The 72089-nt window shown below is 38.4% G+C and overlaps 1 protein-coding gene across 2 annotated transcripts; it reads left to right on the forward strand.

Annotated features, from left to right (window-relative positions):
• The first annotated feature begins 20348 nt into the window (after positions 1-20348).
• On the forward strand, positions 20349-52615 carry LOC134842822 (serine/threonine-protein kinase Pak-like). 2 transcript variants are annotated; one of them, XM_063859318.1, is made up of 10 exons: positions 20349-20616; positions 29274-29368; positions 29678-29822; positions 31170-31243; positions 40203-40517; positions 40858-41806; positions 43266-43525; positions 43852-44241; positions 44695-44838; positions 49674-52615. In XM_063859318.1, the coding sequence occupies exons 1-10, from the start codon at positions 20358-20360 to the stop codon at positions 49755-49757; spliced, it is 2715 nt and encodes a 904-aa protein (XP_063715388.1). In that variant the 5' UTR covers positions 20349-20357; the 3' UTR covers positions 49758-52615. The 2 variants fall into 2 exon arrangements, with proteins under 2 accessions (XP_063715388.1, XP_063715387.1); XM_063859317.1 differs by having other exon boundaries at positions 51211-52615.
• Positions 52616-72089: the final 19474 nt, after the last annotated feature.

Raw genomic sequence — 72089 nt, forward strand, 5'->3', positions numbered from 1 at the left:
CTTTCACGGTACTTTCTCCACAATGGCTGAGTATCTCCATTTCCAAAGTTGCTCCAGTCAGAGTGCGGTCACTCCTTTTGGATTTGTAACCTGTTGACTTTATCCCTGCCATGAAAATGGGTGGCACCATCGCTACATCAGTTAACATTCTGTCCGTGCCAGGCAATTGATAATCACCTTGTCCCAAATCCATGACCTCTTCGACTCGTTTTCTTTTTGCTGAATTGACAGCTCTTATCGATATCTCCGAATCCACCTTTGTCTTTCCTGCTCTCCTCGGTATCACTTTACTGCCTAATTTCATCTTCATCTCGTTGATCTTATCGATCACCAGTTTCGATCGCATCGTTCCTTTCCTGGTCCTTGACAGACACACCACTTCTCCTTTACCCTCCTGCGGTGTCATCTTGATGGGAGAGTTTGCCTCACTTTCGTCAGTGGCCGAGTCAATCATCAACTCACTTAATCTCCCTTCACACTCATCAAGTTTGTCGAGAAGTTCCCGCATCAATGGTCGGGTCCAGTGGCTCTGAACTACTGTCCAGACTTCTTTCATGAACGCCACTCTGTCCAATTTACATCCTGTCCTATTCTCATGGTCTCGATGGTGCACTTCCCACTCTTCTTCGGGCAACGTTCCCAAGAAAGGTACTCTGGCAGCGCCTTCAATTCTTCTTCTCCTCGGCAATTCCATGAGGAGTCTTTGTTCGTTATCTTTTGAATTGACCTGAGAGCTGCTCTCTGGCAAATTCCGTTTCATTTCCATAAAGGCCGACAGAGGTTCCAGTGTCGAAGTGCCTTCGTCCGCTGGCTCAGCCTCTTCCAACGTATCCCAATTATTCTCAAAGTCACTGAGGAAATTGAAATCCCGGCTGTATATTCCTCCTTTCGATGCCTTGTCGTCTTCCCTATCTGCTTGATCGTTACCTTGTTGCATGGGTTCTTCCGTTCGACTGCTTCCTCCCTGTCCATCATCTCCTTCTGAAGTATTCTTTTTCGAGCTTGAAGGTCCTTGCCTTTCACTCTCGGCCTATTCCGGATTTTTTGGTATGATCAGTACGCCAGCATGAAAGGGTGCCAGGAAGGTTCTCGTCTGCAGCGTTCCTCCTATCGTCAACTCCAGTTTCACACTAGTCAGGATCAAGGAGGCCTCAGACAGTTCGGCCTTGCCTCTCATCCTCATAGGCGCTAAGTTTAAGCTCGCCCATTCCTTATCAAATCCTCCAGGCTTGGGAGTCGCGGCTTTGCTTATTCCCCTTCTCGTTGCTTGATCCGTGTAGGCAAATCGTGTGTATTGCAACACGGCGGCATTCCTCCCCACAAAGTATGGATCCATCGTTCCCACGAATTTCTCTATCCTCCTTTTATTGGTTTCAAATGCTCTCAGTCTAGGAATTTGTACTACGGAGACTGCTCCGAGCAACATCCTTCTTATCAGAGGGATTTCAGGGATTTCTTCTGGCAGCTTCTCGTAATCACCCCAATTTTTCGTCTCTTCTCTCACCTTGTGATATGCCGCAGTGAGACGAGGAACTCTGGTCACCAATCGTCTTATCATAGGGTCTTAGATTCCAGAGCTTCGGAAACACCTCGATGTGCCCTCTCTCTACTTCTCCCATGCAATTACGGAAGTGATCGTCAAAATTGATGACTGTCATTTCTGGCTCTGATATTTTCGCAAATAACAGATCTTCGCTCATGAGCTCTCGCAATACGTGCTGCTCACAACAGTTCAGCGCACTACCGTCCACTGCTGATATGAGGTTCATGTGCAGGACCGACCTCCTGTATGCTTCCATCTTGACATCAGGGAACGCAAACGTGACTGCTGGTCCATAAATCACTGTCACAAACTCTGTGGCTCCCCTGATCAACGCTAAGGGATCGGTCCTCATAGCCAAGCTTAGATCAGTTAGTAGGGGCATGCCCCCAACATGTCGTCGCACGTCTTCCTCCCTCTCGATCGTCTCGTCCTCTCCCGTTCCAAAGCAATTTTGCTGCAAGAGATACTGGATAAGAGTGTGTCTCAGATCTCTTATCTTATTCCACGAATCTGTGGCTTTCTTCATGTCAAATTTCTTCACATCCCCTATCATCTGTTCCAGGTAACGTGTCAGTTTCATTAGTCCTCCCAAGTTTCCATGGGTAATCTCTATCAATGTTAGAAGCCCATCTAGCCGCAAGTTCTGGATTCCTTCGGTGAGTAGCATCACCGGTCCCTTCACGAAACTCTCTGCTCCAAACGCCACGAACAAGCCTAGTAGTTCAACGATTGATACTTCCACTACTGCTTGGAGGAATTCTTTTATCAAATGACGAGAGAGGTTTGGGTAGACTTTTGCCAAGAAGAGCGCGGTCCATCCGGCTCCCAGCCCTTCCAGCATGCTATCAGTCCGTTCAAAGCCTTCTTCTCCCTTCACCTTCTCAGTCAAGGAAAGTTTTCAGGGTAACTTGGCACACTCGATTTACGAATTCAGCTGTCTTTTCTTCAGCATTCTGCGCCAGGTTCACCTCCTCTAATAAGTAGGCATGGATCTTCTTGATCATTACTGGGCCTTGCTCAAAAGCATCCGCCCCCAATGCCGCTACTCGAGGAGTTAGATGTAGCCACTGATTAGCCTCTGGTTTGTTTCTCAAAACCATTGCCTCCAAGTGAGCTCTAGTCTCCTGGGAATCTTTCCTTTTTTCTTTTTCTCCGGATGCTTCTATCCCTCGGAAACATAAGTCGTTCGTCATCGCTATGATTACTTGATGGTCGTCGCCTATTCCCGGTTTCAGTTTGAGTTGTCGACTGAAGTTGGACAGTTCCAACCCCAGCAACTCGTCCAGCACTAGCATGTGTAGCGCATGAATCCTCTCAATGCGTTTGAGATATCTGACCACACCGCAGGTAGCTCAGCCCTGAGTGGCCTCAGGTTCTCCATCCATGTCATGCGATTCGGAGCCGATATGATTACATCATTTTTCCCTTCCGAGAGCAAAGCCACCATCGCATATACAAACTTCAGTCCATCCGGGAGATGTTCATATCCCGGAGACATTGCAAACACGGCTCTCGGTGTAACCTTGGTCAATGCACCTTCTTTCAGGGTGTCCACTACTTCACCCATTGATTCGAGGTTATCTATTATAGCTGGCCATACAGCGGCTTCGGCTGTCGTAGGCTCTCTGAGTCTGCTCAGGAAACCACTACTGTGTAGATGGTAGTTGATACCAGCGAACACGATCGTCATTGGGTTCAACTCCGTCTGTCTTTGTACTCCGATAGCCATTGACACGAATTGCAGTAGGTCCAGATCGACCGCTGCCAACATAATGACGTCCGGCTAAAACAAGGACTTGGAAGTGTGTACGAACTCTGAAATCGCTACTATCATAATCTTGGCCTTCCCCATTTCTGCTTTGTCGTACGCGGCGAAGATGGTCTCATCTTTCTTTATCGCTTTCAATTCGCCGTATCTTTGGGCATCACCTTCCTAATTCACTTGCTTCGGGTACACTCTTTCTTTCATATGATCTGGGGGTGAGCTCAACTGGCTGAAAATCTTCACATGTTGTCCAATCGGCGCCCTCGTTACCAGAAATCTTCCAGGTCTCTCTTCTCGATTCCCTTCGTCGTGATTTAGTTTCACGTCCTGTAACGGTCTGGCGTTCACTGGTCCCATTGTGTTATTAGAGGGCAGTCCCTCTAGGTCAGCAAACCTCAAGGCAGTTGTAGAGCTGAAGTTTATGCCAGCCGCTATCAACCAGTCCACTCCTGTTATCGAATACAATCCACTGACTGATAACCTTGCTCCGTTCAGCATCCTCATGGCATCCGCTGCGAAGCTCACCGTCTGAAGATTCAGTTTCTTCAGGTCATCTTTATATATGTGCCATGGAGAAGGTATTGGCCTCGACCACATTAGAGAGCTCCTGTTAGGGCGTCTTTCCTCTCGACTGGTCTTTGTCGTCTCCGACCTTGTTTCCGATCTAGAGGTGCTGGCTGTCTCTTCCCTCGGGTTGACAGGCCCTATTCTTCTCCTAGGATTAATGGTCCTCCTCATTGGCGCCTCTCCCAACCGATATTGAACGTCTGTTCTTTGACATGGTTCGCTAGAGCTCTGCTGTCTATAGTTCGTCACGGCCGGACCGTCCCCAAGCGTGTTTCTAGGCTGGGAGGCACGAAAATGGTAAACACAGGATCGTTCAATGCTCCCTCCTCCTTTAGCACTCCAGTATCGAAGAGTTCTACTTCCAACTCGTCCAATCGCTCTTGGAAGACTCTGTTCAGCCAAGCCTGTCCTTCAATATTATCGAAGTGGATGCCATTCGTAGTCAGCCTGGCCTGATCCATAGCTCTCAACTCATGTTCGATGTCCATGAGGATCATCCTTCCGGCATTCCGACTTGCGAGATTCCTTAGGATGTTATTCCACCTGACTACTCCTTCGTTGTGCCTTCTCCCTGTTGCAGTTAAACTCCTTGCATTCATCGGTACAAGGCAAACGGTCAGTAACGCGCAGTTGAACTTCTGCCAGAGAGTCGTAAACAAGCACACCATCATTGACTCCCATAGTGCTTCCTCCTCATCCGAGCTTCTTGAGATGTTATTTGTCCCAACTAGGATCATTACATTAGGGATCCTCCCTGGGTTCATCAATTCCACCATCCGAAATAACTGGGCTATGGTCGCGCCTCCAAACGCCATCACCCTGGTGACCCAAGAGGTTCTCAAGTTCGATAGTACTCTGACTACGCTATCTCCCAGTATCAGATGCGATGTCCCTAGCGGTGGTTGTTGCAGGTTCACTGCCGGGTTCCAGGTCGCTCGATTGAAGCAAGCTCTCGGATCCGCCTCCGGAACTCCCGTGAAGTTATATTTCAACTGATTGTTCTTCTGTACATCTATTTTACGTGACACTTTCTTCGCCGGCATCTTTCGTATCTTCCTCTCTGGGACCTTAGAGCTCCCCATTGGTGGCGTTGTGTCGCTAACTCCCTGTCTGATCACGTTTTGGGAGAGTCGTACTCTGCCCGTATCGTCGATCGTTCCATAGGGTGCAGTCGCCCCGGAACCTGGCGCATTCTTGTTGGCGACTAGTCGTCCAGCTGTCTCTATCAGCTTCCTCACCGTTTGTTCCACGACTGGGTCACCCAAGGTGTCACTCGGGTCCGGGATCGTCACTCGAACTGTTGTTGTCGGGAGTCTCGTTTCCGTTGTCTGACTCATCTCTCGAGGCGTCAAGAGCTCCATCGGGGACTGCCCACGAGGAATACTCCTTGCAGGTATCGCTTTTTCAACGGCTGTAGTCAATGCCGCTCGTTCCGATCGCTGCTTGTAGTCCCGCCTCAAGCGCTCATTTTCTTCACCCTGCTTTGTGTTGCAGTCTTCAAACAGTCTCTTCCACATGTCTCTGTCTTCCTCCATAATGAGCATGGTCTTAGTCACTTCATCCAGCTCCTTCCTGGTCCTTTCCAGCTCATCCTTCATCCCATCCAGATCTTGCATGGTTTGATTCGTCTGAACCTTTTGTTCTACTTTCGCCCTCTTTGGTGGCACAGCTGCTCTCAGTGGTGAACCAGACGAGGCAGCCTCGCTGTTCATTTCTCGATGCATTCTCGTCAGCCCAGGCTTGGAGGGCAAAGGCACTTCACCTGGTTGATAAGTCCTAGGACTTCCCAATCCAGGCTCATTCGCCAAGTCACTCCCTGAGAGAGCCTCGTTTCTCCACCTCATCACTCTCATGTTCGGGCGGTCTAGTACTCCCCTCTCTCCGTATGCTGCCATCAATAGGACTTCCGTGGGGCGGTCCCCACGGTTGTCATGCCCCAAGATGTTTATCAAGGCGGTCAGCAACATGACTACCTCTAAGTCCTCCAGAGCGAAGTCCCGATCCATTAGCCGACGATAGATCGCATCTATCATCGGTCCTACATATGCCTCTGCCAGGTCCATCAATTCATCCAAGTTGAAGTTTTCCATTCTCTTCCAGGTTTTGATTTGATTCGATTCTATTTGATTCGATTCTATGATTCGACCTAGAAAAGAGGTCACGAATATCACACTTGTCAGTTTCACCTTAACTTCTCGTTAAAATTTGTTCGAAAACAGTCAGATAAAAGATTTTTCTCCTAAAAGTTATTAAAATCAATCGGTCTCTAAAATTTTGGAATTCGACCTAAGATTGGACAGTCCCTGAGATTGGACAGTCCCTGACTGACCACGAACAACTGAATAACTATTCCTACGATTGTTATTCAGTTGTTCGTGGTCACTAACCCCTTCTTACCCAAGATCTTAAGAACATAACACATAACATAACATAACACACATTACCTACTTTAGTCTGACACCCTCTTGCATGTCACCTTAACTCAGCCTATACTTAAGTAAAATTTCTTATGCAAGTATACTAGTATATTAGTATCAGAGAAGATTACGTGTATGAGCGCGTACAGTTCTCGAGAATGCAGTCGTCTTCTGTTCGGGTCGTACACTTGAAGCGAAAGCTCCTTCACATCCCTTTCCACGAGGAAGTCTCTCCATCTCGTCAAGGACAAGACTAGGTTTTCCGGGTCTACGTGCCGTTTCTCCTTCGCCCGTGTCACTAGGAAACACAGGTATTTTCCCGGTATTTGAGACGCCGCCGGGGGCAAGGCTGCTACGCCCCCTATTCCTGGTCTTTGCTTCCAAAGGAATTCTATGTTTTTATATTCTCTCTTAAAATTTGCCGCTAATGCTGTCCTAAAACTCATGTCTGCTGAGATTGCTATCGCACATGTTCTATTTGTGAGTATGAAATGACTATCTGTTAGTATTATGCTACTTGAATATTCATTTGGTGAGTTAAAATATGACTCAACTACCCTCCCTATGTCACGTTTCTCAGGTTGTTCGCCTGTTTCTGCTTCTAAGTTTCCGGTCTCTCTTGCTATTCTTAATTTGTTTATCATCAAGTTTTCAATGTGGGTAAGTCCTATCCCCACTCCCTGGACAAAAATATCCATCGACGTCCCCTTCGATCGCATACCGGGTATCAAATCGAGATTGGAAGCCGGAATGAGTAGTCGCCCAGGAAGGATCTTCTCGTTCGGTTCTCATGTACTTTATGCTTTCACGATCTACATCTTGAATCGTGACACTGGTCTCCTTTGAGTCCGACGTCATTTCGTTCAGCCATTCGAAGACACGCAGATTCGTCAAGTCTTGTTCATATGACTGCTGTTGCTCGTCGTCGAATTCTACCTCGAGTTTCGACCGATCATTGACCCACTCATTGTCGTGATCATCGCCTATGTCAATGTCCTGTGATACAGTTATTTCCTCTAGACCAACTACTTCTTCCCCTATCTTCTTTAGGTCTATCCTGTCCTCTACAAAATCGTCTCTGTAAGGGTTATATTTCTTCTTGGATCTTGTCCGGTCATTCTGACGAGTCTGTATCGTGAAAGGAAGATCCGGTTCCAAGTTCTTAGGAACATCCCTTTGTTCAGGGTTCTTGTCAGTATTCTTCTGCGAAGGGTAAAGTTTCATCGTCCGCCTCAATCACGTCATTTGGATCCAGGTCCAGTGGTGTACACGTTCCTTCCTCTATGACCTCATTTCCATCGTTCTTTTCCCTGGTGCCCTTCTCATTGACCTCACAAGCAGGGTCCATCATTAGATAATCCCCTTCTTCCATGTCTGCAGGTATACACCAGTCTTCTGTCGATGGATTGTATGGCTTAATGTTTTCGTAATGAGCCGCTCGGCCCGTACTCAGTCTATAAAAGCGTCCCTCTCGGTGCAATACCGTAATCATGAAGGGACCCTCCACTTTTTTAAAAGCTTTTCTGATCCTTTTGGTGGTATGACGTTTTGAAATACCCATACGTAATCTCCTACCGAGTAAGCTTTTGCACCAGCTGCTTTCTTGTCAAATCTTTTCCTCTGCCTTGCCTGCGCTTGCTGAGTATTTCGTCTACACAAGTCGTTCGACTCTTGCTGACGTCTAATTACATCTCTCACATAGACCTGTGATGACGTCTTCTTCCCCTCATACTCTGGGTAGAAGAAATTCAAGGGCAAAGACTTCTCGTGCCCTGTCAGCATCATATGTGGGCTGACTCCGGTGGTGGAATGTTGTGTGCTATTTTAAGCTCCCATCACCTGTGGAAGATATCTGTCCCAATCGGTCATGTACCTGGAATAATATACCCTCAGCATCGACACTAGCGTTCGATTCTGCCTTTCCACTAAGCCATTTGTCTGTGGATGGTATGTCGTGGAGTGAGCTTGAGCAATTTGCGATCGTCTCATTAGCTCTTTCGTGAGTTCTCCTACGAAAGCTGTTCCGTTATCCGATTGAAACGTCATCGGACAACCGTGTCTCGCTATCCACGTATTGATCAGGTGATCGCACGTCTCTTCCGCCGAGGCGGTTATGCAGGGCAAGGCCTCTGCATACTTCGTGAAATGATCTATCATGACCAATACTTGATTATAACCACTGTCTGTCATGCATATCTTTTGGTGATCTATCTGCACCAACTCGTTAAATTCAGACGACTCGATCGATTGCAAGGGAAATTGCAATTTCCTTGAATCCTTGACCTGTTGGCATGACAGACATGCTGTTACCCACTTCTCGCATGCCTTTTTCATTCCAGGCCACTCAAAGCGCTTCAGGCGATCATGCGACCTGAACAAGAGTTCTGTCTGATAGAGTTGCGGCAACACTATCGCGTTATAATTGTATAGGACCTTGTCTTCATCTCTTCTCTTGCAAGCCACAATCCCGTCCTTGTTCAAGTATAACCTTCCCTCTTTCTACATGAAATACTGTCTCAGGATACGGTAACTGTCTTCCTCGAGGTCTCCTATATCCGGAGAACCATTCTCGATCCACCTTTTCAGGTTGCTTGTCATGCGATCATTTCTCTGTGCCCTTAGAAGATCCGAGAGTCTGTATCTCGCCTTCAAGTACGTCTTCATGACCCTCATCTGACTATTTAGCTCATTGGGCTGGTGTGTGTCTTCTTCCATCTTCACGCGCCAAATCTTCGCCGACGGTTGTGTTTCTTGCTTGAACGGCTGAAGATCAGTCCTGACTACCTCTTTTTGTGGCAACAGACTTATCGAAAGTTTCGATACCGCTATTGCTTCCAAATCATCCGCTGCGTTGTCAAAGACTCTTTCACTTGGTCAGCATTCTGGTGTTTATCACGCATCCTGTGCTCGATTATCATGTGGTAGCCATCCAATCTTACTATCCATCTACCAATATAACTCTGATCCATCGAGTAGGTCTTCAATCAAGATAACGCTCTGTTGTCTACGAGTAACTTAAAGGGAGCGCTCCCCAAGTATGCGCGGTATTTTTCCACAAATGTGACTACTGCAAACATTTCTGCTTTTGGTGCACCATATTTCATCTCAGTGTCACTCAAGACCTTGCTGCCGCATGCAATGGGACGGAGAACCATTCGCACAGTTCCCGCTTTATGTTCTCGAAGGCAACTTGTGCTTCATCGTTCCATTCGAATTTTTTCCCTTTGTTGCGCATCAGCTTCTGCATCGGATACACCTTGTCTGCATATCCTTTTATGAACTCACGGTACTAGTTGGCAAACCCTAGGAAGCTCAGGAGCTGTGTGTCCGTTCTGGTAGCCTTCCATGTCAACACTGCTTCTACTGCTTCTGGGTCCGGCCTCACTTTATGCCTGTCCACCATTCTTCCCAGGTACTTGATTGAATCCCTAAGGATTTCACATTTCGATGGTTTGCACTTCAAGCCTGCTCTTTTCATGCATCCAAAGACCTCATCGAGCCAATCAATGAGGTCTTCCAGGGTTGGTGTTGCTATGACTACGTCATCCACCTAACACATCACAAGATTCCCGTACTTCTTTGTCACTCTGGTCAAAGTCTGAGCCATCAGTCTTTGAAAATTGGCCGTTGCGTTGCACAAGCCGAAGGGCATCCTCTTCCACTGGTACAACCCCAACTCTCACGCGAATCCGGTTTTTTCTCTATCCTTCTTCCGCAACGGGACCTGCCAGAAGGCAGAACCCAAGCTCAATGTGGTGAAGAACTTGGCATCACCAAGTATAGAGAGGCTCTCGTCTATTCGCGGTATCGGGTACGCATCTTTTATCGTTAGCGCGTTCAAGTAGCGAAAGTCGCAACAAAACCTAAGATGCCCCCCTTTTTTCCCCCATTACTACCGTTTGTCATATTCGCATTTGTCATACTCGCAAAGCCTCTCGACTGGCCTGGTGTGTTTGCGTCTTTGCTTATCATTCTCACCACACCAAATTTGTCCTTAGTTCCAGTCTCTCTTTCGACGTATGCCTCATTCTCCTGGGTCGAACTAGTGAGGCTGACTTGAGATCAAAAGTCCACTTGATTGTCTTCGTCCTCTTTTTCCTCCTGGGATTCACCTTCATTTCCTGTGCCCACTCCCATGGTGAAAGGAAAGATGTTTCCGAAAGTGTTCTTCATTCTTTCTGAGAACGATATGGACGTTGTCTGTTTCTCCGTCACGCCTGCCATCATCGTGATGTCTGTGGGAGACCTTCTAGTTGCCACAAATTCAGTAGAGATGTCGGACAGTTCCGACATCTCCTCTCGGTCCAGTGTCCCGGTGGAAGTGGCAAAATCTTGGCCTTGTTCTACCGGAGTAGATTCACTCGCCAGCCTTCTGTCTCTCCCTTCCGGTCCATGTATTTCCTGGTTCTCACTCATGGCCTGGTCCGTATGGACCTCCACTTCTAGCATAGCTTTTCGCTCTTCTGAGGACTTCTGACTCCTAGTTTCAACCAATCTGCCTGAAACAGTCTCCCCTTTGTCTTTCCGGGCTCGCGTGATCCGTTCCACAAAAGGGTCGGTCATTGCTCTTCTTTGCTTTTTAGGTATGAATTTCCTAGAGATATTACCTCGTTTAGGTATCCTTGACTTGTCTAGACTCATTCTCAATTTATCACTTCTTAATGCCTATACACTCAATTCGATTGCTAGTGACCTTCGAGTTTGACTATCGATAATAATAACGCAACACAATAAATTCCAAAAAATTCTATTAGGTAGTGACCACGAATCCTTGTATGTTATCACGGCACAGCGTTTTCACACTTATTCACAATAATCGATTATTATTCGTGAGATTTGAGAATTAGCACAGTATGATGATATCAATCAATTTAAAAGATAGTGTGTTCACTACCCAATCAAACACAAATTGTTGATTTAAAACCAGATATATCAAAATAAGAATAATTTTATGAAAAACGTTTCTGTATTGTACTTTTACTCGGTCGCAGTACAATAGTAGAACTTGTTTTTATAAAGAAACAGCTTTCCCTGCTTGGTGCTGCACCAAAAAGACAAAACTTGAAGGCAGTAATTTTCTCAAGTGGGCACCTATTGCACCCACCGAGTACTGCGTTACCTATTTGCCTTCGGACTGCCAGAGCTACACCTACTAAAATCCTCAGGGCAGTCACTTTTCTCGAAAACGTTCTAGATTTCAATCCACACCAATGAGTTACACACTCTTTTTTAATTTAGACCTAGTGTCGCGAATATCCGAGTTTGGACCTGTTTCGTTTTTGTCTGGTCTTTTCTTTAAAGGCAAATTACCAGTGCAGTCACTGATTCCTAGCCTGTCTCCTAATAACTTAACACCCCTCACAACTATCTTTTCTTCTACTTGCCCTAGTCCTTTTAACAAAATAATACCCCTCCGGGTTGACAAAACACAGTAACCCTCCGGATTGGCAAAATAGGACCCCTCCGGATTGGCAAAATTGAGACCCCTCCGTTTTGGGACCCCTCTGAGTTAGTAAATGTAAGACCCTTCCGGATTAGGACCCCTCCGGTTTCGTGAAAACAAGACCCCTCCGGATTGGGACCCCTCCGAATTAGGAGAGAAAAAAAATATTTTGACCCCTCAGGTTTTGTGAAATTAGCTTTTCTGAGACTTCTATGATTTTCAACCTATACCCCTCCGGATACGTTCTCTGATGCTATTATGCTTTTTGTATCAACTAGGAAGGGTATGTGGTCCTTCCCTAGACCCTTCCAGATTGAAGTTAAGCCTCTTATTTGACAATTCACGCTAACGGTGAAGGGTCTTATTGCTCTATAATTTTGGCCTAATTTTGGCTCTATAAAGGTTTTCCGGTGCCTTAAGCCTTCTCTATTCTTCTAGAACAGCGTAAAATTGCCTTATTCAACCGTTTCTACCCTTTGGTAGGGGTGTAAGGGCTTTCCAAAAAATTTTTACAAAACGTGAGGGGTCTACCCTCCCGAATTGGTGAATTTGCTAAAAACAATCTCAAAAAATTTTCACGCTTTTTTTCGAAAAACTTTTGTTCCTATCAGTAAGCTCAGCTAGTTTTTGATCTATCGGTACCAAGATCAACTGGATCTGTCCAGTAGTTCCAATGTTATTAACCAAAACGTCTTTTTTCTAAAGTCAAGAAATTTCTCTCTTATAGGTTCCGCCTAACTTTTTCCGCAATTCTGTTCTTTTCGACCTAACAATTATTGATCCGAAATCAGAAGGCCTACACTTTTCTAGTTCATTGCAAAAGACCCAATCTAAAACGCTTTAGTTGAAAAAATTTGCGAAACACTATGCTACCTGGACCCTTCCGGATTGATGAATCCATTAAATCAAACACGTTGAGTTCGATTTCTCTGTAACCCGGAAGGCTTTCGGGAAGCGGGTCTTAAAACCTGTTGATTCACTAGTGAACGTTGTCCTAACAACTATTTTTACTGTCCTAACACAAAAATTTCAAAAAAATTTCTGACTTTTGAGTGTTCCGTTCTCTCAAAAATCACAAAAATTTAGTTTTTGGTACCAAAATAGTTCCAACCACTTCCGAACTAAACTTAACCGGTTCTTCCTACTATAAAAGTGCAATTACGATGTAACGCACCAATATAGCGCTTTTTTTCTTTCAAAAAATATCGATATGTCAAAAATCGCGATTTGTGGGGGGATCAAAATATCGCTATTTTTTTACCCTAAAAACCGGTCTGTTTTCTTTGTTTTTCACTGAAAAACGATATAGGAGTATTAATATGGTCTATATAAGTAATAATACTAGTTTACTGTACCCCTCCGGGTTTGTTCAATATCCGAGTTAAGGTGCTTAACTCGGATATTCGCTGTTCGGTGAAGGGTCACTACAGTGCAGCACTGTCGAGCCCCCCACAGATTATTATCTTAATTTTTAAACCAAAAGGGATACAAAACTTGTTAACGATACCCAACAGTCAATTTTTGTTGTCGTTGAGCCCCTTCTTGTTGCTCCTTGTACTGCTTGCCGGATCAGTCATCTCCCAAGACCCCTCCGGATTGAGCGCAAATCAGCAGACCCTTCCGGATTGAGCGCAAATTAGCATTAACGTGCTTAAATACTCAAACAACCCTACAGTACAAGCCTCACAAACGGGCTACAAAAATGATCGTAACAATCCTGACTGATATAAATGCCTGTAACAACAATATATCTATCAACAACAAATGGGAGGGTCCGGATCACATCTTGTCTGGGGGGGGGGGTGATTTCTACTGATTTTTTACCTTTTTTTTTTTGATTTTTTCGGTTATTTTTATGTTTTTTGTTTTTCTTGGGTACTATACTACTTGCTGTTTGGTTTATTTATATCTTTAAGTGTTTTTGGTCACAGACCCCTCAGGGAACGAAGTGATGGCCGATCCCCCACCCTTTGTGAATTTTCGGTCTTAACTAGGTTAAAAAGCTATTCACGGTAATCCGGAAGGCTTCCGCGTTCCAAACAACCTTTCCGCCCCGGCGGTTTTGGCCTTTTAAGGGTGTTAATTTGAGCATCCGCTCGGCGCGGAGTGCTCGTTAACGGTTCTGCCGGTCATGATGTTAAAAAAAAATAACACCCAGGAGCGCTATAAAGACATCTATGTAACATTCGCCCGGAAGATACATATCGACGGAAAATAAAGCTAGGTTCTAAGATGACTGTCCAACGTCTAAACAGAGCTCTACATGCTTTTCACCGTCTCTACCAAGCCAGTTCTTTTGGTGGTGTTTTCAACATCGGGTCGACAAAAACGTTACTGTTCTCCGGCTTCGACCAGAACGCTCAAATTAACTTGCTTACATGCAGAAATAGTGAGCTCATGGCTGGTTCTTAGTATCCCCAGACCACGAGGTCACTCCTAAAAACAAGGCTACTAATATTTATTGAATTATTTTTATTTTTGCTCAGTAGATAAAAAATCATCGTCTCCATCGAAGATGGATCAACCCTGCCCCCAACTCCTAGCTTCTCATCCTTGCAAAATGAATTCCGATGTTAATTAAATTCAACTCTCAGGGCATAGTAGGGAAGCTAAAAATTTATATAAAACAGTTTCAGTCCAAATCCCGAGACCCCTCCGGATTCTTGAATCCGGCGAAATAAAACTCTTATTCTCCTTCCGGAAGGCTGTCTTCCACCCTTCACCGTTGTTCGCAACGGCCTTGCAACTTTTGTAGCGACATAATAGTTGCAACTTGGAGCGTTCTCTGTTTCTGTTTTTCTCTGATTCCGATCCTCAGTTTTTTCGTTGTTATCGTCGTCGCAACTAATGTTGTTGTGTCTATTTCAGCTTTTTCTCCAAAATGACTTTTTTTGACGTTTCTTAGAATTGTTACGTCATCAATTCGAAATTTTAAAATTTAGGAATTTCCGAATCCTTCAGCCTTCACGATTCGTCCAATCGTTCGAATAAGGCTCTTATTCCTTCAAAACCGCCAATTCGGAAGGTTCGCTGCTAAAAACTCGAAATTGCTGCGTCTGCATTTTTGTACGTTTTAGTAAATAGTTTCATATAATAAGATGACGGGGACACGTGGACGCTTGAAGAGTGCTCAAAATTCACCGTGTACATCCTGCAACGCAGCCGTGAAGAAGCAAGACGAAGGAGTGCAATGCGATAGATGTGGCGAGTGGTGGCATCGGGCGTGTACGGACATCCCGCAGCAGATTTACGACCATCTATCATCGGTTCGTGGGATTATGTGGGCCTGTGCGAACTGCCTTGACGATGCCAAGACAGCAATGAAGACGTCCAATCGAGATAAGTCTATTCAAACTTCTCTAGAATCTATCAAAACTGAAGTCATCAATCTTAAAGCAGCTATTGTATCCACTGATTCTAAGACAACTGTAAATGGCCACACAGCAACGCCTGTTACACCTGATGATCAAAGTAAAATGGGAATAAGAATAAATGGTGTGCCTAAACATTCCAACCAGAAATTGCATGACAGAATGGATTCAGACATTCAAGCAGTCAGAAAAGTTATGGAGTATTTGGGAGAGCCTGGCAATGAGCCTATTACTGATACCTTTCGGCTGGGAAAGTATCGATCTGATGCTACCAGGCCGAGAACCTTGCTGGTGAGGTTTAAGAATCCATGGCTGGTTCGTAAGTTGCGTGGTTCGTGGTTCAATCGTATATCTTGAAAGATTATTCTGATCGCATCTACTTATCCAGAGAGCTTACTGTTGACGAAAAGAAATTGGAGTCGCGTATTCTCTCTGAACGTTATAAACTTGTCGAAACCGGTATCTCAAAGGATAGACTGAGAGTTAAAGATTTAAAATTGTATCTGGATGGCAAAGAACATGTGTTTTGACTAGCCAACCGCAAAATTACTCTCTGTTTGCTGAATGCCCGTTCATTGAAAAAACATAATGCCATTTATGAACTACAGTGTGATGCCAGTTATCACGGATTTGATATTATCTGTATAACTGAGTCTTGGTTAACCACGGACATTGATAATTCGTTTATTGCTCTTCCTTGGTATAATATATTTAGGAAAGTCCGCAGTTCGTTGAACTAAAACAAAACCACAGGCGGCGGTGTCTGTATTTTTGTTCGTAAAGGTATTGTCAGTGATCGGTGGACTTGTCATCATTCTGATCAGTATGAAAATCTGTGGCTGTCACTTAGCGTAGGAAATAAATTTTTGTTGGTCTGTTCGGTTTATTTCCCACCTGATGCTACGTATGGCCGTCAGCTAGAAATTCATATCTCACATTCCATCAATGTCTTCAGGGACCAGAACCCATCGTCAATTATTGTACTCTGTGGGGATTTCAATAACTTGGATACTGCTGACCTCGTATTAGATTGCGGTCTTTACGATGTTTGTACGGAACCCACACGCGGGAATAATAGACTTGACAAAATATTGTGTTCAGATGAAATTTATTTCAATGGTATTGAACGATTTACGTCTACTCTGAGAACAGACCATATGGGTTTGGTTGCTTATCATGGTGTTGAACAATCTGAAAAGAAGGTTGTTTACTTTCGTTACCATAGGTTTGCTAACAAAAATCATTTGAACTATTTGCTGGATACTCATGATTTAAGTTATTTTCTTAACTACAACGATCCAAATGTGTTGTTAGGGGAACTTTCTAACGAGCTTCTGAATCTGTATAAGGTCGCCAGTCCATTGAAACGTGTTGTTCTTAGCTCAAAGGATCCACCTTTCATGACTCCGGTTATCAAATATCTTTTAAGGAAGAAGCATCGACATACACGTCGAGGTAAACTTGCGGAAGCGAATGCTGTCGGCCTTCAAGTTTGTATGTTAATTACTAAACGTGCCTTTTCTGATTCCAGTGGTCGAAACTGGTGGCAGCGTGTGAATAATTTATTGAATAAGAACACAATAGCCCCAGATCGCACCTGTGCTTTTTCGGCTGAGCAGCTTAACCAGTACTATAATGGCATCTCCACTGCTTCTGGAGGCCCATTCAAGCCTACTTATTTGGAGACTACAAATAACGGTCCGCAGTTTTCGCTCTTGCAAATATTTAATGCCATGAAACGCATTAGGCGTACCGCTACTGGCCCAGACGCTCTGCCGTTTTGGATCTTTAAGGACAATGCTCACAATTTGGCCAAAATCTATTGTCATATGTTCAACTTGTGCTTGGAACAAGGTATTTTCCCGGAGTTTTGGAAGCTTGCAAAAATATCTCCCTTGCCAAAGGATTTGAGGCCTGTCTCTGTTACTTCTGTAATGACCAGAGTGTTTGAAAGGTTAATTTACCAGAACTATATGCAAGGCCCTTATAACAGATGGCTTACACGTAACCAGTATGGTTTTCGTAAACATTCTTCTCTTTCCTGTATGCTCATTTGGCTGCAACATCATCTCTGGAATTTCCGTGAAAACTATGATTATGTTCGCTTCTTTTCTCTAGATATGTCAAAAGTTTTTGATACTATTTCCCACAAGAGTGTTATAGAAGGAGTAATGAACATTGTCCCAGTAGTCGATCCTGCGGTTGTCAACGTAATCATTAACTTCTTGCAAAATAGAGCCCATTATAAATCTCTCAATGGCTTGGATTCAACTGTTTTGTATACTAATCAGGGTGTCCCTCAGGGCTTTGTCCTTGGTCCGCCTCTTTAAAATTGCTCTACCCATGCTATTGATGTTTCAGATATTTCCACCACGTTATCAACTTATGCTGACGATAACAATCCTCTTGTAGCTGGCTGCAATGGCGCTGACAATGCTCGAGAATTTATTAGTTCGCTCTGTCACCAATTTGACGCAAAAAACTTGTTTCTCAATGTTCAAAAATCTTCCAAGGAAATGCATATCATTTTCAACCACAGTGGCAGTAATGCCATACATATGGTTGAAGGCATTGAGGTTGTTGATGACCTGAAAGTGCTGGGGTTTACGATTGACTCCAAATTTGGTTTTTCTAAGCATATTGACAAAGCTGTTAAACAATCGAATTCTATACTTTTTTCAATCTGGCGTCTTGGTAAAATCGGTTATTCGAAGAGGAACTTGCTATTTTGTATCGAGTTTTTATTCTCCCAAAGCTTTACTATGGCATTAATGTTTGGGGTGGTTCAAATGTTTAAGATCTAGAGAAGATGAATTTGTTTCAAAGACGTGCAATAAGGCTCGGCGTTACTGATACTAATGAACCAATATCTGCAACTATTAGAAAAGCTGACCAAAAACTCTACGATGCAAACCTCCAAACAGGTTCTGATCATCTGTTGTTCGATTTAGTTCCGACACGTTCTACCTACTCAGCAAACAACCTGCGCTGTCGTGATCCACCTATTGCTCGCTGTAAGATGGAGAGGCAAATGAAAATATTTCCTTATCGCCTGCTGCGCAGACTTCATGACATATAGTTTAATTTGTTATGTCTTATTACGATTTATACATGTCATTCTATAACTAATTTAAGTATCTATCTATCTATCTATCTATCTTTTTTCGTACATTCTGGTCGATGGCTGCTTTCTTGATATGTTGACCGTTCATCTGATCAAATATCAATGGATGGAAAGGAATTGTTTCAGTTGAAACTGTTGTAATATAGTTCTCATCAATTGGTTCAGATGGTGGGTGCTTCTCTATAAGAGTCTGTTCTACTGTCTTACCTTTAACGATCTCGTCGAGCGCAAGAACGGCTTTGGATGTGTCCGTTAATTTTGCTATTGCGCTTGATATTTTACCAGTTTTCATTAGTTTATTGATCTGTTGTGCTTCAGTTTCAGTTTTTCTTCTACTTCCTTTTGTCAAGGGCATTTGCAGCGCCTTCCATTCGTTATACAAGCCATCCAGGTCTCCGTCTTGCCATTGCTTAAGTCGCCTTGCTATTGTCTTGGACAAAGATCCATCGTTTTCGGACTTTATTTTGCACAGTAGTAAGTGTGGAAATATCATTGCTGCGTGCATTGCGAAGGCGTTTTTTTTTCGTGGTATTCTATTAGGCTGTTCAGTGTTCTATTGAGTGTTTCAATGAAATAGTAACCAATTTAATTTTTTGATAAGATCATGAAGACCGGTTTCCAGTGGACCACTTCGGAGTATATTTTCCTTGTGGTTTCTATGAGTTCTGGACAGGGGTTTGACCATGGGTCTTGTGTTATTCTAGTTTCTAGAGTGGAGGGTTCTCTTGAGTTTAATGTTCCATATCCCTCGGTTTTTCGACACTAAGGCTTTTTTGGTTAGTTTTATCGTACATTCGGAAGAAGTAACATCTACAAAGTGAAACTATAGGAGATGGTTTGACTTTCTCTTGCTCTCTCAACTTATCATGCTTCGGAATAAAATTTTTAAACGGCATTGAATTGCAACGCTCAGTGCATTCCAGTAGTTTAAACGGCTATTCAGAGAATTTAATATTTTAATTAAGCCCCCGCTCCAACTTTTCCTGGGTGATTACGTCATTATCTCCCCAAATTCTTGGAACGGGATTGTTGGATCGCTTCGGAACTTGCCGTAGGACCTTCCTTTTCCACTTGATCGGGAAGCTTACACTAGTATAGTGACTAGTATCCCGTTTTGCCCATGGCTCTTTTTGTTCAAATTGTTCCGACTAGTTTCTATTGTAAATTCGGCTGTTGCGTTTTCACTGTTTTTCTTCCATTGTGGTCGCGTCAAATATTAGATATAGCCGGGCGTCTGTGTTCGCTGACATCGTGGTTACGACTGAATACCATTGATGCTACCTTTCTATCATCCTTATTTTTTAATTGAAAGCTTAAAGCATCTGACATTTCTGTGAAATGTTAGATCGCCACTAGAATTTTTGATTAGTTATAATTCAAAATGTTCCATATCCCTCGTTTTTTCAACACTAAGGCCTTTCTGGTTGTTTTATGGTAAAATTGCTCAACATCGCCACACCTTGTAGTGGCTCGGAAGCCAGTAAGAAATCCCTTCGGCAGACCCCGAAAAAGCCTGGGAACTCATCAACATGATTGGAAAGTCGCTGGATTTCTCCGTTCCCGGATTAACTTACGAGTTGGGCAACGATGATACATTGGGTTTGTCCAAAATTTGGTCCATGCCGTGAGTCTTTGCGTGGGTACTTCCGCAAAGAAGCACTCGAACTTCCGTTGTCAAATTAGTGTGATCGGAACTTTCTGTGCTACTTGCTCAGCAGGCGACTATCTTTGTTTATTTTAGTTTCAGTCAATTCGATATTCAGCGTTGTTTTCTGGCCTGCAGGCTGCCTTCTTGAGAATTCTTTTGAATTTTTGGATTGGATCTTAGATTCAACCCACATGGTCCCAAAGTGAAGCTCAAAACATATCGGTGAAGATGAATTTTGATGCGCGTCAATGGGCGCATACAGACATAGTAGCATTACATTTGATCATTTTTTCATTTGGGATATCATGGATTCAAAAATGTTGTATTAGGTTTTCTGAAGTGGTTAAGCTGCTGGTAACGCGTTCTCATTTCTGACTAAAATTTTTCTTTCTCATGGGGTAGCAATTGTCTTATTTTGAGCATTTAGAAATTACGAACCAAGAGTTTTTGACCCATTTCGTTTCAGGATGAATGAAATTATGAATCAGTTTTCTAACGAATTACCTCCCCCTCCTCCCGTTAGAAATGCAAGCACACAGCAGTACACAATTAGAGTTTCCGACCCAGATTATGGCAATGTTAGCCAGCGTTCAACGGACAAATATGCTTCTAATATTACCAATCAAAGCAAATATTCTGGAGGAAACGACAATATGGCTAAGAGTTATGACAAAGCTCTTCCAGAACCTCCAGTTAAAGAGAAATCAAAGAAGTCATTTAAAGTGTTTAGCAAGAAAAGTAAGAAATGTTTTCACATTATGTACCGGATACGGTGTATTTCAAGTCCGTTTTTAATGATTCTAAACGACTTGTCAAAACATTTTTTTGTTGTTGAATGCTTTATAACCTTTGTGTTAAGCAAGGGTATTGCAATCGGAAACTTGACTTTTTCCGTAAACAACTTTGTTCACAGGGCTCATCTGGAACACACGAAAGTTTGCACGTTCAAGCTATATCGTATATTGCCATGCTTTAGACTTTAGAAACATTTCAGAGAAAGACAGAGCAGGGCAGGCCGAGGAGGGGCAAGGCCGGTAGGGCAGCGTAAGGCAACGCCAAGCAGGGTAGGGCAGCGTGAGGCAACGCCAAGCAGGGCAGTGCAAGGCCGAGCAGCGCAAGGCACGGTATGGCAACGCAGGGCGAGGAGAGGCAAGACAGGGTAGGGCAGCGCCAAGCAGGGTTGGTTGAGAGCAGTTTTAGCAATTCGGGGCAAACCAGGGCAGCGCAAGGAGGTTCAAGGTAGTTTAGGGCAGAGCGAGAAGGTTCAAGGCAGGGAAATGCAGGGCGAGAAGGGACTGGACAGCTCAAGACCGGGCAGAGCAGCATAAGGCCGGGCGAAGAAGGATAAGACAGTAGGACAGCACAGGGCGAGGATGGTCAAAGTAGGGCAGCGCTATGCGAGGCAGGGTGAGCTATGGTAGAGCAGTGCGAGGGCAGGGCAACGGGAAGACAGTGCAATAAATTGGAGATAGAGCACGCCTGGGCAGGGTAGTGATGGATGATGGTGGGATCCATCCAACCATTCGTACATTGAGCCGTCCATGCGATCAAACATTCAGCCATCTATCAAACCATCCATTAATCCATCAAACCATTTATCTAGCTATCCGTCCAGCCAGCTCTTCATCCATCAGGCCATCCATCGTCTGTCCATCCATCCAACCAGCAATTAAGACATCTATCAAGTCATCTATCCGTTCCTCCCACCATCGAGCCAGCCATCTTTCCACCCATTGATCTATCCATCAAGCCATTCATTATCTAGTCATCCAACTATCTATTCAGTCATCTATCCGTTCCTCCAACCATCCAGCCAGACATCTGTCCATTCATTTATCTATCCATCCAGCCATTCCTTATCTGACCTAATGTTGGGTAGTTTTATAGTTTTAACGAAGGTTTTGGCTGTTTTTTTTGTGCCTGTTTGTGTTACGGGGCAGGGGGACGTAAGTTTTTTTAATTAGTGTTGAATTAAAAAAAAATTGGCTCAAAGAGTTTGCTCAGGTATTTTCTCGGATTTGTCACCGCTGAGTAAGTTTTGTTCCTATATTGATTTTCCATTTTAATGTTCCGGCTTGTTTTTCTCCAACTATCTTTATTCAACTTGATAAATCTAGATGTATCGCATGTGGTGCGCAGATCAGCTTCGCCTCTGTGTTACCCTTGCGATCACAGATTGGCCGATTTACGAATAATTGTAAGTTTCACGCGCAAACTGCTGACATGCTGCTTCTTGAAAGTTTAACCTAAATTAAAATCTTTTAGTTTTTAGATAGAGTTCTCTTTCAAGCTAGAGTTCGTTTCGTAATTATTGTTCCAAATAAATATTTTGAAAATATGACTTTTTTTCGGATTTGTGATTTTTGTTAGCATCTGTTGGTTCTTTTTCCGTTTTTTTCTTTTATATGTCATTCATATTATTTGGCATGGTTTTGTTTGGTGTGCGTTCCAAAGCATTGTTTTTATTTTGTAAAATTACTAAATCTGATTTTTGAATTTTTTTACGCGGTTTCAGTTCATTTTATTTTGTTTTAGTCAGCTTCTTTTGTTTAGTTTCGAGGAGAAAATATAATCACAGGATTCTTTGTGTTGCAACCTTTGTTATGGGAACATTCTTTTTTGAATCAACACGGACCGACCCAAACTTTTTTGTAGCCTTAAATATCACGCGGAAATGTTTTGCAGGTGTAATTTTCCACTTAGTTTTTCACAAAAAAAACAGTTTTTTGTCTTCTTTTTTTATTTACGATTTTGAAATTTTGAAATGTTTCAGTTGTACCGGAAGTGATGAGAAGCTCTGCATTGCCTGTGTAATGTATTTTAAGGAATCGAATATTTTCTAATGGATCCCAATAACTTATCGGGTCAAATACTTTTAAATAATCGCCCGCCGAAAATGAACTTCTCGATGCTTTTAAGTAATTTAGATATGCTATGTAGATAAATGGTTTGTTTGGTTTAGTGTTTTCAAAGAGAGTTTCCTACATATTCGATAGCTGGCGTTTGGCGCGATTTTGTCTTCGGGTTTGTTTCAGGTTTTTTTTTGTTTTTATTTTTTCATTTTTAGTTGGGTGGTACTTTGGAGGCGTGAAAATCTTGAAAGTCTACTGAAATTAAATGAACCGAAACAGCATTTTCACCCTTGCAATATTCAAGGGTTTTGTAATTTTTGCAATATGGTGCTAGATTTTTTACCCTTAAACAACCGCTAACTTATTTTGCACGTGAAATGTTACGTGCTTCAAAGAAATGCGATCTCAAAGACGACTCGTACGCTTTTAGCCGAGAGGTAACAAACTTGCTTAGGACGACCAAAAAGCTGGCTTAATTCAGGAACGGAGACAGCTTATTTTCAAATTGAAAAATTTTTTTCTTGAAAAAGTTTAATGTCGATGTTGTAGCCGGATTTTAGATTTTTTTCTCGTAAACAACATTGTTCACAGAATTGGCAAGTAAAAATTTTACATGTGTTTTAATCTTTATTATACGTTCATTTTCAATCAACGATCTGGCAGGGAGGTAACAAAACTGCTCGAGACGACAAAAGCTTGTAGTTCGAGTCCGGTCGGGAAATGTGTTTTTTTTGCAAACTAAGAGTAATTTTTCGGACAATCGTTCGTCCCTTGCGATCACAGATTGGCCGATCTACGAATAATTGTAAGTTTCACGCGCAAACTGCTGACATGCTGCTTCTTGAAAGTTTAACTGAAACTAAAATTTGTTAGTTTTTAGATAGAGTTCTCTTTCAAGCTAGAGTTCGTTTCGTAATTATGGTTCCAAATAAATATTTTGAAAATATGTAATTTTTTTGCGGATTTGTGATTTTTGTTAGCTCCTGTTGGTCCATTTTCCGTGTTTTTTTTATATGTTTTTCATATTATTTGGCACGGTTTTGTTTGTTGTCCGTTCCAAAGCATTGTTTTTTTTTGTAAAATTACTAAATCTGATTCTGAATAATTTTTTTTACGCGGTTTCAGTTCATGTTGCTTTGTTTTAGTCAGCTTCTTTTGCTTAGTTTCGAGGAGAAAATATAATCACAGGCTTCTTTGTGTTGCAACTTTTTTATGGGAACATTTTTTTTGGATCAACACGGACCGACCCAAACTTTTTTGTAGCCTTAAATATCACGCGGAAATGTTTTGCAGGTGTAATTTTCCTCTTAAATTTTGAAAAAAAAAAGTTTTTTGTCTTCTTTTTTTATTTACGATTTTGAAACGCAATGGTTCAGTTGTACCGGAAGTGATGAGATGCTGTGCATTGCCTGTGTAATGTACTTTAAGGAATCGAATATTTTCTAATGGATCCCAATAACTTATCGGGTCAAATACTTTTAAATAATCGCTCGCCGAAAATGAACTTCTCGATGCTTTTAAGTAATTTAGATATGCTATGTAGATAATTAGTTTGTTTGGTTTAGTGTTTTCAAAGCGAAATTCCTACATATTCGATAGCTGGCGTTTGGCGTGATTTTATCTTCGGGTTTGTTTCAGGTTTTTTTTTCTGTTTTTATTTTTTCATTTTTAGTTGGGTGGTACTTTGGAGGCGTGAAAATCTTGAAAGTCTACTGAAATTAGATGAACCAAAACAGCATTTTCACCCTTGCGATATTCAAGGGTTTTGTAAGTATTGCAATCTGGTGCTAGATTTTTTACCCTTAAACAACCGCTAACTTATTTGGCACGTGAGATGTTACATACTTCAAAGAAATGCGATCTCCAGACGACTCGTACGCTTTTAGCCGAGAGGTAACAAACTTGCTTAGGACGACCAAAAAGCTGGCTTAATTCAGGAACGGAGACAGCTTATTTTCAAATTAAAAGTTTTTTTCTTGAAAAAGTTTAATGTCGATGTTGTAGCCGGATTTTAGATTTTTTCTCGTAAACAACATTGTTCACAGAATTGGCAAGTAAAAATTTTACATGTGTTTTAATCTTTATTATACGTTCATTTTCAATCAACGATCTGGCAGTGAGGTAACGAAACTGCTCGAGACGACAAAAGCTTGTAGTTCGAGTCCGGTCGGGAAATGTGTTTTTTTTTGCAAACTAAGAGTAATTTTTCGGACAATCGTTCGTCCCTTGCGATCACAGATTGGCCGATCTACGAATAATTGTAAGTTTCACGCGCAAACTGCTGACTTGCTGCTTCTTCAAAGTTTAACCGAAACTAAAATTTGTTAGTTTTTAGATAGAGTTCTCTTTCAAGCTAGAGTTCGTTTCGTAATTATGGTTCCAAATAAATATTTTGAAAATATGTAATTTTTTTTGCGGATTTGTGATTTGTGTTGGCTCCTGTTGGTCCATTTTCCGTGTTTTTTTATATGTTTTTCATATTATTTGGCACGGTTTTGTTTGTTGTCCGTTCCAAAGCATTGTTTTTTTTTGTAAAATTACTAAATCTGATTCTGAATAATTTTTTTTACGCGGTTTCAGTTCATGTTGTTTTGTTTTAGTCAGCTTCTTTTGTTTAGTTTCGAGGAGAAAATATAATCACAGGCTTCTTTGTGTTGCAACTTTTTTATGGGAACATTTTTTTTGGATCAACACGGACCGACCCAAACTTTTTTGTAGCCTTAAATATCACGCGGAAATGTTTTGCAGGTGTAATTTTCCTCTTAGTTTTTGAAAAAAGTTTTTTGTCTTCTTTTTTTATTTACGATTTTGAAACGCAATGGTTCAGTTGTACCGGAAGTGATGAGATGCTGTGCATTGCCTGTGTAATGTACTTTAAGGAATCGAATATTTTCTAATGGATCCCAATAACTTATCGGGTCAAATACTTTTAAATAATCGCTCGCCGAAAATGAACTTCTCGATGCTTTTAAGTAATTTAGATATGCTATGTAGATAATTAGTTTGTTTGGCTTAGTGTTTTCAAAGCGAAATTCCTACATATTCGATAGCTGGCGTTTGGCGTGATTTTATCTTCGGGTTTGTTTCAGGTTTTTTTTTCTGTTTTTATTTTTTCATTTTTAGTTGGGTGGTACTTTGGAGGCGTGAAAATCTTGAAAGTCTACTGAAATTAGATGAACCAAAACAGCATTTTCACCCTTGCGATATTCAAGGGTTTTGTAAGTATTGCAATCTGGTGCTAGATTTTTTATCCTTAAACAACCGCTAACTTATTTGGCACGTGAGATGTTACATGCTTCAAAGAAATGCGATCTCCAGACGACTCGTACGCTTTTAGCCGAGAGGTAACAAACTTGCTTAGGACGACCAAAAAGCTGGCTTAATTCAGGAACGGAGACAGCTTATTTTCAAATTGAAAAGTTTTTTTCTTGAAAAAGTTTAATGTCGATGTTGTAGCCGGATTTTAGATTTTTTCTCGTAAACAACATTGTTCACAGAATTGGCAAGTAAAAATTTTACATGTGTTTTAATCTTTATTATACGTTCATTTTCAATCAACGATCTGGCAGTGAGGTAACGAAACTGCTCGAGACGACAAAAGCTTGTAGTTCGAGTCCGGTCGGGAAATGTGTTTTTTTTTTGCAAACTAAGAGTAATTTTTCGGACAATCGTTCGTCCCTTGCGATCACAGATTGGCCGATCTACGAATAATTGTAAGTTTCACGCGCAAACTGCTGACTTGCTGCTTCTTCAAAGTTTAACCGAAACTAAAATTTGTTAGTTTTTAGATAGAGTTCTCTTTCAAGCTAGAGTTCGTTTCGTAATTATGGTTCCAAATAAATATTTTGAAAATATGTAATTTTTTTGCGGATTTGTGATTTTTGTTGGCTCCTGTTGGTCCATTTTCCGTGTTTTTTTATATGTTTTTCATATTATTTGGCACGGTTTTGTTTGTTGTCCGTTCCAAAGCATTGTTTTTTTTTTGTAAAATTACTAAATCTGATTCTTAATAATTTTTTTTACGCGGTTTCAGTTCATGTTGTTTTGTTTTAGTCAGCTTCTTTTGTTTAGTTTCGAGGAGAAAATATAATCACAGGCTTCTTTGTGTTGCAACTTTTTTATGGGAACATTTTTTTTTGGATCAACACGGACCGACCCAAACTTTTTTGTAGCCTTAAATATCACGCGGAAATGTTTTGCAGGTGTAATTTTCCTCTTAGTTTTTGAAAAAAAAAGTTTTTTGTCTTCTTTTTTTATTTACGATTTTGAAACGCAATGGTTCAGTTGTACCGGAAGTGATGAGATGCTGTGCATTGCCGTTGTAATGTACTTTAAGGAATCGAATATTTTCTAATGAATCCCAATAACTTATCGGGTCAAATACTTTTAAATAATCGCTCGCCGAAAATGAACTTCTCGATGCTTTTAAGTAATTTAGATATGCTATGTAGATAATTAGTTTGTTTGGTTTAGTGTTTTCAAAGCGAAATTCCTACATATTCGATAGCTGGCGTTTGGCGTGATTTTATCTTCGGGTTTGTTTCAGGTTTTTTTTTCTGTTTTTATTTTTTCATTTTTAGTTGGGTGGTACTTTGGAGGCGTGAAAATCTTGAAAGTCTACTGAAATTAGATGAACCAAAACAGCATTTTCACCCTTGCGATATTCAAGGGTTTTGTAAGTATTGCAATCTGGTGCTAGATTTTTTACCCTTAAACAACCGCTAACTTATTTGGCACGTGAGATGTTACATGCTTCAAAGAAATGCGATCTCCAGACGACTCGTACGCTTTTAGCCGAGAGGTAACAAACTTGCTTAGGACGACCAAAAAGCTGGCTTAATTCAGGAACGGAGACAGCTTATTTTCAAATTGAAAAGTTTTTTTCTTGAAAAAGTTTAATGTCGATGTTGTAGCCGGATTTTAGATTTTTTCTCGTAAACAACATTGTTCACAGAATTGGCAAGTAAAAATTTTACAGGTGTTTTAATCTTTATTATACGTTCATTTTCAATCGACGATCTGGCAGTGAGGTAACGAAACTGCTCGAGACGACAAAAGCTTGTAGTTCGAGTCCGGTCGGGAAGTTTTTTTTTTTGCAAACTAGAGTAATTTTTCGGACAATCGTTCGTCTGTTTGTTTTTTTGGCGTAGTTTCCGGAGCCGGTTTTTTTAAGGTTCAGCTTTCTTCCAAGTTGCTGTAACCTCCATGCTTGAGAAGAAAAAGCCGAGGAGTTCGATTCCAGTCGCAATTTTTTTTGCGACTGGAAAATTGTCGGCTATTTCAGATTATTGTCTTACATAACCGACAACAGGAATGGGTCGATTGGGGAATGTGTCGATTGATATATCATATTCAAGCCCTTTCTGTCTTGATTCGAACGACTCCATAAAGTTTCCAAAAAATTGTACCAGTATTGAGAAAAACTTGATTTTTAGTCCAAATTCGAACGAATAATCCGAACGACTTACAATGGCTTATTTTTGCTTCCTTTAAGCGGTGAAAACTAATTTTTTTAATCAATTTTGATTTTTTGTTGTCTTTGTAACTTTTCTACAATTTTTGCCTTTTCTGCTAAGCCTGTCGAATATTCCTAAGTTCCAGTTTTTCGTTCAGATCATTTTATCATACCATGCAAAAGTTAACGATACTAATGTGTAAAAAAAAACAATACTTTAAAAAAGAATTTAGACTATAGTTGGAACAGTCTGTGCTACTTGCACAGTAACCGGCCATCCTTGTTTAAAGTTTATTTGCATTTTTAATTGTGCCTATCAGCTCAAAGAGGGATGTTTTTTTATTTTCTATGCTATTTTTTTGATCGTTTTGGTGATAGTAGATTTTTACGAAGAAAGTTGAAAGCGTATGGGTATCGATCATGAAATCTTTGAGTTGCTAATCGAGTTTGCTTGCACTAGACTGAAATGCTTTTGGTATAGCTGCTCGATCAATACCCAATAGTTTCAATACGCGAACTTTTTGTTGCGTTGCAGTTTATCCGCGCTCATCATCGTTCCAAATTGAATTGAGGCTAATTAGTTAGTCAGATTGGTTCTTCTCAGCGTTTGGCTCTTGAATTTATTTTTTAGCAGTTTTAATAGATCAACATTTTATATAGCAAAACTATTCGAGAGCTGTTAAGTGTCATTCGGAACAATCAGGACTTTGCCATGACATACGAGCAGTCTTGTTTGTGATTATTCGTCAACCACTGTCTTATAAGCATTGAATTTCTCTTTATGTGTTTGCACGTCCCTATGGTTTTTCGGAGCTCTCAGTGAAAATTGCGCTTTTTATGTTTAGTTTTCACACTGAAACTTATTTTGATTTGTCAATCAGATTTTAAAATATTGCTGGCTGAATGATTTCGTTTTATCTAAAAAGTGCTAATCATAAAGATTCACAAAATTGCAAATTTTAAACCCGATTTATTTAGCTTTACAAATATATAAGAAGCTGTATTTAGGCTATATTTAGAAGTAGTTTTGACTATTTCTTGGAAATGATGGGTCTTATAGGTTTCAACCATTAAATCAATCTTTTTAGAACAGTCGAAACAGTCCAAAGAGCTGAGCATTGGAACCCCATACAGTTTTACTCACAATGTCCATCTAGAGATCGGAACAAACGGAGAAATTAAGGTTTGAATTCGCTAGCATCGTTTGCTTGCTTACTAAATAACATTTCATTTATATTAAGTAATAAGCTTTTGACGCAATGCTTTGAAGTGACTCGTTGTTGAAGAAAATTATATCAAAATGGTAAAATTACTTGAAACCTATCATAATCGTATTTGTGCTGTTTTATTGTCAGTCAAAAGCGGCTCTGAGTTTACTGTCAATTAGCATAAAGTAGAGCCTAGGTTTCTGTGTCAGTTATTATAATTTATAACCGCAGTGTATAAAGTGATGAAGAGTAGTATGCAAAAATGTTGGAACAACTTTGTGCAGAACTTTCCGGATACGTGGAAGTCTCTGCTGGACTCGAATTTCTCGGAGAAGGAGAAGAATGTGAATGCATACAAAGTAGTGGACTTCATCCAGACAGAATTGAAACACCAATATGAGCCCAAGTACATGGAGACTAATACATTCCGTAAGTCATATATGTTTGATCAAATAATGTCTATTTAAAATCAATCACATTATTTCAGCTGCTCATTGTTGATCACAATTTTGTGGATGGTTATGTTCTTCCAAAAAATGTGATTTTCTCAGTAGAAAAGCTTTGGTAATGGATTTTTTTGATGTAGCCCTATCGAGTTTTCAGATCATGATGATCAGTGGCTCCATCTTGGGCACTTTTGATTTTATTTAAAAAAGCTTAAGTTTACTATTCCGGAGATTATTATAAAAAAAGGCGACATTTGATTTCAAATGGTACAAATGTGTCCGCGCAATCAGATAAGCATTAGTTTCAAGAAAGTGGAGCAAAATAGGATTAAGCGGTTAATTGTCTTGAAATTGGAAATCCGATTTCCAAGCTGTTGCATAGTATATTTTCATTTTCACCAGACTGAGATAATCAAAATGAGATCTACGGAAAACTGAAGGACTGGCGAAAATCATGTATTGAATGAAGGTACATCAAATTATTTTTAAATAGTGACGTTTAAGTGTCAATGAACGTTGTGAAGACACATATGTAGGTCGTATTGATGTTTAAAAGTCTTAAAAGTTGCTCATGCTCAGTTTTATTTTTTGTTTAACTTTTTTTCTTTTATTAACCCTTGTAAAAAAAAGTCAATTTCAAATTTTTTTGGTAAAGGAGACAATGCTTTTGAAAATTTCAATTTGCGCAAAAAAAGTGGATGACGCCTAGTTTCAAGGAAAGAATTCAAGGAAAGAATTCAATTTGCAGAGTTTTCAGCGCCATGAAATATTACCTAATGATCCAGTTTTCTCAAATTCGTCGATAAACGTAGTTCAGAAGCTTATATAGGTCGCGATGATTTTTTCGCAGTTTGACTTTTGATTTCTTTTTAAATCCAGTTCATTTCCTATGTCAAAAGGAAGGCAAACTCCATTATCGAACAGCAAAAGTGCGAGGTCACGAAAAACGTGTTTGACTTCTAATTTCGAAAATGGAATATAATTATCAGATTTCCCAACGAAACAAAATATTTAGCTTCTGATCCAATTTCCTCAAACTGGGTTAATTTTATCCAAAAACTATCAGTCATAAAATGTTCTAGAAGTTCAAAGAGCTTTAAGGCAGTCAATTTTTTTTCTTTGAAATTCGAAAGCTAATATTTCTGTTTACTTGCGTTCATGGACTCTTTTCCATCTGTCTGTGGGCTGTTTTTTGGACGATCGATCATAAAAGATTCTTGAAATTCTTGAGCTATAAGGTGATTTTTGGCCGTCAAAAATTGAAATTTAATCAGAGAATCTTGAGCTCATTGTTACTTTTCAAACTGTCTGTTAGCTATGTGTTTTTTAGCTCATGATTCCAGCGAGGAGAATCTGGGTGATTCATGGCAGATGGACCAAGCACGTGCCGAATTCTCTCTATCCGTAAGTGCTTCCGTTCTTTCAGCTAATGTTTCCGGTGAGGCGACAATTCGTCGAAAGCGACATCTGGTCGAAAGGCCACAACTTGTAGTGTTAAGAAAAGCTAGACTTTAGCTATGCGACAAATGTTAGCTCAAACTTTCTCCCAATGGCCTGGCGGTGGGTTCTTGTCGGCTTTTGCGCTGATAACCGCCAGGCGTTTTCGTAAACAGCTCGGAGTCCAGTTTTGGCACGTCTACCAGGTATCAGCCTAATTGTGGCGTACCAGTTAAATACTCTGCGAATTTCGAAAAAGTGCGAATTGTCGCTTTAGACCAGTTGTTAGCTCACAAATTTTTCCAACTTCATTGATTGCATATCTTATCTCTTTCTCGCTCAAAACACAGTACCAGTTTATATTTTGTTTATAGTTGGGACTATACGGACATGATAAATATTGTTTCACTTGTTTCAATAACCAGTTTACCCCTTAGTTAATAAAGTTTCACCCACCGCCAAGTTCGAAACGAGGACGATCCTCCAAATTGCCGTAATGATTTAAGTTAACAGCCTCGTGGACAGGTTAAATTGGAGGAATTATACCGTACCAGAACGAAGGCTAGCGTGACATTTTTTGATCTTGGACAACTTAGTAATTTAGGAAGTAGTTTATACTGCGGGGTGTTAAGTGCGGTTGCAGTTCTCGCAAGCGCAGTCGGGGTTTTGATTATACGAATTCGCAAAGTGTCATTTGAAGCTGGTGGCATTTGTCTTGCCAAGGTAAACAGTGGAAAAGTGCGCCAAACTACTTTCTAGCCCAGCTACTCTGCTACAAACACTCTGCTCTGAGTCTGTTTATTTTGATATGCCCAAACTGGTTCTTTATTTCTGCCACTCTATGTTTTTACACCATGTGCGAAATTGAAGAGCCAAAATGAGAAAATGCTTCATGCCGGGTAATGGACTTTTAACTGATCATGCTTTTTGATCTAAACGGTTAAAGGTATTCCATGTAGATTACCAAATTGCATTTTTGTCATTTGTCAATTCTACCAAGTGTCAATCAAGAGAATGAAAATCAGGTCTGAAACGTCACGTTAGCTTTAATAAAATACAGTTGTTAAACTAACCAGTGACGTTGATTTGCTTTTTTATTTACTGGTAGTTGGGCAAATTATTTTTTTTCTTTAAATAAAAATAGCAATGCACTGCTGCTGAACTTGCCAAATTTTTAAACAAATTTGTAAGAGCTAGTCTTTTGACACTTGCGATCAACGTAGTGTGTTATAACGAATCTTCGTTTTTTCTAATCTATCTCGCAAATAAAAGTGTTCATTCAATTATTGCAAATTTCACTGTCGCATTGGAAATTGCATAGCATCTGTTCTCTGCCTAATTTGTGGCTAGTGTCTGATGCCTATTAAGCGTCGGTGGCTGAGTGGTTAGTATGCAAGATTGATTATCCCTCGGTGGCAGGTTCGAACCCGAGGGGTGTCCGAGTTTTTACTAATTCGAGGCTTATTTCTAATTTTTCTTATTGCATTTCATAGAGCTGCTTTTTGTCGTGTTCACTAGTGTTTGCGAAGCGAAGCTTCGCCTCTCTGTATACAATGACGGCATCAGTGATGCATCATATAAAAGCTAAATCTGCTTTGATTCGAATTCCAAAGCGAAAAAATGATTGCGTAAAAAAACTGTATTTTAGTGTATGCAACTTTTTTTCTCGCGGTGGTTCAATACTTGAAACTTCTGCTAGCCTATTAGAAAAAAAATAGCAAAATAGCACGAAACTTTTTTTCAACCTTGCTAGCTAATAAAAAAGCTCTTTTGCTTCAATGCGTAGTATCGGCAATTTAATAGTATCTATAGCTGCTGTTTTGCTGGCTAATGTTAGTAAACTTTGAAGCTACCGTGGCGCAGATGCGAAAATGTGAGGCACCTAGTCTCCAGGTCGGGATTCGGTTTCGACACAAGACAGTTGTTTTTTTTTTCGATCATTTGAAAATGGGGAGGAATTATGTATTTGGGTGTTTTTCAGTTTTTTTTTCCACGCAAAATCAGCTACCAAAATAATTATCGGAGAGAGTTGAGCAATACATCTTATTAAAGTTCTTACAGTCGTGATTCGAACGACATGAAAAAATTTTCAAAAAATTTACCTAATGTTGAGAAAAACTGGTTTGAAGGTTTTCGTTTTATTTCGAGCTAAGAAAGCGAGCGAGCACGTTTTGCCTAATTTTTAGCAGATGAAACTGAATTGAACTCAAATAAAGCATATATACGTAGAAGCCTTCACAAATGCATTAACATGTATGAATGCACTTCTTTAAAATACAAGAGCAATTTAACAATTTTCCTGAGAAAAGTCACGACCTATGAAAGAGCCTAAACTACGTTCATCGACTCTTAAAATACTTTCTACGGAATTAGACATCGCCACAAGAAAGTTTCACAAAAAATTCAAAGAGACCGAAAATAGAAAGCAAATCTTTTTTAAATTGTTTAAAAGCTTGAAGTTTTTGTTTTTCTAAATTGCTTGAAGTTTTTGATTTTTCGTTTTATTTCGAGCTAAGAACGCGAGCGAGCGCATTTTGCCGTGTCTCTTTTCTAATTTATTTTGCCGTGTCTCTTTTCATTTTGCCGTGTCCATTCCCTTCCGAGTGCGTTCAAGAGTCTTATTGTAATTGCTTAAAAGCTTACAATAGCTTAATTGAAAACGTAAAAACTTAGTGTTACTTGAGTAACGTGATTTTTTTCGTTTTTCTAGTAATTTTTCACTAAAATTGTTCGTTTAATTCAATATGCTTATTTTACTACTTTAATATGCGTAATCTCTAAACTTTTTGTACAGCTCTTTTTATCACACCACGCCGAAAAAACGACACTATTTTGAAAGACACTGTTTTTTTTTCTCTAAGACTATGGTCATAGACTCATAATTGGCGTGCGTCACTTAAGAAATTTTTTAGACTCGAATTTTTACTCCTTCAGTTTTTCACAATAGCGTTATCGGTCATATTTTTGCTTGTGTATGCGAAGTGCAACTTCGCGTCTGTTTAATAAATATCTATGCATTTGTTCGCAACCTGATTTAATATCATGGTCTACCAGAGCGCGTTCTCTGTCTGCTGGCTTTATCAAGTTAGTTTTATCAAAAAACTGTCAATCATTGAAGAGCTTTGAAACTCAATCAGCTTTAAGGTGATATATTTTTATTTAAAACTTGAAAGTTGTCAAAAAGATTTGCTTTCTATTTTCGGTCTCTTTGATTTTTTGAATTTTTTGTGAAACTTTCTTGTGGCGATGTCTAATTCCGTAGAAAGTATTTTAAGAGTCGATGAACGTAGTTAAGGCTCTTTTATAGGTCGTGACTTTTCTCAGGAAAATTGTTAAATGCTCTTGTATTTTAAAGAAGTGCATTCATACATATTAATGCATTTATGAAGGCTTCTACGTATATATGCTTTATTCGAGTTCAATTCAGTTTCATCTGCTAAAAGTTAGGCAAAATGCGCTCTTCATTTACGAATGTGTAAAATTCGCGAAAGTTGTGATCGACTTTTAGTTTCGCAAGAGGAATTAAATTGATGTTTTTCTGGTTTCAAATTAAAATGATTTTGGCTATTGGCAAGGCAAATAAAGCTATCCAAAAACGACATTGCAAAGGCCACGAAAAAAACGTGAAGAGCTTATATTTTTGAAAGTGTTTTGATCAGCAAAATTTCCAGCGGGATACAAGAATTACGTGTTTGCCCAGTTTTTTTCCTAATTGGTTTAGTTGCATGAAAAAAGTGCAAATCATAAAATGTTCTTGAAACTCAGAGAGCTTAATGTGATGTTATTTTCTCCCAAAATTCGAAAGATGAAAAATGTTTTTGTGTCATTTTGTATATAACTTGGTAATTGTCTTTCTGAGATCATTCCTTCAAATTAGATTTTCGAAAATTTGGAAAAATTACGGATTTTCAATAATTTTTTTGGGCTCAAAGGTTTTTCTTTTTTGGCTAGCTTGAATAAATTTCTTTTGAGTTGGTTCTGATTATTTATTGTCTTAGAAATTATTATGCATTGTAAGCTTCTCATCAGGGTCCATGTTTGTTTTAACTTTCAACTGCCTCTCACTTTTTGGTCTATTTTTTTTTTCGCAAAGGTTTGCGATGGGTTCAGCTCTTATGAAATTCGAAAATAAAATGATCTTATAGTTTGTCGCAAAATAAAGCTGAGCACGATCACATTTCTATTATTAATTTCGAGCATTAAGAAAAAAGTCCATTAATGTAGTTTCCTGAATACATTAGTACCTTTGAATGGTTTTGACATTTTATATTATCTAGCCCGACTGTTTGTGTTTGCAGATGAAGAAGATAACTTTAAATAATTGAAGCCACATGAGTGCAAACGATTTAAGCATTCATAAAACATTCGTTTTACTTTGCTCTGCTGGGTTTTCAAAGCTTTGATTAGCAAAGTGAGCGATAAAAAACTTAAAAACTAAAACAAAATCGGATTGTTTTTTTTTCAGCTTATTTTTTTCTGAGTCTTTTGTTGGAGCTCAAATAATGCTAAAAACCATTGTTTTTATTCTAGTTTCATTCATTTTACTTCAAATTACCGTTCACATTTTTTCTATTTCCAAAGTTCGGCGATTGACGAATATCGATGAAGGAGTTACTTTTGGATCATTTGACAAGTACCATTTGTTGCACTTTCATTTAGTCTTATTGGCATCTGTTAGTTAAGTTGGCTATTTTTTTGTATGAATAATTGCCATTTTTCCATTGCTTCCAGGCTGTGATTTGTCTGAAAAGTTTAACTGTCAAATTTGTTCAGGCAATACCGTTTACGTTTAAAAAAACTAACTGAAAGTTTTTCATAGTTGAGCTAAATTGCTCAACTTGTTTCAACTTATTCCGGAGTTCAACAGACTTTTTTATGCAGGGATTCAAATTTCCGGTTTTTATGAGGAGCGCTCTTTATCGTGTAAGGCATGTTAATTTTCATGCCTTAATTTTGAAAAATTATTGTTCCGACAACGCGAAGATTGGAAAGGAACTTTAAGTTCGGGTCATTTTTTTACCTGCCTGTTTTGATTACCTCAAAGGAAGCTTGTTGAGGGTCAAGTTTGGTGTCATATTGAAGCCATTTTGGTCGTGATTCGGATTCTTTAAAAAAAAATTCAAAGAAGTTTCTCGATATTGAGAAGAAAAAATTCAGACCAGTTTTTCTCGACACTGAGAAAATTTTTTGATTTTTTTAAAAGAATTCGAATCACGACCAAAATGGCTTCAATATGACACCAAACTTGCCCCAGCAAGCTTCCTTTGACTTAATCAAAATTAGCTGGTAGAAAAATGACCCGAACTCAAAGTTCCTTTCCAATCTTCGAGTTGTCGGAACAATAATTACTCAAAATTAAGGCATGAAAATTAGCATGCCTTACACGATAAAAAGCGCTGCTCATAAAAATCGGAAATTGGAATCCCTGCATAAAAAAAATTGTTAAACTACGGAATAAGTTGAGCAATTTTTTTCGTTTTCAGAGTAAATTTGATTACAGGCTGAATTTCCAATTGTCTGAATTCCCAATTGCAACGTTCTTTTTACTGACCGCCACTTCTTGCATCTCACTAATCTTTGGCCTTTCATAGAAAAAGAAAATAAATGGAAATTTAGACTAAAATCTTTAGCTATTGATCCAGTTTTCTCAAGTTGGGTTCATGTTATCAAAAAAGCGGCAATCATAAATTGTTCAATAAATTAAAGAACTTAAAGGGCATGCATCTATTTTTTTATTTGAAAATCGAAAGTTGAGACTTTTTCAAGAAAGTTTTTAAGTTTACTTGCGTTCATTACTCTTTTCCAATCTTCGATGGGCTATTATTTTTATGCAAGTTAGGGCAACCCACATTTCTATTCCCAAACTCAGACATGAATAGCCAAATAAATATGTTGTCCGGAGAAATTCACGTTCTTCGAAAAATACAAATACAGAGCTCTTCGTTCCACTTAAGGTTTATTCAAATTTTCACTGCATATTCATTGCTCCTTTTGTAACAGCCTTAATAGTCAAAAAATAAAATGCCTGTTTTCTGAAAGGAGTCAGCTCCTTCATGCCACACAGCGGATGAAATATAACACACACTGGATCAAAGTTCTCGAACTTTGAACTAATAGAGCGGGTGTTTAGGGCAGACAAGTTGTTGTTGTTGTAGTTGCTGTAGCTACATCGATCTCTGCTTCGAGCTTCTGATTGAATTACAGAGATTGATTATGTCTGAGAGATAGAGGAGAGAGTTATGGAAATTTTGTTCCTGTCTAGTCATGTTGGTTTCGTCTTGTTCAATCTATCATTGCAGCTCCCCCACGGTCTCTAGCGGCAAAACCGACTTAGAAGGGGAACCACCTTTTCCAGTGATAGCGTCTGTGCTGGTGTCGGCACCTTCCCTCTGTGCTGGTGTCGGCACCTTTTCCTCTGTATGGCAAGAGGGAGGTTTTGGTCGGTGTGGTGTTGAAACCCATTCTAGGGGCCCCCGAAACTCCATGCCCGGTTCAAGCGGGCCGTTTTTAGTTAGTGGAGAGGACCGAGAAAAACTCCCATTACGTGGGGTTATGTGATAAGCTGCAGATGTTCGGCAGCTTCTTCGGTATTCTCCCATAAGCTCTCGATGGTAATTGAGGTTGGGTGTACCCTGCAGTTAAACAGATGATCGGTGGTGTGTGGTCCAATGTAGCAACTTAAGCAGACATCGGGTATATTGTTGTTAAGCCTGTGGTGATAGCTGGCGAGGTGAGTTGAGTATCCGTATCGCAGCTGTGACAGTGTGCATCGAGTTTTCCGGTCAAGTTTGCTTTCATTTGGGGATAAAGTTGGAGGCATTCTACCTAGTAGCTTAGACTTTTCGTTTAAAAAGTTTTGTATTTCCGTTGTGTGAAGATTTTTGATCCCGTTAACATATTCAAGCTTTGAGATGTTCTCTTGGTTTTCGTTAAGCAAATGTTGAATGTCAGGTTTGAACTTATGTTCGAGGGTTGGTCTGATGTTCCGATTAAAACCTTTGTAGTTAATAGTGTGGTGGTCAGCTCTGTGCTCCTGGTAGCACCCAAGAAGAAAGCATTTTATTGTGTTTCTCAACCGGTAGAATTTTAGTTTCATCATGCAATTTTCTTTGTGTTGTGTCACTCATTCTGAGGCATCCCGTAGTTGTTCTTAAGGCGTTGTTTTGCTTTACTTGTAAACGTTGCCAGTTGGTTTAGCTAAGTGTGGGGTTCCAAATTGGAGCTGCGTAGCTCAGAACACTCCTTCCTTTTGCCTGGTAAGTTACGCTGAGTGTTTCTTTGGAGCAACCCCAAAGAGAGTCGGCAAGTTTTTTGAGTACATTATTCCTTTTTTTGCAGTTTGTCAAAGGTCTTACTGCAGTGTTCGTGAAATTTCAATTGGTTGCCAAACTTTACTCCAAGAACTTGCGAGCAGTGGGCAGGTTAGTTCCGTCAACCATTACTTTTGGTTCTAAATTAAATTCATTCGTCCATGTTGAAAAAATTGATGTTGTGGGCTTATCTTTTGATAATGAAAGATTTCTGCCTGTTAGCGAGGTGTTGAGGCTGTTAAGGTAAGGATTCATGCTGTCTGCTATCGGTTTCAATAATATTGGGCCCTGGTGTTGGGAGGGTTATGTCATCTGCATAAGTAGTCACCTTGATGTTATCACTCTCTGGTAGAGGCATTTTTGACATAGAGATTAAATAGAACCGGAGATAGCAAACCACCTTGTGGGACACCTTGTTTCACTTTTCTGGATTTGGATTTAGTGTCTCTGAGTTCTACATATGTATGTCTATCTCGTAGGTAGGCAAGAATCCATCTTTTGGTGTTATTAGAAAGATTCGAGCTGGCGATGGGGTTGAGCAGATGGTGGTGGTCAACTGTATCAAAGGCTGCAGTATAGTCGAGGGCGACCATTAATGTTCTTTGACGCGGTTTGGCCTTGTTCAAACCAGCTTTTATGTAAAATGAGATACAATTAAGGGCAGTAGTTGTCTATCTTTCTTTTCTAAACCGTGTTGGTGTTCCTGAAAATTTACATTTAAATTGAATTCGGGTTAAAGTAAACGCTCTATGAGTTTTGCCACTGGAGAGAGCAGTGCAATTGGTCGGTAACTCTTAGCTTGTTCGGGGTCTTGACCGGGCTTAGCCAGGGGTATTTATCTTCCCACTTTTCAGTTTTCGGGTATTGTTGCATTACTCAATGAGAGGCTTATCAACTTACTGAGGTATTTGATGGCTTGTTTTCCAATGAAATGTTAATTGATTGGAGCGATGTTATCAGGTCCTAGCGCTTTGCTTTTCTTACTGGGCTTTATTGCATCTTCCACCGTTTTAGTTGAAATTTTTATTTCTTTTAGTTCTAATTGTTTGATTTTGCGAACATTTGCCCTTTTTTCTTTTTTGTTCTTGTTTGAGTGTGGAGTGAACTGTTAGTTGAATTTGTTCCATTTTTTTCGGCAGACAAGTCGCAATGCCCCCTTGATAATTTACCACAGAAATTTATTACTATAAAACTAAAAAATTTTGCTGGCTTTTTTGATCAATTGTTTTGTAGTTAAGCAAATGGCTTAAGAGACTGATTATCTTGCGCTTTAACAGACCGCCTTTTAGATAAGAAGACTAAAATTTGGGTTAAGCAGTTGCGAAGAAGCGCAATTATTTTTGGTATTCGTTACTTTATTCGCTTCTGTTAATTTAGAATTTGGCCTCATTCTTTAAAGTCCTCGAAGGGATCGTTAACTTGTCTTCGAATTTTTGGATGTAATTTTCCGTTGTCTACGTCTGCAACTATTTAATAATTTTATCACTAAAGTTATACAAATGCTTGAAACAAATTGTAAATGATGCAGGAATGCTGTCTGAATATAAATCTGAAAACAAACTATTTTGTTTACTATTGAATAGATGATTCAAGCTGATATAATTTTGCTGTTTTAGCAACACAAACGTGAGTCTTCGGACGATCAGCAACAATTTCAGAGCGACAATGAGAAGTCAAAGCCGAGGCAGAGAGACACTTACAACAAGTCCTCTCATTCCCACTCCTCGGGAGGTAGTTTGGGAAGTAACGAGAGAAACAGCCTGGAAGAGTCAACCCCCTCAAGCCAGTTTGTAGGTGGGGGAGGAGGCGGCGCTGGTGGCTGTAAAGTGATAAATAACAATAATGGGTATTCGAATGTGGAGCATCAGCATAGCAGCAGTATGGGAGCGGTTCCTCAGATACCGGCCAGGCCGCAACACACCATGTCCAAGGTTTGACATGTTTTTCAACATTAAGGCTTTAGTTGTTGGTTGGTGACAATACGTAACAGTCGCCAATTCGTAAAAAGTGATGTTGTGCTCCTGGATCAATGTTTGTCGCTTAATCTACTGTTCAGAAAATTGTCGCATGTTTTGAGTTCGCCCCACGACGTTTTTGAGCCGTTCAGATGAAATAGAAAAAATTTTGCCGCTTAGAGAAATAATTCCCTTCTACAGATTACAGAAGTACTAACCAATTGATAAAGGACCAAATTGATTTTTGGCGGAAACTTCGAAATACCGAAGAAAACAAAAAAAATTAACATTTCAAGACAGTGATAGTGTTTTTTAGGTGTTCCACGAGGGTTCCGGATCACAAGTACCTACCAGTCCGACCATGCCAGACAACAATTTTAAAGGCATGTCTTCCCAGTTGCATCATACCCATCTGGATAACAACAACACCCCCACCTCAATCACCCCACACCACCAACATAGCAACAGTACTGGGGGCAGTTATGATAGTCACGGCAGACTTCACTTCCAGTACAAACCACCCCCTCATATGGCTGCAGCGACAAATACATCATCCTCGCAAAGCACGATTACTAGTACATCGTCCCAGAATACATCCCTATCTTACACGACTAGTAAGCACCCAAATAGTACAAATCACCATCAGCAGCAAATTTCTTACCCTAAAATGCCTTACTCAGCTGCAGCAAAAGATCAAAACAACTCAGTACAGAATATCACTACAGGATCGAACTCTGGAGCCTCCTCTCAGATGTCTCCAAGTGTACCGATGACGTCCAAGAGTGAAAACTTGACCGAAAAGCAACAAGCAGTTGCAGCTATGATCAGTGCTACGAGACCTCCGCCTGTTAGTCTGCAGCAGAAAAGCGTGGGAATGGTCGCCAAACCAGCACTCATTAACAGCCAGAGTCCGGCACTATCATCTAACATACCCCACATGCCGGGAACACCGAAGTCGCAGCGATCACAGCCTAAGGAGAAACCCCAGTCCCCGTTGGCCAATGCAACCCACCTAATGTCACCCAAGTCATCGTCTAAGTTCTCCCACGGCAGCCCAATAGCGTCCCCAAAATGGAGCGAACACAATGAGAAGGCGTCACATGGAACCAAGTCTCCAAGTAAACCAACAGGGTCGAGTTCAATGAAGAAACCCTTGCAGAGTGAGTCGACCAGTAACAATGGATCGACCCAACAGTCGTCACAGCAGTTGACACGGAGACCTAGGAGACAGAAGATGTCAGATGAACAGATCATGAGCAAGCTAAGTTAGTTGTTCAAAAACTGAACATTTTAGATTTTAGGCGAAGACATTTCAAATCTAAATATATGATTTTTCGATAGCTGAAAATCGAAATAAAAAAGATTTTTTTTTTCTAAACAAGCAAAAGATTTTTAAATATAAATACTTTTCATGATATCTTCTCATACTATGTTTCGTAAAACACTCAATGAAACAAATTTGGTTTGATTGTTTCAATGAATTAATGAATGAATTATCAAGAAAGTACATATAACAAGCGATGATAGCCGGTCGTTGTGCAAACAGCACAGACTTTTCCGACCGAAATAATTAGAAATTCTAAAAGCATTGAAAAAAAATTTTTTTGTTCATTATTTATGTATTTTTTTCTAGAAAATGTTATTGGTTTTTTTGATTTAGGTTATTGGTCTGAATAGTCAAAAACATCAGACTCATTTTTCGCAAAATCAGCCATACTTTTTTGAATTTTGAAAAGTAATGAACGAAGTGAAAACTTTCATCAAGGTCGTAGTGATGTTTCTGTTTTTTTTTTTTCATTTGCTTTTACTCTCAACTTTGATTTTTCGTGATTTGACTTTTGATTTCTATTTAAGTTCAGTCCGTTTCAATTGTTTAAAGGAAGTAAAACTATCGAACAGCAAAATTGTAAAGGTCATTGAAAGCGTGATCGACTTCTAGTTTCGAAAAGGGATTTTAATCTTCAGATTTCTCAGCGGAGTTAAAAATTTAACTATTGATCCAGTTTTCTCAAATTGGGTTGATTTTATAGCCAAAATAATAACAAAAAATAACCAAAAAAATCATGTGTTCTTAAGCAGGGGCACAATAGTGGTTCTCTGTGATTGATAAGCTGCACAGCTCGCATGTTGATCCTTTTCCTTGTGGTTAAATCGTCCGAATCTTATCAAGTTTATCTTAGCTTTAAGGGCATATATTTTTTTCTTCAAAATTCGAAAGTTGAAGTTTTTCCATGAGTAAACAAGTCAGTTTTTTTTCTGTTTGTTTGCGATCATTACTATTTCAACGGTCAGTTAGCTATGTTTTTAGAATCTAAATAGCATTCAACAGGGCTTTAGATCGAAGGTAGTTTTTCAGCAGTTTCATTCTGGATAGGGAGCGTTCGACAGTTCAAACTGTTACCAGAAGGGTTGCTCCTATTTGTAGCAGTGCGTAAAGAAATGGCATTGTCAAAATTTTTGATAGCTCTACTACAAATGGACCGGAGCCGAAGGCGCCCTTCGAAAAATTTTTAGAAAAATCGAAAGGGGGACTTTTTGGTCTTTGTTGTTGTTAAATTCCTGGGGGAGGGGAAGCGTGTCGCCCACCCCTCTTAATCCGCTACTGCTTTAATATAATACCACCCTTCACTCCATGAGTAAAAAAAAAGTAGTAGACACTACGCCATATTTCTTTCCCGAAGTACTAGGAAAACAGTTATTAAAAGTAATTATTTTGTTTTGCAGAAGAGGTATGCAATCCGGGAGACCCTAAGAGACGCTACGTGAGCTTCAAAAAGATAGGACAGGGAGCGAGTGGGGTGGTGTTCACGGCCACCGACATCCAGACCAAGGCCACTGTGGCCATCAAACAGATGACTCTGGCCAACCAGCCGAAGAAGGAGTTAATTGTGAACGAGATCATAGTGATGAAGGAGAACAAGGACGTGAATATTGTCAACTACTTGGACAGTTACCTCGTGGGAGAACACCAGGAGGAACTGTGGGTTAGTTTAAAAAGTAGAATGTCCTGCTGTGAATAGAAGTGAAAGATTTGTGTTGTAACTATCGGAAATTTGGATGTAAACTTGGGTCATTGTAATAGTCTGACGGGATGTCTTAACTATTATTTAAAACATGACACCGACGACCTACTGTTAGAATTGATGAGCTGAATCATCTAACATGCACTAAACTGATTCCAAGTATCAGACTAGAATTTTTTTTTTCATATAGAAGGCATTAATTGGAGAAATGATAGTTAATTAAACAGAAGTATTGTTTTATTTTTGTAATAGTTTGAAAAGAGTGATATCAGAATATAAAATTGTAGGTCGTGATGGAATTTCTGCCTGGTGGATCTCTGACAGACGTGGTGACTGAGACGATGATGGACGAGGGACAAATTGCGGCGGTGTGCCGAGAGGTACTGCAGGCTCTCAAGTTCCTCCACGCCAACAACGTCATCCACCGTGATATAAAAAGCGACAACATCCTTCTCGGGATGGACGGACAGGTCAAACTAACAGACTTCGGATTCTGTGCCCAAATTAGCCCGGAAAATGGAAAGAGGTCAACGATGGTCGGTACGCCCTACTGGATGGCACCCGAGGTCATAAACAAACAGCCCTATGGACCTAAAGTTGATGTTTGGTCTCTTGGAATTATGGCCATTGAGATGCTGGAAGGAGAGCCACCATATTTGAATGAAACACCAATCAAAGTAAGGTGGCCGTTTGGACAAATATGAGAAAATATGACGCCCCTTCCCTGAGGGATTCGATCCCCTGCCGACCCAAAGGGTCCCCCTTTGTACTATTTTGAGATATCCATCTCCGGTAACGGACCCTAAAATTTTAGCGCGCGCCGTCTGTTTTTACTAAATTATGCCTGCGGCGCAGAAATTTTGGCCAAAAAAAGGGTCTTTGTTGTGCTTTGGGATAGCTCGGAAAATCAATTTGGTCGATCTAAAAAAAAGGCGACAAAATTTTCGATTTTTTTTAAAAAATCCGCCCCCCCCCCCCCCACTAGAAAAACGAAAAATCTAGATCCGCCCCTGTTTGCCAAATTACAATTTTAAAAAAATATATTTTTTGACTAAGGTTTTTTTAATTATCCTGGCTTGCTTTTTGCTGATTGTTCTGCTTTTATTGGATGAAGACTGATTGAGTTACAGGCGCTTTACTTGATCATAAACCAAGGCACCCCGCGACTGTCCGAGGAGTCTGAAAAGAGGGCCTCCAAGGAGTTCCTCAGCTTCCTCTCGAGTTGTCTTGAGATTGAAGTCGAGAAGAGACCCACCGCCGACGAGCTACTCAAGGTGCAGTTCTTTAGATAAATAAGAAAACAGCTAGATTATTAATGCAGAGACTGAATTGCCTTCATTATCTAATTGCACATATTGGCTGTAGTTGCTGCGAAATAACTTTTTTTTCGGAAATTTTTGCCGTTTGATTCAATTTCTTTTCAGTTTCGCTTCAAATGCATTTGCTAAACTTAAAGTACTTCATGCTCCAAAATAACAAAAGTCCAAATGGTGAAAAAATGTGATCTAGTATAACGAAAGAACGAATTTATTGTCACTTAATTAGGTCGTGATTTTTAAGAGTGGATGAACGTAGTTCAATACTTGTATAGGTCGTGATGATTTATTTTCAGGAGAAGTCTTAAACGCGGCTTCAGGAAGACAAATTCCACTATCGATTAGCATATTTGAGACTGTTGTAGATTTAGTCTTAATCGTCTCTTTGGTTCAGAAGTCAAATTTGTTAATAAGCCATTTCACACAAATCAGGACAGTATTTTCTGTGGAACCGCTCGAAAGACAATTCATATCATGAATATCCTCGGAGAGTCTTAGTTTGGAATCAAAGGAGGAGGGTAGTGGGTCAAAAGCTTCAAGATACAAATTGTCTAACAAGTCCTGGAAGCGAGCAAAAGATAGACTTGACAGCTTCTGGCGGCGTTTACTTGAAGAAGCTTCTGGCACCCCAATTCTCATCACAAGGACTAAATAGTCGCATCCCGAGGAACCGCTCGAAAAAGATGACATGGTGTGGGAACTTGAAGACTTTACAGAAGGCATCTGGAAACCAGGCCGAGTGCTAGAAATTTTAAGCGCCTCGGATAGCATCGCGCGCTCTTTATGGTGTCGTGACCCATCAATAATTGGTTAGGCGTCAGCGGAAGGCCGACGTCGATTTCGATGCTGACATGAGTTAGTGGAAGAGAGTTAAGAACTGTCTCAGTCTGGACTGCAATAGAAGCAAATAGATCTCTCGATAGTCGTCGACCTAGATTTAGTAAGAACGCTCGTTTTGATCATTGAAACCAGTCGCTACCACACACCACCAAAGTGAGGGATAGACGGAGATTTAGGAGGCCATTCAAAAGTTTGGATTTAGAACTGTTGAGTTAGTACGGTTGCATTAAGCTCGATTGGCTCAAAGCATAGTTGCCTATGGGCGCCGACAAAGTAGGTAGCATTGTCGGATAAAAATAGCTTCGGAGTGTCCCTGCAGGCAATGAAGCGCCGAATTGTTGTCAGTGGTAAGTTTTTCCGTGGTTTCTAACAGTAATGCACAGGTAGAGAAGAAGGTGAATAGGCAAATATAGTTTTTTTTTCATAGCATTCTTAGTAGCATTGTAGAATGGCTCTAAGTGATCAATTGTGTTTTTGAAGCAAAAGAGTAATCTTTTGGGCCGTCTAGGCGTGTTTATGGCAAGTCAGCCGTGAGATGACTTAAACGTCTGCCCCAAATTCTTTTGCAGAGTAAGCTTTAATGTCGAGTTTGTGTACGGGCACTTCGAAGTCCACCGATGACGAAATTTTGTTGCAAGTACTTACGAACGTAATCAGTCCCATGATGCATACTTCCTTGTGCTCGAATCCATTCATTGTCAAGAAAAGGTGTATATAGCTGAATTTTGCGGAAAATATAGCGACAAACGTCGCTAGAATACCTGGTGGGCCGAGAAATACTGCTGTAGGGAGGACTGTTCGGAGTGCAGACGTGGTACTAGTTACCGTGGTCGTTGGTTGCGCGAATATCGCAGCTTCAAGTGTATCCAATTTGCTGCCTAGGGCCGGATGCACTGTAGCATCAGTAGTGCTTTTTCACCGCCGCGTCATGGGCGATAGGTTCAATCTACCCTGTCTTAAGGGCGATTTTAGTCGTGTTGTCTTTAGCCTCGTTTTTCGTGCCGATTGAATAAGCGAAGTCGTCCATATAGATGCTTTCATGCAGCAGTTCAGCAATAGTAGACCAGGTTACGCATTAGTCGGCATCTGTTAGATGAAACGCAAAAATGGCCATTGATGATGAGCATTTTCACCAAGTTAAATCGGATGTATTGGCCTTACTTCATACTGTTTTTGGGCAGGCTAAAGGAAGCGTAGCTCGGAGTGAATGCCTCCTCTTCAATGCCTAGTTGTATAAAAATACCTTCAAATTTCACCAATACGGCCACAGATGTTTCCCGGAATCGTTGTATAAGGCCAAACATGTTTAGTAAGTCTGATCCAGTTTAAAGGTTGGAACTAAACGAGACAACATTGAAAGTCGAGGCAGCTTAGGCAACCCTTCATACCTTTCCGGGCTTGTTTGGATCACTCACCTGGTAGTGTGGGAGGTACCAAATTAGTTCCGGTTATGCGTTTTGAAAAATAACTTGCTTGACGTAATTTTTTCCAGGTCAGTAGTGAGGGCTTTTTCATAAATTTGCTGGATGCTTTTTAGCTGTTTCTGTACTGATTGCAGTTGAGCGTTTCCTACCGGTGGGCCTTTCTACATTAGTTTTATTTTGTAGTGATCTCTGTCTTGCTCAATGTTTTATTCCACAAAATTTTGTTGTCTCATACTTTTTTCCGAATGAAGCTTTGTCTTTGGATGCCTGATCCTTCCACATTACAGAATATTTTTACTACTGTAGTGAGAGTAGCATCTTTTTGTTCGTTTGTGTTAATGAAATTAGTTAAATGCGAACTTGACTCAGTCACATTAGATTTCTGGTTGGAGCGGACCAGTGGTTGCCCTACCTAGTAGATTTTTGACATCGTAGGGGGTGCCTGTAAGACTTTTCCTGATATCGCAATCCGCAATATTCCAAAGCGCATCTACGGCTCGGCTAGTAAATATTGCACTTTGTTGTCGCCTAGATCAGGAAAGTTTACATGTCGAAGTTGGTTGTAGAGAGAGTAGAGAGCTCATGATATGTTAAGGAATCGATGGCGTCAAAACTCAGAGCTTCCACTAAGAAGACTGACTGTAGATTGAATGTAGGTTTACTAGTATTATGTGGTTCGACACTTAGCTGGACGAGAGAAAAATGCTGAGTAAATTCAAAGCGCCACGTACGCTAAGCTGTGGTTGTTGACTTGATTTACACTGAAGTGTTAGAGCTATTTTCTCGAGGTTCTATGAGCAGCTGGAACATTTTAGTGTAAACCATTTCAACCTCGTTAGAAGTTTTTACCGGCTCGGATGCACCCTCTTGTAAAATAGATACTTCAAGAAGACGAGCAGTGAAATTTGCCCGCGCAACTCCCAAAATTTTTTTCAGACTTGTACTTCAATTGAATTCCCACAGAAAAAAACCGGGTGCAGCACCCTCCCCCCTTTTTCCAAACTACAGTCACCTTCTCGAGGATAATCTTGATAAGAATTATCAGAAAAAGCGGTTAAATCTTAACAGTTTTGTCTAGGTTTGTGTGAACTTGTACCTTCGTAATTTTGACTGGTAAAACAAAGAGACAAATAATTTTAAATCTACAAGACAATCTTAAATACGTCAAAAGTAAAAATGTCATGAAAAGCGTGATCATTTTCTAATTTGGAAAATGTTTTTTTCTTATCATAACTTGCGGCGCTATGAAAAGAATAACTTTTAATTCAGTTTTCTCAATTTGGGTTTAATTAATCAAAAACGTGTCAGTCATAAATTATTCTAGTAAATCAAATAGTTTTAAGGTCACTATTTTTTTCTTTAACATTCGAAAAGTGAGATTTTTTCAAAGCATGTCATTGTTTTTGTTCAATCTTTTTGTCTACCGTTGGCTTTTTTTTGCTGTTTTCAAAAAAAATGCTTAAAATTTGATCACGCTCAAGTTTGATTTTAAACGTTTTGAATTTAATTGTTGTTTGAAGTTTAGTTCTTTTCCTTTGTTCAAAGGAAGGCAAACTGCACTATCGAACATCAACGTGTAAAACGTGAATGAACTTCAATTTTCTGAGTTCTCAGCGGAGTAAAAAATACCTATTGATCCAGTTTTCTCTAAATGGGATAAATTTACGAAAAAAATGCCAATCATAAACAATTTTTAAAATTAAAAGAGCTTCAATGTGGTATATATATTTTTGAATATCGAAAGTTACAAATGTTAAGAAAATCAAATCAACTTTTTTTTCAGTTCTCTGTTAACTTACACTTTTACAATCACCGGCTGGCTATGTTTCGCTTTCAGTATTCAAAATGAATTTTTTGATTTCAAAGTGGAGTCAGGGTGACCACTTGGTCACTATTTTAGTGACCAGTCACTATTGGTCACTTATTGGTCACTATTTTTTCAATGGTCACTAAAAGTCACTATTTAGAACGGTTTTTGGTGACGGACCCTAAAATTTTTCTGAAGGCGCCTTGGGCGCCAATATATACTAATATTGAGGGGGGAGCCCGCGCCGAAAAACGCAATTTTTTTTCAAAATTTTTCAAAAAGTGCCGTTAACTGACTTTTTTAGCCTGTTTATTCAAAATTATGCTTGAGGCGCAGACATTTTGGCCAAAACAGGCACTTTTCAGTGCTTTGGCAGAGCTTGAAAAATTGAATTAATTTGGCCGACCTAAAAAAAATAGGTCGACAAAAAAATTCGAAAATTGGTCACCCTGAGTGGAGTAAAAAAAAATAACGTGTTGATCGAGTTTTCCAAATTTAGTTCGTTTTATCGAAAAAATCAATCATTCTTGATTTATGAAACTCAAACTGCTTTAAAGTTATATATTTTTTGTTTAATATTTTAAAACTCGTTTTAAAAAAAAGAGATTTCTTTGGTCTCTGTGAGTTCATAGAAAATTTTGTATAAATGACTGTTGGCCTTGTATAATTTTGGAGAAATTTTTTAAATAGTTGAAATTGATCGTAGTCAATGTATCTTTCAGCACCCCTTCATTACAATGTGCAAACCACTGAAGAGTTTGCGACCCCTGATTATCATTGCAAAGGAGATCGCAGCACATCGGTGATCTTAAGAACTGTTCTTGTGCTTATATTTCTGAGGACTCTTGGAACATCGAGTTGGAACTCTTGGAGTAGTGAAACTGTCAAATCATCTGTTAATATCTACCTCGATTGTATAGATTTTTTAATACTCGAAAGGGTGGTCGAAACCCGATTAAAGTGATTTAAAGCTCAACTGGTAATTGAAAATTAATAACTTTATAGCTGATGATTACATTTTGGAGTGGCAGCGCATCAACGAAGTGACGAGATATTGGCATGGTGTTCCCACCTAATCAATTGCTGTGATAACAAGAGCCTGTTTTTCGTTCAGTTGGATCCGCCTTTTAGTAATGTTTTATAACTAATAGCGTTTTCTGCTGCAACCAATGGTTGGCAGTTTATGGATGCATATGTCCCCAATTAATATAAAATCAATCGATTAATGCATAAGTTGACGGTGGGTTACCTGGATAAATTCATGGCATCTTGCATTATTTGCTGGTATAATCGGCTTGGAGTGAGTTCCTTTATTTCACCATGGCCGCATACTGGGAAATGAGTTAGTGTTGTCTACTGATGTATTTGGTAAGTGGCCGTAGAAATTGTTCTCACGAACTCGCTGCTGGAAATTTCCGCCTACCGGGTGCTGGTTTCCTCCGCGCGAACAAAAAACTAGATTGAATATTAATGTTGATCCATATCTCAGAAACATGCTTGTCTCTAAGAGTGAGATTATTAAGCAAGACTGAGATTACTAAGCAATTCGATATAAATTTTCATTCGAATTTGAAAGTATAGCATCTTTTCGGCGAAAACATCAGATTTTGCTTAAACCAAAATTCGTTTGTTAAGATGGTAGTCGGCTAGGCTAGCAATATTTGCTGTATTAACAGTGAGTGATTTCGCTAAGTAATAGCTGTTGGTTATATTACTATTTATTTTTCTGGTAATTTGTATTATGGTATTAATTCTATAAGTCAATGGCGTTTGGCTGAAGGTTGCTTGCGATTACACGTCATAATTGCTTCCAAATGGCGATGAGTGAGGTGTTGAAATGAAGTTTCCATTCGTTCATATATGAATTGGACAAACAATTGTCTCAGGAGTAGATTGACTTGACTTTCGTTTCCCCTTTTGAAGCTGGTTTGAATGAAGTAGTCGCCGAGGTTGATGACGGATTCTTTCATGCGTTTGAACGCAGTTGAACCCATAAAGACACAATCATGCTCTTGGTTCGTTGATTGGATACTGCTTATGTGCTTTATCAGGAAAAGTTATATTGTTTGTGCTGTTAGCTTAAAATAAAAATTTATCTGGACCTCAGAATATTGAACATTCTGTCGTTATTTGAAATGGTTTCACTGAATATTAGCTAACACTGGAAGTTATTTTAACTAAATATTAACTGCTCGAGTGTTCTGATAACATTATTCAAAGTTTTGACCTATTTTAATCCGATGTTACCTGACATTTTAGCACGAGTTTCTGAGAAAGTGCAAATCGCTGAAGAGCTTGCACCCCTTAATCGTGGCAGCCAAAGAAACCATCGGATCTAGAAGATAATCTCTCTTGAATCTGCTACTTTATGCCAAAACGACCAGACGCGACTGATTTTTGACCAGGACCAGCCTGTGTGAGAATCATGACATAAGATGAATACGCGAATAACTCTAGACCTAAAATTTGGGTGCGAAGCTGCATGATTGAACAGATTTTACTCATCATCAAACTAACTTGCAGAAAATTAATCGATCAATTAATTGATAGACACTACACTAATTGTATCATAGCACTATTGTAATTAGACATGTTCGCTCTTCCGTAATCTACGAGTCTGATATCGATCTATCCAATTCTGTCCAATTTCTAGATTGCAGCTGGATGAAAAAGAGGCTTTTTTTATTGTGATAATAAATAATTTATTACCTAAACGCATCCTATGATATGACGATTTATTAGTGGTGTGGTATACACTTACCTCTCATTTCGGATATTTCTAACTTGAAGACTATAAACGCCCTGATTATTTATCATATCTCTGAACGTTTCTCTTAGCGTGTCACCAGTTTTGTCCATGTGTTATCTATATAACACCAATTTTTTGACAATATCTTCCTTAAATTAAATTGTAGAATAATTGATACAAATGCTTCTCCTATTTTTTTGCAAGTCATGTTCAATAATCATGTATGTGCTACTAAAACGTGACCTGTTTCATATTATGTGGAAACAGTCGCTTTAAATTGCGCTAGATTCTTCTATTGAGTATTTTGGTTAATCCAAAAATGGTGCTTATTTTTAACTTATTTCATTTTCACTGACGTCTTGGAGGAAAAATTCACAACTGAAGTTTTCGCTTCGTATAGCAAATTCAGACAAGGATGCTGCTGAAAGATGTTGAATTTTTCCTTGAAAAATTCAATTTGTTTTGTACTGTTATATCAACTAAAATTACTAGCGGGAGATGAAAATACCTGAATTGATATTTATACCTCGGAAAGATTTCCCCGTGGAGTCATCCTGCTGAAATTTTCAAGCAAATGTGCATAGACAAATAATTTTCTGAGATTAAAGGTACGCCCCATGATGCATAAATACTTACGATAATCATTCTTATGCTGTTTTGTCTGTGTAAAATACTGTTGCTAAAGAATACTTTCTCATGAATAAATACCACTTCTCAAATTGAAAAATAAAAGTTGGTAGAAAGTGGCTTATAAATAGATTTTTTTTGTCTCTGGCAGTCAATATTTATTGGATCATGATGCAATTCATGTTGTGAGTGAGTTAACCAACCAAAGCCGGGTAATTTGGAATCGATGTCTGCAAATCTTAATTTGTAGCTGATAAAATATGAGTAAATTCACTTTTAGTTAGCTTGTTTCCTACTAAATCAAAGACAGGGTTTAAAGGCAGTGTTAGATTACAGTAGTAAGCAAAGTAAAAAGCAAACAAGGATAGCCGGTTAAAGTGCAAGTTACGATCATAGTCTTTGAAAAAATTAAGTTTTTTTTTCAATTAAGTGTTTTTATTTTTTGGATCGTGTGATAAAAGGAGCTGAACGAAAATTCAGAGATGAGTCATATTTGTCACCCATTGTGGAATAAACAAATTGTAACACAATTTTTGTAGAAAAATCACTAGAAAAACGATTTTTTTGTAATTTATTCAATTTGAAGTTTTTAGTTCCAAAAAGGCGCTAAAACTATTGAAAAAAAATTAACGTTACTCAAGTGAAACTAAGTTAATACGTTCTAAATTAAGCTTTTCATCAATCAAAATAAGCTATTGTACGCCTGCTTGCTCGCTTTATGCGCTCAAATTAAGACGGAAAACCATAAAATTAAAATCCGTTTTTCTCGATACTGCGAAATTTTTTTTTAAAATAGGTTAATGTTGGATCACGCCTGTAAGGGCGTTGATATGATATATCACTCAACTTTTCAGATGATTATTCGTGGTAGCTAATAAACTTAAAAACACCCGAACCCAAAGTTCCACCCCAAGATAAAAAATATAATACACTAAAGTTTCAGATGAAACATTGGAATCTGTTTATTTATACCGCCAAAAAAATCGAAATCAAAGCATTTTAAACTGGAATTATTTAGCTCCAATCTATTCTCTAGAGCTTTCCTTCAAGTTTCAGCACCATCTAAAACTCGTCTGTTCACAGTTGTAACTCGATTTCTAAATAAGCCGAATTAGTCAAAATATAAATATTCAAATTTGTTTCGCAAAGGCTGCAGAGTTTTACGCACACCAGATCACAGAACGCCGAAATAGCTCCAGAAAAAAGACTACCTTCACGTCTGCTGAAAATTTGGGCTTGTTAGAAATCGGCGAAAGAGAAAAAACAGATGCATTTGTATTACCCAAACCAATACATTTATCCATAGAATACTATAAAATCGCAAAAACAGAAGCTTTGGGCGGAATAAGTAAAAAGACCAGAAATTGTTATTACCTACAAACAATATAAAACAAAATGCCCGTTTTAACATTTTCTTTATAGTTTCAAATGCAAAAATAAAAAATCTGATTGTAATCAGTTTTTTTTGAATTTTCCAGCTTGAATTATTGATGAGGGAAATTTCATGATTGATTCATTTAAAAAACAAAAAAAAATGTTAGAATAGGCTTGACCATGTTTCAGAATGGCAAAATCAAATTAAAACAAATTGAGAGGTCTAGGTGTTTTATTCTCGAGAAAACTGGCGGTTTTTAAAGTTCCAGTCTATCATAGTAGTTAATAATTCTTGTTCAACAATTTGATCGAATTTTTTAAGAAAAAAAAACAAAGCTCGATTGCAGTTTAAACGTTTACTCTAAATGGAAATTGCTTTGCTGTTTTTTTTTAAACTAAAAACGAGTTTTTGCAGTTTCCCTTTGCTTTTTTTCCACTTAAAATTTTCTTTGATCTTGCTGTTTTTGGCTATTCTAAAGTTTGGTTAGAACAACAAGAAGAAAAACTACTTTGGGGGAGACTTTGGAATTAAATTTTGGGATTGATCTGAAGTCATTCCATATTGATTTTCCCCAATTTTGTGATTTATGTCAACAGTTTATTAATTCTTTTCCAGAGTATCGAAAGATCAGCTTGTTGGTGAAGAAACAGTGAGGAGCTTTAAATGTAACAAAGTTTCCAGAACGATAGCTAGTACCATTTTGATAGTAAAACGACAGGAAAAATGTAAGCTTCTCTAGCTCCTTTTAAAATATTTCTCTATTGATATTTCTCTAGCTCCTTTTAAAAACAATTGAAAGCATTTGATCCGCTGAGCTAAAACTTGAGTTATGGCAACCAGATAACATCCAATAGAAAACGTTTGTCTTCAATGTGAAGTATGTCACAAGGTTGTTTCGGCAGATACCAAACCAAAAAACTGATCGAACAAAATTTTTTTTGTTCAGAACCAGTTTCCGCTTTCGTATTTGACCATGATATGATGGCTGTAAAATTTGATTAATTTCACTGACAGGAATTCAGAAGTCGGAAGCAATAATGCCCAAAATAGATTCACTGAAGTTTGTAGAAACAATCAAAGCTCCACCGTGCTCATCGTAGTCAACATGGTAATCAACACTGCAGTAAGAATCTAGAAAAAAGTCACTGCTTGATTTTTATTCGAATAGCCATATTTCCATCCATTAGATGTTAACGCGATATATTGTTCGTTAAAATGTCTGAAGGAGTTTTTGACGCTTCTTTAGACTTCCTATAGTGACAATTGAGCAGTAAACTTTTTTTTTCCAGTGAATCAATCAGAGTTTATCGGCCCTAGTTGTTTTCGTAAAGAAACTGCTGGTTCTTCGTGTAGAAATCAGTTTTTCTTTGGATTCTTGAATCCCTTTCTGATAACGTTGAACACGACTTTTGTTACAACTTTGCAATCAACCTAGAATAAAAATTTGTTTTCAAAGACTGGCAGTTTGAAACTTTTTAATTTTTCAGACTGAGTGTTTCGTGAATTGTTTGTTCGTGGAGTTTGACTTGGAAGCTGAAACAAAGATGGGTCTACTATTTCGCCTCTAATTGGTTCCAAGGTTTAATGATCTAACTTACAGCCAAGCTGAATTTGTTTTGCCGTGAGCAGAGAGGCCCGTATACTTTAAAAGAATCAAGAGCAATTGCATCCATACCATTTTTCGTTTTATAACTCAGCGTTTTCTGGCACTTCCTTCAGAATGAAGTTGTTTTCATCGCAGAAAAGTACTTCTTGAAGATTATGAAGGTAGAGCGGGATAGAGTAATTTTTCAACTGTTTCCTTTAATTCAACACGCAAAGATGTATCCAATGTCGCTTTTATACTACTTGAAATTCAGTCATTCCTTAATTGGAGGAGCTCATCGTGTTTAGATTCAATCATAGTAACCAAGGTTGCATCGCTAGAGAATACAATTGCCACTAAACAGCCGTTAAAAAAACAGGCAAAATTTAAGTTTTGCCTTCTATGCTGCATATTCGTTGAGACACATTCCATCACCGTCAAAACCAACTAATCATATTCTTAATAATTTAGCAGCCACCAATTGTTTCGTTCGAAAATATTTTTTTGGGTGCACTGGAAGGCTTGCAAGTAGTGAAAGCATTCAGATATGAACTTTTTCTAAAATCAAGTTTCTAATAATATTTTTTGACTGAAAAGGCGTCCAAAAGTTTGGTTTCTTTGTTTTTTAAATTCGAACGAACAAAGTAAAGACAATTATTTAGCTGAAACTGATTTGGTTTTGTCAGTTGCTGTTTTTTGGTTAAAAAATATTGTTTTCAATTAGCAATCGTTATATAATGATTATTTTGTTATAGCTGTTTTTTTTTGTAATAGCAAGTAATGAAAAAAAATCACCTTTACCTTTATAAAGAAATAGCCAATTTTATATTTGAAGTTTTCATTTAAAATTCGTGGCTTCACGAAGTAGAAAAGGCTAAATTGGCACTTTCAACTGAGTTCTGTAATCCCAAATCTGTTCGTTTTGCTAGACAGAAGAACATAACGCTATCCGTGCGTTTGATACAAGAGACTCCCAGAAGATCGGGCGAAAGTTTTTCTTACAACATCTTTCAAGAGGAGTAAAAAAAACTGTGATGCATCTCTTACCATTCTGTAAAAAAAATTCTATTCACTTTGCAACGATCCTGTTAAACCAACCAGTGCAGCTTGAGTTTCATTCTCTGTACCTTTTGATAACTCTGCGATGCACTCCAGCCATTCTCGAATTTTATTCCCAATGAAATGGTGCTTCCTTTTTTCTGAACTAACATACGCCCCTAAATATCTTCTACCTTCTATTATTTTGGTACCGAACTTGTCAATTAAACATTTTTTCTTCATCAAGAAAGTAGGGTTGTGCAACCAAATAGCGCTTGCTTGGATCAAGATAGTAATCAATTTTTGGCCCATTCTCAATCAGGAGTGCCAACCAATCAAACAACTTCTTCAACTCAACAAAAGCTCCTGATTCTTTTACATACCACGTTTGACGATACTCATTGTGTTACTCGAGTGAAATGATTAGAGACATCAAAGAGACACAATGAAACAAATAAAGCAGTGAATCTCCTCGAGTTGTTCCCTCACAGCTATAAAGAATTTCTGTTATTCCTCCAATTATCGGTTGTGCAGATCCTCTGTTGGTGTTGGAAAAAAAACGGGAACACCTGGGCCATAACACTCTAACATTCCATAATGCAGTTTCACGCTTTAATGAGTTGAATGCATCCGAGGTGCCCATCAGTATAAAACCATGTCCATCTTCTTTATTGCTATCGAAGACTTCTTCTATCGCGTGGACGTCTCCCTCGATGCCTGATTTTACGCCAGAGGCCAGTTGATTTGATCCATGTACTTCTCCGAGGTAACGCAATAACACATTATTTTTAGCAGATTTTCTCCGATTTTTATTGGTGGCCAATACTGAGCGCCCGTATTGGCCACCAATTATCAGATGTTTCTTGTGTTGTTTCTCTGTAACCTAAATGGGCAGGTTCTCGTGTTGTTTTTTTTGCTCTTCCTCTTTTTGCCGTAAAAATCCACATTTTCGACCTCCTTTTTCAGTTTTCGACACTTCCTCTTGAATGTGCAAAGAGATCCACCGAGAGATTCTATCAGGCTGTTTCCTATGCTTGCTTCGCTCGGGGGCTCAGTAAGGCTTTTAGTAACTGTTAAGCGATGAATACTTTGGTGAAAGTAAATATTGTTCATTTGTTGTGTCAGACCTGTGAGGTTTTCTACGAAGATTTCCTCTGTTTTTGCACCATTCAAGTTATTACTTTTTTCTTCAAGATCACTAGTCATCAAAAGCTTGTGTAAGGCCTGAATGATTATCAATCTTTACTAAATTTTGAGGTGTGAGGCGTACGTGGTTATCCTAACTAAATTTGTTAACAACACTTTTGTTGGTCATATAATCAAACTCACCATTTTGAAGATTCTAGTTTTGATTAAAATTAATATTGTCACATCCACATGCACATTTGTAATCAAGATGTCTCCTGGTTACGCTCACACAGCTCCCATAATTTTTTGATTTACAACTCAGGCAGTTAACTGAAAAATTTGTGATATTCAAGTCTAAAATTACAGTTTCCGCAAACCTTTGCTATCAAAAAATCAAAACAACCTATTCAAAAATTTTTGCATCTTAATTAGGCCGAAAACACTTAGTTAAGTCGTCTGAAAATTTTAAGGAGTTTTTGCAAAAACAATACTGTTTTTGCAAAAAATCCCTAAAATTTTCAGACGGCTTAACTAAGTGTTTTTGGCCTATTCACCGCGCAAAAATTTTTGTTCAAGACTTATTTATTATTGGCGAATGGTTTCATCAGCGTTTTCTGATTTGAAAAAAAAACAGTTGAAAGAGACAAGAAAAACGTTCAATGGTCTTTTGACATTGGTTTTTCTTTTCTTTTAAACTAATGGATTGGGTCCTATCTTTTTGGGCTAAGTTGTTGATTGTTTTTTTAATCACAGGTGATGCCAAACTCTGCTCGCTTCTGTGTAAAATTTTGTTCAGCTTTAATTTTATGTGTTGATGTTTACTTATCGTTTTTACGTAGGATGATTGCAATTTAATTTAAAAAAAAAAAGCAAACTACTCTCTCCAACTATGAAAACTCTATGGGCGCAAAACAGCCTAATTTCTTAGTTCCAAAATTTTTTTCTGAAGGTTTTCAAGCAGAAGAAATGAACCCTGCGATTTCTTTTTCCCTTATCGGAAGAATTGTGTAAAAAGGCAATCAAAGATTGCTCATGAAAAATTTTAATCTTCAGCGCGAGTCGTTGAAATTCAAGAAAAGCTCAGTCTTTTGTTGATTCCCCTGCGTTCATTTCTACTTTTCATCTGTACATTCGCAATAGCTTTTTTTCCTTCAAATTTATTTTTCCACATTTTTTTTTCTCAAAATGAACAGCATTCAGACAAAATTATGACTGCTGAAATTTTATCCGCAGTGCTTTTCATTTTTTTTCAACTTAGCAGCTCCTTTCTTACTTTCTGTCGGCTCACCTGCCATGCTATGATTGCAATATATCATCGCAAAATGTGCGATGCTCCGCTTTGTCTCTTTGTAAACAGTGCTTGCCAATTTAAAGAATCAATAAAATTTAATTTGAGACATTTGTTGTGATTTGTTTTTTTACGTTATTTTTTTGACCTTCAATATTGATAAGATATCAGTCACCACCATCATGAATTGACCACTGTTCAATTTTTTCACTGTTCGTATTACTCTTAGAAATACAATTTAATTCAACACTTTTCTTAATTGATATATCTTAAATAGTTGCACATAGTTTGTACATATCTAGTCAGAGTATCTTAATTTTTTAACATGGCGCAGTCAAACGAACATATTTTCTTCGGTCTAGCCAAACGACACCATTAAGCTGCCGCATCCCTGGACCCATTGGAGCAATCATTCTCAGTTTGCAATAATAGCAAAAAATATATATAGATATAGACAAAATTAGCGAATCGGAGGTCCCAGAAACTCAGATTCCCATTTTGAAGCAGGCAACAAGAAGTGAGCAGTACAAGGAAAGAGCCTGTCGGAAATCAATGAATAATGAACAACGAAGAGAAACGGGTCTCGGAAAGGAAAAAACTGAACGGATTAAGAAGAACCGAAGCGAACCAAAAATTGCAATCCATTTAATCAGAGCACTCGGCAACGAAGAAAAAAGTATCCGCTCAGATAAACTCTCAATGAAAATTTATTTTAAAGAGTTTTGGGACCTATTGGACTCAGTATTTAATAATTTTTCAATCAATTCTGGGGAGCTTTGACAGACCTAGCCAGTACCTGTAACATCAGATACACTCAAGAAGCGGAATGCAATATTTACAACATGAAGAACAGCGATAGCCAACGGAAACTTTTGTCAGCAACCATCAGTCGTTCAAAATTTTTAAGCAATGTGCTCATTCCCCTCCTGATCCTTTAGTCAGCCACCGCATGGCAGAACGCTTTTTTCCCTCCCATCATCATTTTGTCGAAATTGAACGACTTTGATTTTCCCTAGATTTGATTTTTTTTCGGTCTATTTGCCATTTTTCAACGTTTTATTTGCCTATCATTTAATTGTTTGTAAACGTAATCTCAAATTTCCATCATCCCAATTCTGTAGTCTTCTTCCAATCAATAAATTGGCTTCGTGAGCTGCTCTTGCCATTGGATCACGTTGAAATATCAGTCTAATAAAAGCAAGTAAACGCTCTGAACATTCGTTCAGGCTTAGTCATCTGACTACCTTCGTTAAAAGACCGAGATACTTGCCTCCCATATTTCATCATGGTACAGTATACAACTAACCGTGAAGATTCACTCTTTCGATCCATCGTCTTCCCCACTCAGTTTCCGACACTTCCTCTGATTTGTGAAAAGTTCAACCAAAAGCTTTATCCCTATGCTGTTCTCTATGTTTGCTTCGCACGGGCGCTCAGTATTGGCTTCCTTAACCATTAAATGATGAACGCCTTCAGTTAATTCTGTGTGCATTTCATAATTTTGTGTCGATTCTTGATTTTCATTGAAAACATCATGCATCTGTGTTATCGATTTATCAGATGTTTCTTGTGTTGTTTCTCTGTAACCTAAATAGGCAGGTTCTCGTGTTGTTTGTTTTTGCTCTTCCTCATTTTACCGTAAAAATCCACATTTTCGACCTCATTTTTCAATTTTCGACACTTGTTTGGCTGTGCAAAGAGATCTGCCGAGACATTCTATCAGGCTGTTTCCTATGCTTGCTTCGCTCGGGTGCTCAATAATGTTTTTAGTAACCGTTAAGCGATGAATACTTTGGTGAAAGTATATATTGCTCATTTGTTGTGTCAGACCTGTGCGGTTTTGTACGAAAATTTCCTCTGTATTTGCACCATTCATATTATTACTTTTTTCTTTAAGATTACTAGTCATCAAAAGCTTGTGTAAGGCCTGAATGATTATCAATCTTTACTAAATTTTGAGGTGTGAGGCGTACACTTTTGTTGGCCATATAATCAAACTCACAATTTTGAAGATTCTAGTTTTCATTAAAATTAATTTTTTTACATCCACATGCACATTTGTAATCAGGATGTCTCCTGATTTACAACTCAGGCAATTAACTGAAAAGTTTGTGCTGTTCAAGTCTCAAATTACAGTTTCCGCAAACCTTTTCTATCAAAAAATCAAAACAACCAATCAATAATTTTTGCGTGGTAATTAGGCCGAAAACACTTAGTTGATTCGTCTGAAAATTTTAAGGATTTTTTGCAAAAAGAATACTGTTTTTGCAAAAAATCCTTTTAATTTTCAGACGACTTAACTAAGTATTTTCGGCCTAATTACCACGCAAAAATTATTGATTGGTTGTTTTGATTTTTTGATAGAAAAGGTTTGCGAAAACTGTAATTTGAGACTTGAACATCACAAACTTTTCAGTTAATTGCCTGAGTTGTAAATCAGGAGACATCCTGATTACAAATGTGCATGTGGATGTAAAAAAATTAATTTTAATGAAAACTAGAATCTTCAAAATTATCAGATGTTTCTTGTGTTGTTTCTCTGTAACCTAAATAGGCAGGTTCTCGTGTTATTTGTTTTTGCTCTTCCTCATTTTACCGTAAAAATCCACATTTTCGACCTCATTTTTCAATTTTCGACACTTCTTTGGATGTGCAAAGAGATCTGCCGAGAGATTCTATCAGGCTGTTCCCTATGCTTGCTTCGCTCGGGTGCTCAGTAATGGTTTTTTATTCAAGACTTACCGCGCAAAAATTTTTATTCAAGACTTATTTATTATTGGCGAATGATTTCATCAGCGTTTTCTGATTACAAAAACAGTTAAAAGACACAAGAAAAACGTTCAATGGTTTTTTTGACATTGGATTTTCGTTTCTTTTAAACTAATGGATTGGGTCCTATCTTTTTGGGCTAAGTTGTTGATTGTTTTTTCATTCACAGGTGATGCAAAACTCTGCTCGCTTTTGTGTAAAATTTTGTTCAGCTTTCATTTTTTGTGTTGATGTTTACTCATCGTTTTTACGTAGGATCACTGCAATTTAATTTGGTAAAAAGAAGCAAATTACTCTCTCCAACTATGAAAACTCTATGGGCGCAAAACAGCGTAATTTCTTAGTTCCAAAGTTTTTTTTCTGAAGGTTTGCAAGCAGAAGAAATGAACCCTGCGATTCCTTTTTCCCTTATCGGAAGAATTGTGTAAAAAGGCAATCAAAGATTGCTCATGAAAAATTTTAATCTTCAGCGCGAGTCGTTGAAATTCAAAAAAGCTCAGTCTTTTGTTGATTCCCCTGCGTTCATTTCTACTTTTCATCTGTACATTCGCAATAGCTTTTTTCCTTCAAATTTATTTTTCCACATTTTTTTCTCAAAATGAACAGCATTCAGACAAAATTATGACTGCTGAAATTTTATCCGAAGTGCTTTTCATTTTTTTTTCAACTTAGCAGCTCCTTTCTAACTTTCTGTCGGCTCACCTGCCATGCTATGATTGCAATATATCGTCGCAAAATGTGCGATGCTCCGCTTTGTCTCTTTGTAAACAGTGCTTGCCAATTGAAATGTCTTAAAGAATCAAAAAAATTTAATTTGAGATATTTGTTGTGATTTGTTTCATTACGTTATTTTTTTGACCTTCAATTTTGATAAGATATCATTCACCACCATCATGAATTGACGACTGATAAATTTTTTCACTGTTCGTTTTACTCTCAGAAATACTATTTATTTCAACACCTTTCTTAATTGATATATCTTAAATAGTTGCACTTAGTTTGTACATATCTAGTCAGAGTATCTTAATTTTTTAACATGGCGCAGTCAAACGAACATATTTTCTTCGTTCTAGCCAAACGACACCATTGAGCTGCCGCATCCCCGGACCCATTGGAGCGATCAATCTCAGTCTGCAAAATTAGCAAAATATATATATATATATATATGTAAAGACAAAATTAACGAATCTGAGGTCCCAGAAACTCAGATTCCCATTTTGAAGCAGGCAACAAGAAGTGAGCATTACAAGGAACGGGTCTCGGAAAGGAAAAAACTGAACGTATTAAGAACAACCGAAGCGAACCAAAAATTGCAATCGATTTATTCTTAGCGCTCGGCAACGAAGGAAAAAAGTATCCGCTCAGATAAACTCTCGATGAAAGTTTTATCTATTTATTTTAAAGAGTTTTGGGCCTATTGGACTCAGTATTTAATAATCTTTCAACCAATTCTGGGGAGCTTTGACAGACCTAGCCAGTACCTGTAACATCAGATACACTCATAAAGCGGAATGCAATTTTTACAACATGAAGAATAGCGATAGCCAACGGAAATTTTTGTCAGCAACCATCAGTCCTTCGAACCTTTAAGCAATGTGCTCATTGATGAAAAGGGCTATTTTACCTATCAAAATGAACGGTTGAGGCGAGATCAACGACCAGCGGTGCGACTTTTAAATTCTATTATGTACATAAACAAAAAAAAACAAGTCTCAATGATGAAAGAAATAACTCATGTTTGAAATTTGGTAATCCTTGCGCAAAGAGACACTTGAACGTCTGTCTGTCCACGAGGGAAATTATTTGAAAAAATTGTAAGTACAAAGGACTCTGTAAAGTCTGTAAGGTCGGACACCAAGAAACATATGGCGTAATAAACGCTGGGAATGAGAACCGTCAGAGCGGCGATGACAATTATTCAGTGCTAAATGTAAGAACAATTTACAATCAGCATGGACTAGAGACCAAGAAACTGCTGAATAAAGGCCTAGGTTCGAAGATGACTCAGAATATAAATATACCTGTAAGTTCAGCAAAACCAGTCAGTTTTATCAAACAAAAGGTATTAGATGAATTAAGTTTAAGATACCCTATCTTGAAAGTCTAGAAAAGGATAGAAGAGACATATTGCGGATTCATCTACAATAAAATTAATTTTTTTTCGGGCAAAACTATTGTCAGGCACTACGTTTTTGATGCGTCTATTTGAAACAATGGAGCCTTTGCATCTCCAACAGATTGGGATGAATAATGTCAATATAAGCAAAAACTAGACTTGTCCCACTGGATAATTCAGATGGGAAATGAGATTCGTACAGTTCGTTTCCACCATAGGATGCATCGAAGGAGGGTATCCTTTTGTAACCAATGTGATATTCACCGTTCTCTTCAAATTTTGCATTGTAGCCTAACAGATTTGGTTTTTGGGGAATTGGGAATGAGATTTCTTCATTTGCGTTCGTCCAGATGCTCATGCTATTCGTGCTTTCTTGAAGACTTGCATCGAAAAAATATTTGTCCTTGAGTTTTGCTTTTATCTCATTGATCAATTGTTCTATAAAATTGTACTCTCCTGATTTGACAAAACTTTTTCTTCACACCCAGGCCTGAAAATGGTATTTCGATTGCCAGCATTATGTTTACTTGCTACGACCTTGGACGCTCTGAAATATGTAAAATCTTGATCAGTAAAATTGTTTGATTTCGTTGGAAAATTGTTTCGGCGATAGCAACTCTCCAATATCCGTCTAAAGCTATTTCTTCTTTACAAATATTTCTAAAGCTGGCCAAAGTGTTGCCTGCACAATATTCCATTGATGCCGATGAATCAAATGTACAGTAAACTCATCATTGCTCAGCTTTGTTATAATTTGCTTTGTTTCCAATCAAACTATGTTCTTTTTTATAAAAATTTTCCATTGATTTCTTCCTTCTCTGCATCAATGAGACTGTATGCTGGAGGATTAACAATAAGAATGGCAACTATTGCTATTTCAAAAAATTCGTCTGTAAAAATCTGCTTGTAATTTTTTCTAACAAGCAAGTCAGTTTTTTGCAATTCGAACATAGTCACCAACATAAAACATTGGCTTTTGAACCATCTTTGTTGAATTGTTTTCAATTACCGATACTAAAGCAGGCACATGCTTTTGCGTCACCTTGTTTAGAGCTAACTTTGTTACCCTATTCACACGTGAGTTGATCGTCTGAACAAAGCTATGTAATTTTTTGATATAATTGTATGTCCATTCAAATCCAAGTATTTGAAGATGATATTTTGAGCGATGGGTTGTTCCGTTCGGCAAACGCTGATTTTTTTTCATTATGAGTGTTGTGTTTGAAAATTTTTCGCTAAATACAAATTTTTCCGAACTCTGCTTTAAACTCTGTGCCTTTGTCAACTCATATTTTTTTGGTTGTTTCGCTTTGATCAATTTTTTTAAAGCTTTGGCTGTTTTTTAGCATATTTGGTCTTCACGGGTTCTATTCGTAAGTAGCGAGATAGACAATTGACACCAACTTAAAAAAAATTGTACCCCTCGGTTTTGGTTGACCAATTTATCCACATATGCTAGGTCAACCGACCAAATTTCGTTGATATCATTAACGATCAGTTTCACGCGAGGAGTTGTTTTACGAAGCAATCCATACTCTATGTGATGATTGAGATCGGAGACATTTCTCACCTTTTCTTGGTGAGAATTGACAGTGCAAACATTGTATGCTACTAAATGCAGCTGAACATTTGGAGTAGAGTATTTTGAGTTTCTTTACTTCAGTGAAAGTAGGAATCATATTTTTTTTGATGTCGCAAACGTTTCTTTACTGCTTTCGCAGTTTTATCGTTGTCGTCGTCTTCTGGGTTTTTTTTGTCAGAATGCTTGGTTCTGGGTGTGAGAGATGTCCATCGAGTCTTCAAAGATGAGGGTTTTGATCTTTTGGTTCACCAGTTGATGGACTGTTTGCGACAAAGGAAAAAGTTGAGGGCTGAGCTGGTTCGCTCTTAAGCGAGCGGAAAATCTGTTAGGCATGAATTAAACGTTGGACACTAAACTAGGATCTGTTTTCAGATCTTCCAAAAATGGTGGTTAAAACACACTACAAGTTTTTTTTAGCTTTTGCTGTGTATCGTACAAAAAAGACTGAATTTTATTGTGTATCGGCTTTCCTTGAATTAAAACATATACGTAAACGTCTAAATTCAAGGACTAATCTCTGAACAACTGTTTAAGCAAAATGTTTGCACTTTCCAGTTTATTAGCTTCCAACAGGTCTTGAATGGATTCCATAATCTTTCCGAACCTTTCAGCGGTTTTTTCCATTAGTTTTTACATCTTCTTTTTCTATTACCTTTGAAGTTGTTTGCTCCAAAGAATTGTCTGATCCATCAATTTTTTCTGCTTCATTATCACTATCTCCACTGAAATCAGTGAATGCAGATAATTATTTTTTTCAAGGGTCGGGCACGACAATATTAGGGGTTAAAGGAACAGGAGTTGGGTCTAATGGCGGTGGATTTTGTTTTCAAAACCACTAAAAAATTGATCTGAGTCGATTTGTCGTAGATTGAAAAATTATGAAGGACTTGAGATTGTGGTACAGTTTTTCATCTGGAGCATATGTCTTGCGAGGAAGGAGGATAAACACTTCAGCATTGATACTTAATTTTCTAGTTTTTCAAATAAAGGTAACACGATTTTCCGATTGATTTAATCAGTGAAATATTCTTTGCTAATTTTTTTCATTTTCTCGGATGTTAACCGTAGAGTCAACAATTTCCTCAAATGGTACTTTCTTATTCTTGATGAAACTTTTGTTAGCTGGACATGCCCAGGAAAAACAAATACAAAGCAATCGCTAAGAAATATAATTTAAATTAAGTCTGAATCAGGTGTTGTCAAAATAGATCCACAATGCCGACTATTGAGCATTTGCTTCATTATACATAATTCTTTCTCTTCCATTGTCAAGAGATAGGGGGACTGCTTTTGCTGATGTTATTTAGGAAAAAATTGGCGACGGTGAAACTATGTTTGAAGAAAAATGAAGACATTGTAAATTTTGGGGATCTACGTCTATCAGCAAAAAACCAAAATCTTTTTTGTTGCCAACTGATACTCATGACGGAGAAATTCAGAATTATTCATTTGTCTGCCTGAATAATCAATATATTGAATGTCTTGAGGTGATTCGAACAATATCAAGTGGATTGAAAAAGAAAACTTCTGCAGACGGATGGAAAACAGAGTTAAAACATTTCGATGATGAAGACTTCACATGAAGACTGTTTTACACCACCAATATCTACAAAGTCGCAGTCGTTATTCCCGATAGTGGCTTCCTCAATTTCCATGTTTACTAGAAGACTTTTTCGCTTATTTTTGTTAAGGTTGATAGTTACAACTGCATACGAATCGCCTTCTTTCTCTCTGACCGATTGCCGGTTGAGGTGTATTTTTTTATATATCTTGTTATGGTTTTGTCTGCCAAATGTATCCGAACATTTTTTTCTACGTTTCCGGTTCTGATTTCATCTAACAACTTTTTTGGTAAGATCTCACCTGTTAAACTCACACTTTGCATGTTTTCTTTGGCAAAAGCATTTTTTTTTTGAAAATTTGAATTTTGAAAAGCGACACGCTACCAACAACTAACCACACAAGTACAAAGTAAAATGAAGTCAATCACTAAATATATTGTTATGTGTCTGCTTCTTTAATTCGATTCAACAGACAAATCAATTTCTCGTTCAGTTAGGAAGCTTTTAAATTTATGTACTTGTCATGGTTACAATTAGATTTGATTTTTACCGCAAAATGAGCAGGAACTCTGATGGTGGCTTAAACTAAATGTATTTCTTCAATGTAATCAGTTTTGACTAACTCTTTTAATTCAGCTGGAAACTGTTGGTCATGCAAATGGTTTTGACTTCTCTCTCCCATCGTAGGTTGTAGCACTTCCAGGTTGAGATTGAACAACTAAAATGACTCAAAAATCTGGACATTGTACAGGTGAAAGTAGTCAAGAAGTGTAAAGAGTTTCTGTAATTTATCGAGTTCGATATCGCTCAGTGTAATTTGCTTGGGTTTCTGCAGGAGAAGTTTTGCCCGAAAAAATAATATGCCTGTCGGCGTTAGAAAATTTTTAAATCTTGCTGGTAAAAAGTTTTCGGCACCCTGATCAGTCATCGAAGCGTAAATCAGCAAGTATGGAGATAAGGTTATTTGCATCATCGGACAGTTCATTTTGAGTCGAGTCAAAAAAAACTTTTGATTTTCTTTGGGTACAATGTGTTAATAATTGATGCGAGGAATTTAAATGAGAATGTAGTTTGAAATAATGCATTTTTTGACCCAATAAGTGTTCATTTTTCAGGCAGCCAAGGTCTTCCAAATGGATCACAGGTAATTTCAAGTTTTCAGCGTATGAAACAGATTTTTGTGTACCCTCAGCAAAAAACTGGGAACTTGGGTTCCTCGAACGAATGCTGTTACAAAATTATCCAAATAAGAGTAAGGGTATTCACCTTCGTCCCAACGAAGCCCGTGCAGAAAACTAGACACCCAATTGTGAGCTTTTTTCTCTTCTTTTGACTATTTACTGAAAAAGACTGAGGGCAAAAAATAAATTTTATCAATTGTGTTAGCAGAGCAAACAAAAAGTTCCTTTATGATGAAAGGTTTCTGCCGCATTTAAATCTATCAATATCTGAAACAATTTGACGGTTAAAAACAAAGTTTTAAGTTTCTTTCTTTGAGTTAACTTGACTTTCACTCAATTTTCCAACAAATTGAACAACTTTGGTTTGACTTCAAAAATATGCAAAACGCAATACCTGTCACGTGACCTAGATAACCAATTTTTATGGGACAATTAGTTTTTTCTTGCAAATATCCTGCTGCGTCATGCAATACAGCATGTAATCTGAGAAGTATGAAATGTTTCAAGTGTTTTTTGAGCGAAGATTTGTCTATTCCAATCAAACCACCATACGGTCTGTTTATCAAAATTAATTTCAAACTAAAATCGGCATAAATAAGTTTCAAACCGAAAGTTGAAATCATGTCAACCGAACTTCGCATAACAAAAAATGTAAAATGAAGTTTGTTTATTTAAATTTAATTTTTTCCTCAACAATAAATTTCACAAATAACACATCATTATCTACATCAAATTTTCCATATCCACTTCAACAAAAAACGCAGAACGTGGTCCATTAATTGAACTTTCAAATCTTTTCAATGTTTCTGTATTCATCTGACTTGTTTGAATATGTCTGCTGTTTGTGTGTTTTTGTGAAACTGTAGCCAAATTTATTGCGGACTTGTTTGAAGTTGATGATTCAGCAGGCGTAACTGTATTATTCATTCGATTCTGTCCTCCTGGCGTTTTGGTTTGTTGATGTTCCTTTGTTGGATGATGTTGCAGAAAGCAATAAATGGGGGAAAAGTTTCTTGATTGCTGTGAAATCTGACAACTTGAGATCGGCTGCAACAGGTTGTTACGAATAAGTGAGAGCTGGTTTAAGCTTATCAAATAAATCAACGTTTACTGTGACATCGTTAGCAGGAGAAACTAAGTATTTGAAGCAAGTGAAAATGCAAGGAACACAGAACCATTTATGGGAAGGAAAAATTGGTTCATCTGTTCCTCCGAATCTACTTGAATCAATAAAGTAGATTTTTTTTCAATGTCAACTGAAAGGGGCAAAACTCAGATGTGAAGTGGCTTCCTAAAGCATAATTTTTGAAAGTCGATAGATTGGGAATTTTTTCAGTAAGAACAGCTCTGAATTTGGTTTGATATTTTTTGAAATGATCAGGTATTCAACTTCAAACGTAGCTTCTGCCATTTTGTGAAGACGTTTTAACTCGAGTCCTGCTTGAAATCGTTTGTTTTTGTGGAAAACGGATATTTCCTGGCATGTTTACAGTTAGACTGTGGGTTGTCTTTATTTTCAATGGTATCAGATATTTCATTTGTTTGCGCTGGGACTGACTTTCCGGATTTTAGTAATTTTGAAAATTCTTCCCCGGTTAAGAAAAGTCTTTGTATGCATTCAATTTTAACATCTTCAGTTGTTTTTTGAAATTTTTCAAGAATACATATGTACCTGTTTGGTCATATGTGTTCAATGTAGCACGCACTAATCTTTTACTGTTTTCCGAAATATCGATATAGCAATCACCAAATTCTTTATCTGCAGTTGCGGTAGTGTTTTTTTGTTTTATTCATTATAACGAGTAAAGTTTCAAAGTATGTTGATTACAAAACTGAATAGCAAGAAATGGTTTCAATTGATTGTATAGAACTGCAGAAGAAAACGTTGTATCAATTTAAAGATAAGCACACATGTTTTTCATGTATTTTACACCGAAAATGTATTTGACTGCAATTTGTTCAGGTAGATTAGTTTTTTGAGCATGTGCAAACCATAAGAAAGTTAATGGGCATCATAGGTCACATTGTTCAAAGGTAAATTTTCAAGCCAGCAATCTGTTTGAAAATAAAATTTGATTGGCATAGAATACTATTTTATGCAACATAAATGAATTACACGCCCCCTCTTGTTAAGCTGATAAGAAAAAACATAGTAGGTCATAGTATTTCTAACTTCTGTACAAAATATCTTGGAACTTCTGCACAAAACTGATTGATTGGTTGAGGGAAGCATTTTGATATGCCGCACAACTATGTTCAGTCATCCATTGGAGAGATACAGACTTGACTTTTTGAAAAACCTCATGCTATGTCAGTTTTTCAAATTTTCGTTACCATGTCAGAATCTAGTCTTTCGACCACTCATATTGCTGTTTTCACCGAGCTACGCATTTTTTAGCAAGATCTCAGAACCGTTAACGCAAGATTTTGTCGAGATCAACACTTCAACCCAAAAAAAATATTATTTTCAGTAGTTATTTCTCCTGATTAGTAAAGAAAACGGAAACTTTCTAGCAGAAAAACAGTAGTCTGTTAAACATCTATAGCAAAAACCCTTGAGTACAACCTTTACGTAACTTCACGTATTTTGGCCTCTAAAAAATGACAAGACTTCTCAATAGTTTTGGTGGAAATCACTAAAATCTTTACTCCTCCTTAAAACAACAAACCCAACATTGTTAAAATAAATAGTAACAATGGAAACTATTTTTAAAAGTAATATGAAACAACAATTAGTTAGTTTAACGAATCTATCTGTAAATGAATAAGTCTTTTGACATTTTCAAATCAAAAATCGGTGTCCAAAATTGCTTAGACATTTTATGTAAAGCCACATGCTCACTACATGTATTCATACATGCTCAAATTAGATTTTTAATTTTGAAATGTTCCGTACTTTGTGACTGACGTACAATTTGAAGTATGAAACTCAAAACGAATTAAAAGATATTGAAATCTTTTTCGTGATCACGTAACTCTGACCCGGTCAATTTTTTTTGATTTTTATCATCTTATGTAAACTTGTCTAAATGCTTTTCATTAATTAAGCTATGTCAACAATAGTAGTTCAGCACTTACAATAAGGCGGGAAATTTGAATATATTTCGAGTTTTGGCGGGACAGTTAGTTCAAGTTTAAATTTGCGCGCCCAAAACACCAACCTTTTTCTCTGCAATTGAAAGACAAAGAGTTACGTTTTGCTATTTTCTGTTGTATCTGATTTCGTTTTGAGATCACTTTACTCTACTTGTTTCGTAATCAATTGCTTAACAAATTTCAACAAATTTTTAAATGCAATTTTTGTCCCATGACATATGCTGATAGCAGCAACAGAGCTCCACATGAGCGAAATGTTCACTTCATTGAAGAAGGACTAATTAAATACAATGTGATGAGTGCAAATTCACAGCACCGATGTTATCAAGCTCAGAGAAGCATATTCTACATGACCACGGCCAACTTGGTGGTGTTTGTGTCTATTGTCACACAGGTATCCGCTCACATATAAAATTAAAACACGGTCTACATGTAATGAGACCTGCTTCTGCTGGCTCAGTTTTAACCGTTAACGATGGTGGTGGTGCTGCTGATGTTACCCTTGCCTCTGATGCTTTTACCGGTGATGATGACCTAGCAACCGTTGAAGGAGCGGATATCAAAAACACCACTCTTCAAAAAGGTTAGTCACCTCTTCATGTACGCTTGGAACGTATGAGATTGGTGGATAAAACGCATTAAATGAGTTCGCATCAACAGTTGGCTTCCTGCAGAATTTGCAAGAAAAAAAGGAAGAAATCATTCAGCAACTTATAATTGAACGCGTCGCCGATGGACCGCTAAAGGTTCAATTTAGCGCAAACTTAGGTATAATAAAACCTCGAGCAATAGTCGATTCGTCTGAAGCCGAAGAAAGACTCCACTTTTACGCCAACTTGGAAATGAAGCCAGTCATGAGCTTGGGCTTAGAAGTTGAAGACTTTTATGACATGGTGGAAAAAATGCAAGCAGTCCTGCAAACTTTTGCATTCTACGGGATTGGCTGGGTGTTCGAACTCGTCAGTCAAGTCTTTGCTAAATTAGCGAGGTTTTTGCCAATACGCGGCTCATCCTTAAAATAAATGCCTTTGTGAATTCGACA

Source organism: Symsagittifera roscoffensis, chromosome 3 (assembly GCF_963678635.1).
Source record: "Symsagittifera roscoffensis chromosome 3, txSymRosc1.1, whole genome shotgun sequence".
In the NCBI taxonomy this organism is placed as follows: domain Eukaryota; kingdom Metazoa; phylum Xenacoelomorpha; order Acoela; family Convolutidae; genus Symsagittifera; species Symsagittifera roscoffensis.

Excerpts from the sequence above, each read along its gene's own strand:
- LOC134842822 (XM_063859317.1), top strand. The coding sequence starts at position 20,358 with ATGAATCAGTTTTCTAACGAATTACCTCCCCCTCCTCCCGTTAGAAAT. Across the intron at positions 40,518-40,857 it reads CGCAACACACCATGTCCAAG|GTGTTCCACGAGGGTTCCGG; the intron begins GTTTGACATGTT and ends AGTGTTTTTTAG. Across the intron at positions 44,839-51,210 it reads CCGCCGACGAGCTACTCAAG|CACGAGTTTCTGAGAAAGTG; the intron begins GTGCAGTTCTTT and ends CTGACATTTTAG.